The sequence below is a fragment of the Triticum urartu genome, chromosome 2A (assembly GCF_056163025.1).
Source record: "Triticum urartu cultivar PI428250 chromosome 2A, HENAU_Tu73, whole genome shotgun sequence".
Taxonomy (NCBI): Eukaryota; Viridiplantae; Streptophyta; class Magnoliopsida; order Poales; family Poaceae; genus Triticum; species Triticum urartu.
Genome location: NC_141874.1, coordinates 399,901,747 through 399,973,835, shown reverse-complemented (window position 1 = coordinate 399,973,835; position 72,089 = coordinate 399,901,747).

The following is a 72,089-nucleotide window of genomic DNA, read 5'->3' as shown; positions in this document are numbered from 1 at the left end:
TCGTTCTTTTTCTTCTTTGTTGAGTCATAGGAACCACCGTACTGTTAAGTGGGGTCCAAGTGAACCAGTCAGATTGACAGAAGTGATGCTTAACCAAAATCCTATGTCTTCGAGTGAAGACAATGAGAGCAAATCTTATCCAGAGCTGGGTAAGTCAGCTTTGCTTGTAGCTCAAGTAAAGTTGCCGTGTGTGTTTGAAATCTGACCGTTGGAACACGTGTCAGTTCCTTAGTGACCCAGGGTCATTTCAGACAAATAAGGTCGGGTTGCCTAGTGGCTATAAATAGCCCACCCCCTACAACCATAAACGGTTGGCTGCTCAGAGTAAGTGTACGGCTTTTGTCGTTTGAGAGCAACCCACCTCGAAGCCTTTGGGAGAGAGAATTCCTTGCGAGGACAAAGCCCTAAACACCCAGAGCCAAAGAGTGTTAGGCATCACTGAAGTCTTCCTGTCTGTGTGATCTAAAGACTTATTACACTTGAGGACTGTGAATCCTCCAGCCAGTTAGGCGTCGTGTTCTGAGCATCCAAGAGTCATTGTGGATCGCCGGTGAACGAAGTCTATGAAGGTTTGGAAGTCTACCTTGAAGACTTACCAGAGTGATTGGGCGAGGACTGGGTGTCCTTAGCTCAAGGGGAATAAGGTGAAGATGCAGTCTTCTGAGTTAAATCTCAGCCTCCCTAACCAGACATACAGTTGTCACAGAAACTGGAACTGGTCCAACAAATCATTGTCTTCAACAAGTCACTGGTTTCATCCTTCCCATCCCTTTACATACTGTTGGTCCTGGTGAAGTCATTGTATGATTGCATTATCTTTTGTCTTCACTTAGTGACTGACTGTTCTGATTGGCTTCACACTATCTTCCTACCTGATCTATACTGCCTAGTTGATATTAGTCATTGTGCTTTCACTTCATTGAATACTTGACTATGGCTTGCTTAGTGTAGTCTACCTTCCGCTGCATGGTAATAGGTTTATTTCTATCATTTGTCTTCGAAACTTCCATCTTTTGAAGACTTTCATAAAAATCGCCTATTCACCCCCCCTCTAGTTGATCACTAGCACTTTCAATTGTTACAGAGCAAGGTACTCCCTTGTTCTATGTGATTCGGTTTAACCACCTGGAGTTTTAGCTATGTCGACTGCAGGGATAATCAAAGTCTCCGCTGCATGCCCAGTCTTTGATGGAACTGAATATCCCTACTGGAAGAATAAGATGCGCATGCATCTTGAAGCCATTGATGTCGACCTATGGTATGTCATCAAGAATGGCGTTCCAAAGGCTGGTGAAGGTGTCACCACTGCTGATGTCAAGAAGTTCGTTCAACTGGACTCCACTGCCAAGAACATCATCTGTGGTCATCTGACCAAAGGACAGTATGGTCGTGTGAGTGCTTTGGAAACATCTAAGCTAGTCTGGGACTGGCTCTCCAAGGTCAACGAAGGCGTCTCAACCTAGAGAGATCAGAGAATTAGTGTCCTTCACAATCTCTTCAACTGCTTCAAGAGAAATGACAATGAGAATGTCCAGCTCACGTTTGATCGACTCACTAACATCACAAATGAGCTTCAAGCCCTCGGCGCTACTGAGATCACCAAGCATGAAGTCGTCAAGACACTCCTGAGATCACTTGACAGAACGTTTGATACCCTAGCCCTGATGATTCAAGAACGTCCTGACTTCAAGACACTCGATCCGTCCGACATACTTGAGAGGCTCAACACACATGAGTTTCAGCTTTTTGAGAAAATAGACATCTACGGTCCCAACTATGGGCGAACTCGTGCCTTGAAGGCAAAAGCTGTCTCCTCATCTGAAGAAAATCTGACAACAGTTCTGATGATCCTGAAGACATTGGAAAGGAGCTTGCTATACTTGTGAAGAAGTTCCAAAAGTTCACCAAGAATAAAGGCTTCATAAAGTCTTCACGATCAAGCTCAAGGAATGATGAAGCTTCTGCTCATGACTACAAGAAGAGAACATGCCACAAGTGCAAGAAACCTGGCCACTACATCTCTGAGTGTCCGCAGTGGGACAATGAGAACAAGAAGAAAAAGAAGAGCTAGGAGTATGATTCTGACGACAAGAAGAAGAAGAAATACTCAAAGTCTTTTTCCAAGTCTTCCTCAAAGTCTTCATCACACAAGAAGAGCTCATCTGGCAAGGCTCGTGCGTTTGTTGGCAAGGAAATGGATTCAGAGGAGGAGTCCACTTCTGAGGAGGCGGAGGTGGAGTCTGAGGAGGAGTCCGATTCTGGCGTTGCGAGTCTGGCTGCAGCATACGTTGCCAAGTCCATCTTCAACACTGAAGATAATGACTTCATCACCGACACTGATGCAAATGACAAGGACTACTCTGCTCCCACCTACTGCTTCATGGCACGTGGTGCCAAGGTAAACACACGCACTACTCACTATCAAACATCCAGTGAAGATGACTCTGATTGTGGTTCCAAACCCAGCTACAAAACACTTGCTAAAATTGCAACTGAACAACAAAAAGCTATGGAACATATTCAAAAACTATTAGACAAAAGCGATGACCTGTTAGACGCTGAAATGACTCGATCTCAGTCCTTAATTGAAGACATAAAAAATCTTCATGTTAAGTATGAGGAACTTGAAAGTCGTCATGAAACGCTCTCAACAACTCATGAAAAGCTTTCCTATGATTATCTTCAAAGGAAGCAAGATCTTGAGAAATTGAGAGAGGCTCATGAAGATCTTCAAAAGGAAAATGAGTCACTTCGCGCCAAACAGATCAGTCCCGCTCAGGAAGGATTTGAACCACCATGTCTTAAATGCATTGAGCTTGACAATGCTACTTCTGTTCCTGGATGTTATACTGCTGCTACTATTGCAATATCTTCAACTGTTGATGTGGTAACTAACCCCTCTGCTGAGGATACCACTGCAATTGCTGATGAAAATGCTAGGTTGAAGACATTGCTTGAAACAGGGATGTACAAAAGTGACACTATGTGATGTCCTCAAAAGGCAGATCCTGAACCGAAACCCTAGAAAAGAGGGTCTTGGGTTTGAAAGGAAAATGAATGCTGATGGCTCTTACTGGAAACCTGAGCAGTACCCCAAAACCACATGGGTTGCTGCAAAGGAACCCTCAGTGGATCCATCCACCCTGTTAGGCTTCAATTGTGCTACTCCCATTGTTATTGATGAATCCTTTGATGCAAAGTATAAACTGTTTAAGAATCAGAATGGTGAAGTATTTGCCAGGTATATTGGTACTAACTGCAGGAATGGGCCACCTGTGAAGAAAGTCTAGGTGCCGAAAAGGTTGCTGGAGAATCTTCTTGTGAATGTCATCATGACACCACAAGTGAAGAAGACAAACCCCAGACCACATGCTTCATATGGTCCAAAGGCTTAATACAGACAAAGGACTGACCTGAGTCGCACTAATGCAAATGTTTTGCAGGGAAGCCATACTCAGGCCTATGAATATGAGCATGTTTCATCAAACCGCCATGTTCATAAGACCAAGAACTACTCTGCTTATTCTTATGAGTACTATTGTCCACCTGCAAGACTTTTTGCTAGGGCTCCAAAGCCAAAATTCTCAGATGCTGCACTTAGACTCATTGCTTCGAAGCCACCCTTGAAGATGTGGGTGGCTAAGAAAGCTTAACTCTCTTTTGCAGGGAAAGGTCTCCAGCCGACAATCAAATTCGTCTGAAGCTATTGCTGGGGACCTTAAACATCTTGTAGGGCGCAAGATCAAATGCCCAAATGGTCTTATTATGTATTTTGTTCCTGAGTCACTTGCTACTTGCCCTATCAGTCCTAACCTCGATCTAAGCTTTCATAATCCACTTGCTCGTCAAATTTTTATGCTTCACAATTCTCTTCGTGAAGCCTATCCCCCTAACTGCACTATAGGGTACGACACCAGCTGCTTCAGAGTGGATTATTGATAGTGGGTGTACTAATCACATGACTGGCAAGCGAAGTCTTCTCATGGACTCAACCTTACGTCCATCTGACAAAAGTCACATCACATTTGCTGACACTGGTAAAAGCAAGGTATTGGGTCTAGGTAGAGTTGCAATCTCAAGGGATCAACACATGGATAAAGTCATGCTTGTTGAATCCCTTGGTTTCAACTTAATGTCTGTCTCAATGCTTTGCGATTTGAACATGATTGTGATGTTTGGAAAATATCGTTGCCTTGTTCTAATGGAATCTGACAAGTCTCTAGTCTTTGAAGGGTATCAGAAAGATGATTTGTACGTGGTAGATTTCTCAGCAGGACCACAACTTGTCGTATGTCTTCTAGCAAAAGCTTCTAAATGCTGGCTCTGGGATCGGAGGCTAGGGCATGCTGGCATGAGGAACCTGCACACCCTTGCAAAGAAGAAGCATGTCATAGGCATCGAGGGCGTCAAGTTCAAGAAGGATCACTTATGTGGTGCCTGTGAAGCAGGAAAGATGACGAGGGCCAAGCATCCCTCGAAGACAATCATGACAATGACTCAACCCTTCGAACTGCTCCACATGGACCTTTTCGGTCCCACTCATTACTCAACTCTTACTACTACTACTTGTCTCTATGGCTTTGTCATTGTTGATGATTATTCAAGATATACTTGGGTGCATATAATCCTCTACAAGACTGAAGTGCAGGATGTCTTCAGACGCTTCGCCAATCGAGCCATGAACAACTATGGCGTCAAGATCAAGCACATTAGAAGTGACAATGGCACTGAATTCAAGAACACTGGCCTAGACACTTATCTTGATACTTTGGGCATCACACATGAATTCTCAGCTCCGCACACGCTGCAGCAGAATGGCGTCATGGAACGCCAGAACAGAACACTTATTGAGATGGCCCGGACGATGCTTGATGAATACAAGACTCCAAGAAAGTTTTGGCCTGAAGCCATTGATACTGCATGCCATATCATCAACCGTGTTTATCTTCACAAGCTTCTGAACAAGACATCCTATGAGCTCCTTACTGGCAAGAAGCCAAATGTCAGTTACTTCAGAGTATTTGGCGCTAGGTGCTGGATCAAGGATCCACATCACACTTCAAAATTTGCACTGAAAGCACACGAAGGTTTTATGCTTGGATATGGAAAGGATTCGCACTCCTACAGATTCTTCAACCTCTTTCACTATAAAGTGGTTGAAACTGTGGATGTGCGGTTCGATGAGACTAACGTCTCGCAAAGAGAGCACCTGCCAAATGTGCTAGATGAAGTTCCATCCAGTGAATCAATCAAACTTATGAGAACTAGAGAAATCATACCATCTGAAGCTCAGCCTGAAGAGGAACTTATCATCTCTGCACCTGATCAACCTGAAGACAATGCTCAGCCTGAAGACGATCCTTCTAACGATGAAAATGATCAGCAAGAGCAAAATCTCCGTCCTGTCCATCCTCGTGTTGCAAATGAAGTACAGATTGAAAGGATAATTGATAGCATCAATGCACCAGGTCCACTCACTCGTTCAAGGGCAACACAGCTAGCTAACTTCTGTGGGCACTTCACATTCTTCTCAATATCTGAACCCAAGAAAGTTGATGAAGCCTTCATGGAACCTGAATGGATTCAAGCCATGCAAGAAGAGCTCCAGCAGTTTGAGCTGAATAATGTTTGGGAACTGGTTAAGCGTCCTGATCCTCGTAAGCACAATATAATAGGCACTAAATGGATATATCACAACAAGCAAGATGAGCATGGTCAAGTTGTCAGAAACAAAGCTCGTCTCGTTGCTCAAGGATACACTCAGGTTGAAGGGATTGACTTCGATGAAACATTTGCTCCTGTGGCTAGGCTTGAAGCCATACGCATACTGCTGGCCTATGCAAATCATCATAACATTCTTCTGTATCAAATGGATGTGAAGAGCGCTTTTCTCAATGGCAAGATTGAAGAAGAAGTGTACGTTGCACAACCACCTGGCTTTGAAGATCCAAAACATCCTGACATGGTGTACAAGCTCAACAAGGCACTGTATGGCCTTAAACAAGCCCCTCGGGCTTGGTATGACACACTCAAAGACTTCCTGAAGAGCAAAGGCTTCAAACCTGGATCTCTCGATCCCACTCTCTTCACGAAGACATATGATGGTGAACTATTTGTGTGCTAAATATATGTGGATGACATTATCTTCGTCTGCACTAATCAGAAATACGGTGAAGAGTTTGGATATATGATGCAAGAGCAATATCAGATGTCCATGATGGGTGAGCTGAAGTTCTTCCTTGGTCTTCAAATACGTCAGCAATGCAACGGCATCTTTATATCCCAAGAGAAATACCTCAAAGATTGCCCGAACAAGTTTGGAATGCAAGACTGCAAAGGCTACACGACGCCAATGCCATCCAAACACCATCTGGGTCCCGACGACAATGGTAAAGAGTTCGATCAAAAGGTATATCGCTCCATGATTGGTTCCTTGCTTTATGTATGTGCATCTAGGCCAGATATCATGCTTAGTGTTTGCATGTGTGCCCGGTTCAAAGCGGCACCAAAGGAATCACATCACTTAGCTGTGAAGCGAATTCTCAGATATTTGTCTCACACCCCAACACTAGGATTATGGTATCCAAAGGGCTCAGAGTTTGATCTAGTTGGATTCTCGGATGCTGATTATGCTGGTGACAAGGTGGATCGCAAGTCTATATCAGGCACATGTCATTTTCTAGGACAATCACTTGTATGTTGGTCTTCAAAGAAGCAGAACTGTGTATCTCTCTCCACTGCTGAATCTGAATACATTGCTGCTGGATCTTGCCGTGCTCAGCTTCTATGGATGAAGCAAACACTCAAAGACTATGGCATTCATCTGAAGCAAGTGCCACTCTACTGCGACAATGAAAGCGCCATCAAGATTGCCAACAACCCAGTTCAGCACTCGAAGACAAAGCACATTGAAATTCGTCATCACTTTCTCAGAGATCATGTTATGAAGGAAGATATTGATATCATTCACGTCAACATTGAAGAGCAATTAGTAGATATCTTCACCAAGCCCTTGGATGAGAAGAGGTTTTGCAAGTTACGGTGTGAGCTAAATATCTTGGAATCCTCAAATGTCCTGTGATCAGGCACACATCCTAACAATTAAGCACGTTGACGACTTAGATGTGCAACACATGAAGTAAATTATATCTTCAAACAATTAAGACTTACATTCTGAGTGTGAATATATTAATGTGTAATTTGACTTCGGAGCGCCATGATAATTGTGCGTCGTGTTTGGGTCTAATATTTCCTATACGGTGGGTAATGCCACCACCAACATTTTCCCTTTGAAGTGTCTATCTCATGGCGTTACGTTTGCAAAGTCTTCGTATTTTGTTTGTCTTCAATGATTAAGAGTTCTCCTGTTTATCTTCAACTTACTGATTTGGTTTCTGTCCTCTACAGCATTCAGTTATAGCTATGGATTTTCGCTGAATCTTTCGAACTAAGTGAATGTGATCGGACCCTAACCCCTCTATGCTTCTTTCCTAAGTCTATCTATCCAAATCATATGCATTCTATTGACACTGTCAAAATGTCTTCTCTGCATCCTTGTCAGCAGAAGACACAGAGACAAACATTAATCCGTTTTCAATGCTAAATCCTTTCACCTGAAACCCGAAGAAGTGGGAACGACCACCCGACAATCCAGGCGTGTGTGGGAACTTGGAACAACCTCCGATGTGTTGCATGATAGCCACGTGTCCTTAAGATGTGAATCGCCAGGGGCACCTGTGTAATAACACTGTGCCGTTACTATCCCTATATATACACACCTCACCACAGTCATTATCCTTTCTTCCACTCTTGCACAAACCCTAGTGCCACCGCTAGCCCTCGACGACGCCAACGACGAAACGCTTAGCTGCCGCGACCTCACCGACGCCGTCTTCACGTCGACCGCGGACATCATCTTCTCCGCCGTCGCCGTAGGTGTCCTCCATCACCAAGTTAGGGCACAGAAGATTCGAACTGCTCGGCCTCCTCTTCCACTCCGTCTAGCAGTTCTTCGTGTGGTAAATAAAACCTCCTTTTTACGGCCCCTTTGATCCTATAGATTCATCATTTTCTACCACAAGCAGTTTCTATTCACACAAGTTGAATCTATTTCATACTGCATCTCATAATATGCCTAGTATGTTCACTTATGCTTCACAAAGTAGTTAGATTCTTCACTTGTACTTATTCGTGGATTCATACAAATCTGGAACCAACTCTCTATCTATGAGTGAATGTCTTTGCACTATGAGGTCAATGTCTTCTAAACTGACTTATCTTGAAAATCTTCTGAGAATGCATATGACCTCTTCCCCTTCCCTTGCACCTTAATGCTGTCACAGGTACATGTCCGTGGGAGAATCCCTTGGTTCTCATAGTCTGCATTCATTTGCAGAATTCTTACAGCATCATATAAATTCTCCTGAAGCCAGTTCTTGTCTAACCAGTAGACGGAAGACTTTGACAGCTTTGAAGCCTTTCAATTTAAACTTCATGGCACCAGAGAAATCTGCAAGAAAGGGTGGCAGACAGCGTCGTGGCAACACCTCAAGAGATTTTCCTCCTGACCTCTATGATCTATACAAGACAGATCCAGAGGAGGACTACAATCAGCGAAAAACCCAAATCCAATGGATTCGAAGATATTGGGCAAAACAATGGTTCAAGTACAGGTTCATGACCCAGGAGTATGCTGAGAAGAATGCCATCAAACAACCATGGGGAGACATTCTATACAGAAATCTTCAACCCAGGTCCAGAGCTGAAGCCATTGAACAAGGCTTCTATCCTTGCATGGTCCATGGACCACAGCCTGCAGATGCAGACCCATCTTCATTATTGTGGTGCCGCGATGATAATCTGTTCAAGCGCAACTTCCAATTTGCCAAGAATTCGGCCAAAGAAAATATCATTGAGCTCATGGGCCTGCCCACTCCTGGTGAATACTATGAACCAGGTTGTCAACAACACCAAAATGCCTTGGAAAGCATCTTTTAGAAGCCAGAACCCAACATGGGTCAAATGCTGAGCATGATGAAGCCTCTACCTCACGATGCTGAATACCCATCTGAGTTCTTTGTTGAAGACCTAGAGTACCTGCCTCGCTCCATTTACCATATCATCAGGAAGACTATATGGCCTGCCAAAGGACATTCATCTGCAGCGAAGCTTGAAGGAGCAATGAAGACTTTGGTTTTCTATATCTTCAATGGCATCAGCTTCAATGCTCAAGACTTCTTCATCAAGCAGTTGGCTGCATCTGGCTCCGACATCTTTGGGTTGAAATTCTATGCTCCATGGGTCATGCGTCTTATCAAGCGTCACTCCGCCTTCAACTATCAGCCGTCTGCGCGCAATCATCTCATATTCTTGCCAGAGGTTGATCTGTCAGTTGAAGCTATTTACCCAGAGCCGGCTAAGGATCCCCTTTATCTTCACAATGTTGATCACCAAAGCTTCACCCAGCCTATTGAAGGAGTTCCAGCAGTTTCTCGTGTTTATCCTCTTGCTGGTAACACACGTGCCCCTCATGCTCAGACTAATGCCACTGGTAGCACCATTGCGCAAAGGCCTCGAAGACGGTCTCGTGTCCTAAATGACCGAGAGCTTCTCGTCGCGCTGCATCAGAAACAGGACAAACATCACGACTGGCTTAAGCATCAGATGCAAAGCCTCTTGGTGGATGTCGACCGCATTTGTAATCTTGCCACCAAGAATGTCTTTGTCACTCATGAGACCTGTCGGAGGTCGTGGAAGAGTTTGACCCTACTTAGTGCTGAAGCTGATCTGCAAGACGATGGCTTCGCCGAACGGTTCAAGTTTGACTCAACTCCTCCCAGAAATGCTCACTTGTGTCGAACTCCCTCACTTGAAGACTCTGACTACTCGTCCTCAGCTGCGACCGTAAATGCCAGAGTCATCGATGACCAAGATGATGCAACTTCACCTCCTCCAACTTCAGCGCATGTCGAGACTGCACCAAGTTCCTCTGCACTACCGGATCTCAACGACGACCCTGCTTCCTCACCTGCTCCTCATGGGAACGAGTAGGTGCTCTATGTCTTCAAACCTTTTTAGTCCTCACTGACAAAAGGGGGAGAAACATATGAGTTGATAGTCTTCAAGCGGGTCAATACGGGTGGTTGCTTTATTTTTTGCTACTTTTGCCAAGTGTTTACAACTCTCGTTTTCAATACATTTGGTTCTTTGAGTTGTAACACTTAAACTCGATGGTCATCTGCTACTTATTTTCTATTCTGTGATGCGATGATAAATCCTGCATGCGATCATAAATTCCGCAATTAGATCATTTTGTAGGCGTCCATTTTTCATTATGCATGTCATTATCTTCGTTAAAACATATCTTTCATGATGAATTGTCATCATAGGCTGAAGAGGATCTCCATAAGTACAACCTGCCATGTGCATTTGCATTCCAAAAGCAAATTACTAATATGCACATCTTCAGGGGGATCCCTTGCAACTTATGAAGACAATACCCTATCCTTTACAATTTCACATATTTTATACCCCGTTAAAGACTTCAACCAGTTTGTCATCAATCACCAAAAAGGGGGAGATTGTGAGTGGATCTAGTGCCACCCCTAGTTGGTTTTGGAGTATTGACGACAAACCTGGTTGAGGGACTAATGTGTTTGTGAGAATTGCAGGATAACACAGGTAGAAGTCCCTCATTGATTCGGTTTTCCTACCGGAGATGACCCCTAAAAATGTATGAAGACATTGAAATCAAAGGTGGGATGTGAAGACATTCACATTGAAGACTATGACAAGAGAAGACAACGTGTGAAGACTATGGAGCGCGAAGACTTAGTTGTTTCGTCACTCTTTTTCTTCTTTGTTGAGTCATAAGAACCACCGTACTGTTAAGTGGGGTCCAAGTGAACCAGTCAGATTGACAGAAGTGATGCTTAACCAAAATCCTATGTCTTCGAGCAAAGACAATGAGAGCAAATCTTATCCAAAGCTAGTCAAGTCAGCTTTGCTTGTAGCTCAAGTAAATTTGCCGTGTGTGTTTGAAATATGACCGTTGGAACACGTGTCAGTTCCTTAGTGACCCAGGGTCATTTCGGACAAATCAGGTCGGGTTGCCTAGTGGCTATAAATAGCCCACCCCCTACAACCATAAACGGTTGGCTGCTCAGAGTTAGTGTATGACTTTTGTCGTTTGAGAGCAACCCACCTCGAAGCCTTTGAGAGAGAGAATTCCTTGCGAGGACAAAGCCCTAAACACCCATAGCCAAAGAGTGTTAGGCATCACTGAAGTCTTCCTATCTGTGTGATCTGAAGACTTATTACACTTGAGGACTGTGAATCCTCCAGCCGGTTAGGCGTCGCGTTCTGAGCATCCAAGAGTCATTGTGGATCACCGGTGAGCGAAGTCTGTGAAGGTTTGGAAGTCTACCTTGAAGACTTACCAGAGTGATTGGGCGAGGACTAGGTGTCCTTAGCTCAAGGGGAATAAGGTGAAGACGCGGTCTTCTGAGTTAAATCTCAGCCTCCCTAACCAGACGTACAGTTGTCACAGCAACTAGAACTGGTCCAACAAATCATTGTCTTCAACAAGTCACTGCTTTCATCCTTCCCATCCCTTTACGTACTGTTGGTCCTGGTGAAGTCATTGTATGATTGCATTATCTTTTGTCTTCACCGAGTGACTGCTTGTTCTGATTGGCTTCACACTATCTTCCTACCTGATCTATACTGCGTAGTTGCTATTAGTCATTGTGCTTTCACTTCATTGAATACTTGACTATGGCTTGCTTAGTGTAGTCTACCTTCCGCTGCATGGTAATAGGTTTATTTCTATCATTTGTCTTCGAAACTTCCATCTTTTGAAGACTTTCATAAAAATCGCCTATTCACCCCCCCTCTAGTCGATCACTAGCACTTTCAGCTTTATTTTCCACTTTTATATTATTTTTGGGACTAACCTATTAACCAGAGGCCCAGCCCAGAATTGCTGTTTTTTTGCCTATTTCAGTGTTCCAGAGAAACAGAATATCAAATGGAGGCCAAACGGAATAAAAACTTCGGGAACGTGATTTTCTCACCGAACATGATCCAGGAGACTTGGACCCTACTCCAAGGAGTCAAAGAGGAGGTCACGAGGGTGGGGGGCGCCCCCCCTCGGGTACGCCCCCTGCCTCGTGGGCCCCGTGCTCCACCGACATACTCCTTCCTCCTATATATACACACGTACCCCCAAACGATCAGAACAGGAGCCAAAAACCTAATTCCACTGCCGCAACTTTCTGTATCCACGAGATCCCATCTTGGGGCCTGTTCCGGAGCTCCGCCGGAAGAGGGCCATCATCACGGAGGGCTTCTACATCATCCTAGTCCCTCCGATGAAGTGTGAGTAGTTTACCTCAGACCTTCGGGTCCATAGTTAGTAGCTAGATGGCTTCTTCTCTCTCTTTGAATCTCAATACAAAGTTCTCCCCCTCTCTTGTGGAGATCTATTCGATGTAATCTTCTTTTTGCGGTGTGTTTGTTGAGACCGATGAATTGTGGGTTTATGATCAAGTCTATCTATGCATAATATTTGAATCTTCTCTAAATTCTTTTATGTATGATTGGTTATCTTTGCAAGTCTCTTCGAATTATCCGTTTGGTTTGGCCAACTAGATTGGTAGTTCTTGCCATGGGAGAAGTGCTTAGCTTTGGGTTCGATCTTGCGGTGTCCTTTCCCAGTGACAGAAGGGGCAGCAAGGCACGTATTGCATCGTTGCCATCGAGGATAACAAGATAGGGTTTATTTCATATTGCATGAATTTATCTCTCTACATCATGTCATCTTGCTTAAGGTGTTACTCTATTTTTAACTTAATACTCTAGATGCATGCTGGATAGCGGTCAATGAGTGGAGTAATAGTAGTAGATGCAGAATCGTTTCGATCTACTTGTCACGGACGTGATGCCTGTATACATGATCATGCCTAGATATTCTCATAACTATGCTCAATTCTGTCAATTGCTCAATAGTAATTTGTTCACCCACCATAGAATACTTATGCTCTTGAGAGAAGCCACTAGTAAAACCTATGGCCCCCGGGTCTATTCTCATCATATCAATCTCCATCACTTTAATCTTGCTTTGCTTTTTACTTTGCCTTTACTTTCTACTTTGCATCTTTATACCAAAAATATTATATCTATCAGATCTCACTCTCGTAAGTGACCATGAAGGTATTGACAACCCCTAATCGCGTTGGTTGCGAGTAGCTCTCGTTTTGTGCAGGTACGAAGGACTTGAGCGTGGCCTCCTACTGGATTGATACCTTGGTTCTCAAAAACTGAGGGAAACACTTACGCTACTCTGCTGCATCATCCCTTCCTCTTTGGAGAAAACCAACGCAAGCTCAAGATGTAGCAAGAAGGATTTCTGGCGCCGTTGCCGGGGAGTCTACGCAAAAAGTCAACATACCAAGTACCCATCACAATCCCTATCTCTCGCATTTCATTATTTTCCATTTGCCTCTCATTTCCCTCTCCCCCACTTCACCCTTGCCGTTTTATTCGCCCTCTCTCTCTCTATCCTCCCTCTCTATTTGCCTCTTTTGACCGTTTGCTCTTGTTTGCTCGTGTGCTAGTTTGCTTGTTTGTCGCGATGGCTCAAGATACTACCAAATTGTGTGACTTCACCAATACCAATAATAATGATTTCCTTAGCACTCCGATTTCTCCTCTTGCTAATACTGAATCTTGTGAAATCAATGCTACTTTGTTGAATCTTGTTATGAAAGATCAATTCGCCGGCCTTCCTAGTGAAGATGCCGCTACTCATCTAAATAGCTTCGTTGATTTATGTGATATGCAAAAGAAAAAAAGATGTCAATAATGATCTCGTTAAATTGAAGCTATTTCCTTTTTCGCTTAGAGATCGTGCTAAAGCTTGGTTTTCATCTTTGCATAAGAATAGTATTGATTCTTGGAACAAGTGCAAAGATGCTTTTATCTCTAAGTATTTCCCTCCCGCTAAGATCATCTCTCTTAGAAACGATATTATGAATTTTAAGCAACTTGATCATGAACATGTTGCACAAGCTTGGGAGAGAATGAAATTAATGATATGTAATTGCCCTACTCATGGTTTGAGTTTGTGGATGATCATACAAAATTTTTATACCGGATTGAATTTTGCTTCTAGAAATCTTTTAGATTCGGCCGCGGGAGGCACTTTTATGGAAAAAACTTTAGGAGATGCTACTAAACTCCTAGATAATATTATGGTTAATTATTCTCAATGGCATACTCAAAGATCTTCTAATAAAAAAGTGCATGTGATAGAAGAAATCAATGTTTTGAGTGGAAAGATGGATGAACTTATGAAATTATTTTCTACTAAGAGTGTTCCTTCTGATCCTAATGATATGCCTTTGTCTACTTTGATTGAGAATAACAATGAATCTATCGATGTGAATTTTGTTGGTAGGAATAATTTTGGTAACAACACTTATAGAGGGAATTTTAATCCTAGGCCTTATCCTAGTAATCCTTCTAATAATTATGGGAATTCCTACAACAACTCTTATGGAAATTATAATAAGATGCCCTCTGAATTTGAGAATAGTGTTAAAGAGTTTATGAATTCACAAAAGAATTTTAATGCTTTTCTTGAAGAGAAATTGCTTAAAGTTGATGATTTGGCTAGAAACGTTGATAGAATTTCTCTTGAGATTGATTCTTTAAAGATTAGATCTATTCCTCCTAAGCATGATATCAATGAGTCTCTTAAAGCCATGAGAATTTCCATTGATGAGTGCAAGGAAAGAACCGCTAGGATGCGTGCTTCCAAAGATGCCTTTATTAAAGCATGTTCTTCCAATTCCTATGAAAATCAAGATGAAGATCTAAAAGTTATTGATGTGTCCCCTATTAAATCTTTATTTTGCAAGATAAATCTTGATGAAACTGAATATGATCTTCCTTTACCTAGAAGGCGTTCTAAAAATTCGGAGTATTTAGATCTTAATGATGAAATTGATGAAAGTGGGATTGAAAGAAATAAAACTCTAGATGTTGCTGAACCCACTATATTGGATTTCAAGGAATTTAATTATGAAAGTTGCTCTTTAATTGATTGTATTTCCTTGTTGCAATCCGTGCTAAATTCTCCACATGCTTATAGTCAAAATAAAGCCTTCACCAAACATATTGTTGATGCCTTGATGCAATCTTATGAAGAAAAACTTGAGTTGAAAGTTTCTATCCCTAGAAAACTCTATGATGAGTGGGAACCAACTATTAAAATTAAAATTAAAGATCATGAGTTTTATGCTTTGTGTGATTTGGGTGCTAGTGTCTCCCCTATTCCCAAAACTTTGTGTGATTTGCTAGATTTCCTCAATTTTGATGATTGCTCTCTAAACTTGCATCTCGCGGATTCTACTATTAAGAAACCTATGGGAAGGATTAATGATGTTCTTATTGTCGCAAATAGGAATTATGTGCCCATAGATTTCATTGTTTTTGATATAGATTGCAATCCTTCTTGCCCTATTATTCTTGGTAGACCTTTCCTTAGAACAGTTGGTGCGATTATTGATATGAAGGAAGGGAATATTAGATTTCAATTTCCGTTAAAAAAAGGGCATGGAACACTTTCCAAGAATGAAAATAAAATTACCATATGAAACTATCATGAGAGCCACTTATGGATTGCCTACCAAAGATGGCAATACTTAGATCTATCCTCGCTCTTATGCCTAGCTAGGGGCGTTAAACGATAGCGCTTGTTGGGAGGCAACCCATTTTTATTTTTATTCCTTGCTTTTTGCTCCTGATTAGTAATAAATAAATTATTTAGCCTCTGTTTTGGTTGTGTTTTTTGTGTTTAATTAGTGTTTGTGCCAAGTAGAACCGTTGGGAAGACTTGGGGAAAGTCTTGTTGAACTTGCTGTAAAAAACAGAAACTTTAGCGCTCACGAGAACTGCTTTAATTTTTATTTTAAGAGTGATATTTAGTTAATTCTTTTGCAGATGATTAATAGATAAATTAGTCACGTCCAGAAAGTTATTTTAGAATTTTTGGGGTTCCAGATCTTTCGCTAGCTACAAATTACTACAGATTGTTCTGTTTTTGACAGATTCTGTTTTTCGTGTGTTGTTTGCTTATTTTGATGAATCTATGGCTAGTAAAATAGTTTATAATCCATAGAGAAGTTGGAATAAATTAGGTTTAACACCAATATAAATAAAGAATGAGTTCATTACAGTACCTTTAAGTGGTCTTTTGTTTTCTTTTGCTAACGGAGCTCACGAGTTTTCTATTTTGAGTTTTGTGTTGTGAAGTTTTCAAGTTTTGGGTGAATTATTTTGATGGATTATGGAACAAGGAGTGGAAAGAGCCTAAGCTTGGGGATGCCCATGGCACCCCCAAGATAATCCAAGGACACCAAGAAGTCAAAGCTTGGGTATGCCCCGGGAGGCATCCCCTCTTTCGTCCACTTCCATCGGTAATTTACTTGGAGCTATATTTTTATTCACCAACATGATATGTGTTTTGCTTGGAGCGTCTTGTATTATTTGTGTCTTTGTGTCTTAGTATGCCACAATCATCCTTGCTGTACACACATTTTGAGAGAGCCATACATGAATTAAAATTTGATAGAATACTCTATGTGCTTCACTTATATCTTTTGAGCTAAGTAGTTTTGCTCTATGTGCTTCACTTATATCTTTTGAGCGTTATAATTTTGCTCTATGTGCTTCACTTAGATCTTTTAGAGCACGGTGGTGGATTTGTTTTAAAGAAACTATTGATCTCTCATGCTTCACTTAAATTATTTTGAGAGTCTCTTAGTAGCATCGTAATTTGCTTAATAATAATATGCTTGGTGTTCAAGATTTGTGAAACTTTCTTTTGAGTGTGTTGAATACTAAGAAAAGATTGAAGCTTGATAATTGTTTTGAGATATGGAGGTGATAATATTAAAGTCATGCTAGTTGAGTAGTTGTGAATTTAAAGAATACTTGTGTTAAAGTTTGTGATTCCCGTAGCATGCACGTATGGTGAACCGTTATGTGATGAAGCCGGAGCATGATTTATTTATTGATTGTCTTCCTTATGAGTGGCGGTCGGGGACGAGCGATGGTCTTTTCCAACCAATCTATCCCCCTAGGAGCATGCGCATAATACTTTGCTTTGATAACTTCTAGATTTTTGCAATAAGTATATGAGTTCTTTATGACTAATGTTGAGTCCATGGATTATACGCATTCTCACCCTTCCACCTTTGCTAGCCTCTCTAATACCGCGCACCTTTCGCCGGTATCATACACCTACCATATACCTTCCTCAAAACAGCCACCATACCTACCTATCATGGCATTTCCATAGCCATTCCTAGATATATTGCCATGCAACTTTCCACCGTTCCGTTCATGACACATTCCATCATTGTCATATTGCATATCCCGGTACACTGCCGGATGCATTCACATAGAGTCATATTTTGTTCTAAGTATCGAGTTGTAATTGTTGAGTTGTAAGAAAAATAAAAGTGTGATGATCATCATTATTAGAGCATTGTCCCAGTGAGAAAAGGATGATGGAGACTATGATTCCCCCATAAGTTGGGATGAGACTCCGGACGAAAAATAAATAAAAGAGGCCAAATAAGCCCAAATAAAAAGAAAGAAAAGAGGCCATAAAAAATAAAAAAAGAGAAAAGGCCCAAATAAAAAATATATAAAAAATGAGAGAAAAAGAGAGAAGGGACAACGTCATCACGGAGGGCTTCTACATCATCCTAGACCCTCCGATGAAGTGTGAGTAGTTTACCTCAGACCTTCGGGTCCATAGTTAGTAGCTAGATGGCTTCTTCTCTCTCTTTGAATCTCAATACAAAGTTCTCCCCCTCTCTTGTGGAGATCTATTCGATGTAATCTTGTTTTTGCGGTGTGTTTGTTGAGATCGATGAATTGTGGGTTTATGATCAAGTCTATCTATGAATAATATTTGAATCTTCTCTGAATTCTTTTATGTATGATTGGTTATCTTTGCAAGTCTCTTCGAATTATCCGTTTGGTTTGGCCAACTAGATTGGTAGTTCTTGCCATGGGAGAAGTGCTTAGCTTTGGGTTCGATCTTGCGGTGTCCTTTCCCAGTGACAGAAGGGGCAGCAAGGCATGTATTGCATCGTTGCCATCGAGGATAACAAGATGGGGTTTATTTCATATTGCATGAATTTATCTCTACATCATGTCATCTTGCTTAAGGCGTTACTCTGTTTTTAACTTAATACTCTAGATGCATGCTGGATAGCGGTCAATGAGTGGAGTAATAGTAGTAGATGAAGAATCGTTTCGGTCTACTTGTCATGGACGTGATGCCTATATACATGATCATGCCTAGATATTCTCATAACTATGCTCAATTCTGTCAATTGCTCAATAGTAATTTGTTCACCCACCGTAGAATAGTTATGCTCTTGAGAAAAGCCACTAGTGAAACCTATGGCCCCCGGGTCTATTCTCATCATATCAATCTCCATCACTTTAATCTTGCTTTGCATTTTTACTTTGCCTTTACTTTCTACTTTGCATCTTTATAACAAAAATACCAAAAATATTATATCTGTCAGATCCCACTCTCGTAAGTTACCGTGAAGGGATTGACAACCCCTAATCGCGCTAGTGTGAGTAGCTATCGTTTTGTGCAGGTACGAGGGACTTGAGCGTGGCCTCCTACTAGATTGATACCTTGGGTCTCAAAAACTGAGGGAAATACTTACGCTACTCTGCTGCATCATCCCTTCCTCTTCGGGGAAAACCAACGCAAGCTCAAGATGTAGCATACGTCTCCAACGTATCTATAATTTTTGATTGCACCATGCTATATTATCTTATGTTTTGGATGTTTATGAGCTTTATTATACACTTTTATATTATTTTTGGGACTAACCTATTAACCTAGAGCACAGTGCTAGTTTCTGTTTTTTCCTTGTTTTAGAGTATCGCAGAAAAGGAAAATTAAACGGAGTCCAATTGACCTGAAACTTCACGGAACTTATTTTTGGATGGAAAGCAACACGGGAGACTTGGAGTCCACGTAAGAGAAGCAACGGGAAGCCACGAGGCAGGGGGCGCGCCCACCCCCCTGGGCACGCCTTCCACCCTCGTGGGCCCCTCATGGATCCCCTGACGTACTTCTTCCGCCTATATATCTCCATATACCCTAAAACTATCGGGGAGCACAATAGATCAGGAGTTCCATCGCCAGAAGCCTTCGTAGCCACCGAAAACCAATCTAGACCCGTTCGGGAGCCCTGCCGGAGGGGGCAATCCCTCTCCGGTGGCCATCTTCATCATCCCGGTGCTCTCCATGACGAGGAGGGAGTAGTTCTCCCTCGGGGCTGAGGGTATGTACCAGTAGCTATGTGTCTGATCTCTCTCTCTCTTGTGTTCTTGAGGTGGTACGATCTTGATGTATCATGAGCTCTGCTATTATATTTGGATCCTATGATGTTTCTCCCCATCTACTCTCTTGTAATGGATTGAGTTTCCCCTTTGAAGTTATCTTATCGGATTGAGTCTTTAAAGATTTGAGAACACTTGATGTATGTCTTGCCGTGCGTATCTGTGGTGACAATGGGATATCACGTGATTCACTTGATGTATGTTTTGGTGATCAACTTGCGGGTTCCGCCCATGAACCTATGCATAGGGGTTGGCACATGTTTTCGTCGTGATTCTCTGATAGAAACTTTGTGTAACATCCTCGATGCGGCTATATCTCCCACGTGTCGTAGCACGACTTAGAGGCATAACCGCATTGAAAGCAATGTCGCAAGTGAGGTAATCTTCACACAACCCATGTAATACATAAGGGAAAGAGATACATAGATGGCTTACAATCGCCACTTCACACAATACATGAATAAAGCATTACAACATCCAAACACAAGGTCCGACTACGGAACCAAAATAAAAGAAGAACCTCAAATGCGACAAGGTCCCCGATCGACCCCAACTGGGCTCCACTACTGATCAACTAGCACGAAACGACACAAAGGACAAGATCTTCATCGAGCTCCTCCTTGAGCTTGGTTGCGTCATCTGCACGGGCTCATCGGCACCTGCAAGCTGGTTTTGGAAGTATCTGTGAGTCACGGGGACTCAGCAATCTCGCACCCTCGCGATCAAGACTATTTGAGCTTATGGGTAAGGTAAAGGTATGAGGTGGAGCTGCAGCAAGCGACTAGCATATAAGGTGGCTAACATACGCAAATGAGAGCGAGAAGAGAAGGTAAAGCACAATCGAAAAAAGTATGATCAAGAAGTGATCCTAGAACAACCTACGTCAAGCATAACTCCAACACCGTGTTCACTTCCCGGACTCCGCCGGAAAGAGACCATCACGGTTACACACGCGGTTGATGCATTTTAATTAAAGTCAACTTCAGGTTTTCTACAACTGGACGTTAACAAATTCCCATCTGCCCATAACCGCGGGCACGGCTTTCGAAAGTTCAAATCCCTGCAGGGGTGTCCCAACTTAGCCCATCACAAGCTCTCACGGTCAATGAAGGATATTCCTTCTAGCGGGGACCCGGTCAGACTCGGAATCCCGGTTACAAGACATCCTCGACAATGGTAACACAAGTCCAGCAAGACCACCCGCTGTGCCGACAAATCCCGATAGGAGCTGCACATATCTCGTTCTCAGGGCACACCGGAAAAGCTAAGAGTACGGAAGCCAACGTAACCCAAGTTGCCAAGGGACGGCCCCGCATGGTGCTCTGGGTTGGACCAACACTTAGACAAGCATTGGCCCGGGGGTTTAAAATAAAGATGACCCTCGGGATGCGCGACTCCCAAGGGAAAAAGGCTAGGTGGCAAATGGTAAAACCAAGGTTGGGCCTTGCTGGAGGAGTTTTATTCAAGGCGAACTGTCAAGGGGTTCCCATTATAACCCAACCGCGTAAGGAACGCAAAATCCGGGAACATAACACCGATATGACGGAAACTAGGGCGGCAAGAGTGGAACAAAATACCAGGCATAAGGCCGAGCCTTCCACCCTTTACCAAGTATATAGATGCATTAATTTAAATAAGATATATTGTGATATCCCAACAAGTAAAACATGTTCCAACAAGGAACAACATCTCCATGTTCCAACAAGGAACAAACTTCAATCTTCACCTGCAACTAACAACGCTATAAGAGGGGCTGAGCAAAGCGGTAACATAGCCAAACAATGGTTTGCTAGGACAAGGTGGGTTAGAGGCTTGGTTCAACAATATGGGAGGCATGATAAGCAAGTGGTAGGTATCGCAGCATAGGCATAGCAAAAGAGCGAGCAACTAGCAAGCAAAGATAGAAGTGATTTCGAGGGTATGGTCATCTTGCCTGAAATCCCGCAAGGAAGAAGGACGGGTCCATGAAGAAGACAAAAGGACGTAGAAGAACGGGTCCTCACAAACGCGACGTTACCGGAACCAACCCGAAGAAGCAAACACCGGAAAGAAGCACACAACATAGTAAACAAACCACACATGAACATGGTATGATATGCGGGATGCGGTATGCGATGCATATGCATGATTTGCAAAGGAATGATTGAACCTGGCCTCAACTTGGAAATCCAAGAGTGCCACTGGAAAGGTGAGGTGATTTCGGTTGAAATCGATATAAAGATCGCCGGAATCGGATGCACGGTTTGGAAATGGCAAGCAAAACAAATATGGCACCGGTCTGCGATAAACAGCAAGTAGCCATCTAAATGAAACAAGTTTAACATGCTATAGCACTCAAACATGGAAAGAAAATACATGGCAAGGCTCCATTCATGATGCTTGACAAAAGATGAACACTGAGCTACGGCCAGTTCATCCATTAACAGGTTCAAACAATCATGGCAAAAGTGCAATTGATAAACAAGTTTCAGACTTGGTGAAATTAACACAAGCCTGGAAGTTCAGATTAGGTAGCACACTTTGGAGCAAGAAAAATATATGCTACAGGAACTTAACATGGAAAAGCAAGGTATGGCATGGAGCTACTCAAAGAGCTTAACAAAAGTCCCTTAGTGACCTTGAGCCAAAAGGGATCATAAAATACAATTGCAAGCATGTGAACATGGCAAAAACATAATCAAATATCAGACTTAGCGAAAAACTGGAGCATGCAAATCAGATATCAAGTAGGCATGTTTACGAGCTCGATGCACTCACTACAGAGCAAGGCATGACAAATTAAGCATACACCCATCAAGAATACACATTATATAAGCTAGACATAGCAAGAACAACAACATAGCATGCACGGATCAACAACAACATCCTCGGCAAAATCGCTAACAAGTAGACAATCTGCCCAGATTCACGAAATAGCAAAAGTAGAGCTCGATTGACTCAAGCTAGGGTGCTCCATAATTGCAAACAAAGACATGGATGCATAGAGCACTACAAGATTAACAAAACATCCTTACTGATCATCCTCAAAAGAGGCGCGGATCACTAGGAAACAACATGAACATATGGCATATTGATAAAAACAGATCAAGGACTTGGTGGAATTGCTTAGTCCCTGAAATCAGCATTAACGAATGCACTACTTTGCAAGCTTGTGCTATTCACCACACATATCACAAAAATACATGGATAACACCTCTAGAAAGGTGGCATGGCATATAACAAAACACATGTAGAACTTAGGGGCATATCATGCACACATTAATCATGGCAAAAATGACAAATAGCTATTTGGTGCAACAGATCTGACAATTAACTCAAATAGCACTCTTCCAACCGCATTCCGGGCATCAAGATGAGCTCCAATGAAAATGACGCAATGAGATGAAATGATGTACTCTCTGAGACGAACATTTTGATATGCCACACGCCCAAAACGGAAGCATGGATGATGAGTTATGACATGATGAACATGGGCATTTGAAACTGGAAATCTCGGGGACTTAGTAGAAATTATACCCTTGCGCCCGTCTGCCGCCGCAGCTGGCCGCGCGCCTCTCACCGCCGACTCACCTTATTTATTTTATTGTTTTGTATCTAGAAAAATTATAAGGTAAAAACATAAAAGATCCTGGATTCTCCATTTAATTCGAAAAAAAGAGATTCTTGTTCGTAGAACATCGATAGAGAAAAAAAGCCGACTATCGGATTTGAACCGATGACCCTCGCATTACAAATGCGATGCTCTAACCTCTGAGCTAAGTGGGCTTACATAACAGAAATAGTGTAATAAATAGAAATAGGTATAGTATAGGAAATCCGTAAAATCTTAGATATTAGTTATTAATGTTAGCTATTAACTAGTTCTAAATTTGAAGTTATACTTATAAAAATAAAAAATACTAAAACTTCTTAAAGATAAAGTTAGCTTGATATGCTTAACTAGGATATTAAAAAATAAAATTATAGAATTTATTGGTATTTTCATTCGATCATTATAGACTTTATTATTTGTTAAGAATTTGAGGGTTAATATTTCACTAAGGGGAACATAGAGTCAGAGTAAATAAAATTGCTAATTCTGATTAGAAAAAAAGAATAAATATCAAGCGTTATAGTATAATTTTGAATACTATAAAAAAGTAAGATAGGAGGTGGGGGAGATAAAAACTTTTGGATATATTGATTCAGATTGAATTGCAAATACATCAAGGATAGAATCAATTCAATTCTGAATTGCAATAAGCAAGCGAGGTCTCTCAAATAGAGTCGAACTGAACTGCTAGACTACGTTGAGTGATGAACTCAATGATTCAAAAAAATTAAGAGATGGATGAAATTACACAAGGAATCCTGGTCTCAAATAAGAGGGAAATGGGGATATAGCGAAATCGATAGACGCTACGGACTTGATTGTATTGAGCCTTGGTATGGAAACCTGCTAAGTGGTAACTTCCAACTTCAGAGAAACCCTGGAATTAAAAAAGGGCAATCCTGAGCCAAATCCGTGTTTTGAGAAAACAAGGGGTTCTCGAACTAGAATACAAAGGAAAAGGATAGGTGTAGAGACTCAATGGAAGCTGTTCTAACGAATCAAGTTAATTACGTTGTGTTGTTAGTGGAATTCCTTCTAGTTCTAAATTAGAGAAAGAGGGGTTTTATACCTTATACATTTAATAAACACGTATAGATACTGACACAGCAAACGATTAATCACAGAACTCATATTATATTATAATTATAATATAGGTTCTTTATCTTTTTTAAAAATGAAATTAGAAATGATAATGATTATGAAATAAAAAAACTCATATCATATTTTTTTTCATTATTGTGAATCCACTCCAATCGAATATTGAATAATCAAATTCTTCAATTAAAATTCAAGGTTTTCGAGATCTTTAAAAAAGTGGATTAATCGGACGAGGACAAAGAGAGAGTCCCATTCTACATGTCAATACTGACAACAATGAAATTTCTAGTAAAAGGAAAATCCGTCAACTTTATAAGTTGTGAGGGTTCAAGTCCCTCTATCCCCAAATCCTCTTTTATTCCCTAACTATAATATATTATTATTATTATTATTATTATTATTTATCCTCTTTTTTCTTTTTATCAATGCACTTTTTTTCTTTTTATCAATGCAATGGGTTTAAGATTCATTAGCTTTCTCATTCTACTCTTTCGCAAAGGAATGCGAAGAGAACTCAATGGATCTTATCCTATTCATTGAATAGATTTCTTTTTTATTACAGTATCGGCAAGAAATCTTGGTTATTCACTCTATTTTTAAGTTTTATTTAAGTAAACCATGCACAATGCATAGGACTACCCACCCCCCCCCCCCATTTTCAAATTTTAAATTTGAAATACTTTAATTAATTTTTAGTCCTTTTAATTGACATAGATACAAATACTCTACTAGAATGATGCACAAGAAAAGGTCAGGATAGCTCAGTTGGTAGAGCAGAGGACTGAAAATTCTCGTGTCACCAGTTCAAATCTGGTTCCTCGCAGAGAAAAAAAAGATCCACCGAATAGGTATTGATCCAAATACCTCGAGATGGATTGTGATACATATTAATTAATAATATTTATTCATCTAAGTGGATAAATCTATAATATAAATATAGAGGCACTTCTTTTTCTTTTTAAAGAAGTTTTAAAATATATCTTTTCTTTATGATAAAGAAGGGGGTGAGATTCCCCTTTATTTTTTTGCGTTTCTTAATTTTGTATTCCGCTATTCCGACAAATATTTTTTTAGTCTTGCTTATCTTTATCTTATCTTATTTTCCTAGTTGTGCTAAGTAATGTGCGCGGTACAAAGTTCCTGGTAGAGAACTTCTTTGAGTCATCCTATTTTTCTGTTCATATGAAGGAAATTAATATGCGATTTTCAAAATAGGGGAATCCAAATAAAACCCTTCTTTTGCTCAGTCTATCTGGAATGCTTTTGTATAATTAGGAATTAATTATAAATAGGTATTCCGTTTCATCTAGGAAAAGAACCTAAAAATATTCCTTGACTTGAATAAAATTTGGAGTTGTGTTGCATAAGTGAGCATGAATTTCTTATCATTCAATGAGCATCTTGTATTTCATAAAAATTGGGGGTTATATAATCCTTACGTAAGGGCCAGCCTATCCAACTTTCAGGCATTAGGATACGTTTAAGGCGTGGATGATTATCATAAGAGATTCCCACCATATCATAAGATTCGCGTTCTTGAAAATCGGCACTTCTCCAAATCCAGAAGACAGACGGAATTCTAGGATTATCCTTTTGGGCAAAGACTTTTATGCAGACTTCTTCTGGATTATCTATACCATATTGTATTCTCGTAAGATGATACACGCTAGCTAAAGATCCACCGGGTGCTACATCATAAGCACATTGGGACCGTAAATAATCGTAACCATATACATATAAAATGACAGCAATGGAATCCCAATTCCCTGCTTTTATTTGTAAAGTCTCTATTCCTCGGTGATCAAAGCCCAAAGATCTATGAACCACCTCATGTTTGACTAGCCAATTAGATAACCAACCCTGCTACATTGTCTTCATCTCTCCCTCTTTGTATAAATATTTCACATTTCGGATGCAAGTTTGAAAGATTGCCCTGCTTTTTATTTTTCTACACAAAAGAGCCCCTCTCCTAATTCACTAATTTGTAGGAAGGTACTGAACTTTTGGATTTGAAAAAAGTTTCAGAAGATATATCTAATGTAGATGGTGATTGATAGAGAAATTCTTGCTCATAAGTTCCTATATGAGTACTGCGCCTAACATAAAGCTTGTGACTGGTAGTAAAACATCTATTTTTATTTTGAGATAGAGTTCGATCCTCAACTATTTCTCGCGATATCTTCTTACGAAGTTTTGTTAGGGCATCTATAACTGCCTACGGTTTAGGTGGGCAGCCCAGGAAGTAGACATCCACAGGAATTAACTTATCAACTCCCCGAACAGTACTATAGGAATCCGTACTGAACATTCCCCCTGTAATAGTACAGGCGCCCATAGCAATGACGTATTTTGGTTCAGGCATTTGCTCGTATAATCTCACTAAAGAGGGAGCCATTTTCATTGTTACCGTACCGGCTATTAAAATTAGGTCTGCTTGCCTAGGACTTGATCTCACCCAGGCGGCGGTGGCACACCGGGCCGGGGGGCGGATCTGGGCCTCCCGGGCCCGCGCGGGAGAGGCGGCGAGGCAGGCCAGGTGGCGCGCCGTGAGTGGAGGAGGGGGGCTGCGGCGATGAGGTGGCACGCTCCAATTGGACGGAGTGAGGTGGCAGCGGGCGGCGGACATGTCCGGCTCGGCGCAGACGTGTCCGGCGATGCGAGGATGAAGAAGACTAGGGTTCGTCCACGAAATTTCGGGGAGAGCCACATATATATATGTAGAGGGAGCTAGGAGAGTCCAAATGAGGTGCGGTTTTCGGCCACGCGATCGTGATCGGACGACCGAGATGATGGAGGAGGTTTAGGTGGGTTTTGGGCCAAATTGAAGGGATATAGCACAAACTCAATGGACCACCGATAGGATTGGAAAGAACGAATGAATTGATATGACAAAACAAGGAAGAGAAATCTTGAATGAACCACCATAAGAATTGAAAATGAACGAAGAGAAGATAAAGAAACACCGGGAAGAATTATAAAATGAATGAAGATACTTGAGAGGATTTAGATACATGAGAACGAAGAGAAGACGAGCCGATTAGAGATCACTTAAACGAAGCACCGGTAAGATTGGAGAACGATAACTGAAAGTTGGGAATGAATAATTATGAGATGATGGGCTCCGGAGAATCAAACTAAAAATACTCTGAATTGCTCTGGATAGGTGAAAAGAATTCTCACAATCAACACAATTATGAGAGGATGGCAACAGGCTAGAATCACGAATCTTGAAGAGAATGGAGCAAGATTGAGAGAAAAATCTTCTTCGGTCTCCAAATGCAGAGAATGACGATGAGGAACACCAGCATGAATTGTTGAGGCACTCCGGAATGAAAATTATAAAGGTTGAACCAACGATGAAAATAATTTGACTGGTCTTGGAGAAAGGCATTTGACTGATCATAATTCATTCTTACGTCAAACTTTGAAAAGAATTTAGGATAGCTCCGGGAAAATAAGAAGAGTCAGGTAAGATCCTGGGAAAAGACCTGTGGGTTAGGGCCCACTCAAAAGAAACACTGTTGCAATGATTAAAAAAAATAGGTTGCACCGGTTGAATTAAATGACTTGAATGAGATAACATCCTCGAAAGAGATTGAACGAATTCAGAGTGTAAGCATGAATCTTCGGGATATCTTGAGCACTCCGGAACAGTTGAATAGCAAGAAATGGATGAATATGAGGTGCACCGGCAAGAGAAGGTATTAGAAACGAGGAAATGATATGATCAACAAGGCTTGAATTGGTTCCACCGGAGAAGAAAAAGAACGAAAAAGGATAACTTGAAGCTCCGTTAGAATCTTCATGAGAATCACCGGGTAAGAACATGAAGGAAAAGAATGGAGAGACTTCACATGAATCAAAGGATGCTTGATTAAGAAATCTGAGTCCTTGAAGACACAAGGGTGGGAGGGTGGGAAAACAAAGGCAACTTGGAACGGATGAAGCAAACACCGTTGAGAAGAACTGATACTTGATCTTGCGGATTTTGCAATGACCGGATCCACTTGAAGAGAAGTACACCGGTTAAAAGGATTGACATGACAGACTCGATGATTGAGAAGGATTAGTATTCACATAGAAATATGAGAACACCGCTTGGGAAAGGTATGGAATCAACATTTGACTTCAAAGCAACTCGAATACCACAACTCAAAACAAAAACAAAGGATTGGCTTGTAGAATAAGCCAGAACAAACATATGATAGAGATTTCGTCCGAAGTTTTCGTGGTGGGGCCTACATGGGCTCGATCGTACATCACCATCATGTACAAGGCAGTGCACATGACATACGAAGCATCCCCGAGTCGGCATAGCCAAGGACTCTTTAAGACACAACGAGACCACTGTAAAACCAACCGTGGATAGGCGGACCACTAGACGTCGAACCCCAATTTCATATCATATATCTATCGGAAAGATATCCTAAGAGCAACTTGAATTCCCACTTATAAACTCCCGAACCTTTCCGGTTATGCAATTGGGTGTTGGGGATACAGGGGAAGCATAATATCTCACCCAAAACTAGCAAATCCTACATCCAGCTGTATCCATCCTTCAACACATAACCAAGAAACCTTCGGAAATCGTCTACCTCAACATTTGAAAAGCATCCGTTATATGAGTTATGTAAATACTCCCGAACTCCTGCCCCAGTACTAGGTGGCGTCGAGGTTATCTCACCAACAACTGCATAAAAGATATTTTCTATGTCGGCGAACTAAACTCAGGTATTCCAGAACTGCAATGATAAAATTGTGACGACAACACCTCGGAGCTCAACTCCCCGGGACACTGCCACAACCCCTAAATGACAGGAGGCACCAAGAACAATGTTCTCGTCACAAATCGATTGGAACGATTCCAACATACCCGCGTGATCCTAAATTTTTTTTTAGTGAAACTTGAGAAGAGAAGAGTCAAAACTCTATGTCAGGATGCCTCACCAGAGCGACGAAGGGACTCGGGAGTAAAAAGAATTCCTAAACTCTCCGATATATAATTCCTAATGACTCAAAACATTTTTCTAGACTCAACTCGTCAGCTAATTCGATCAAGCAGTGGGGTTTCCTAAGGTCGGGGAAGGCTCTGATTACCAACTTGTAACGCCCTCGATGCGGCTATATCTGCCACGTGTCGTAGCACGACTTAGAGGCATAACCGCATTGAAAGCAATGTCGCAAGTGAGGTAATCTTCACACAACCCATGTAATACATAAGGGAAAGAGATACATAGATGGCTTACAATCGCCACTTCACACAATACATGAATAAAGCATTACAACATCCAAATACAATTAAGGTCCGACTATGGAACCAAAATAAAAGAAGAACCCCAAATGCGACAAGGTCCCCGATCGACCCCAACTGGGCTCCACTACGGATCAACTAGCATGAAACGACACAAAGGACAAGATCTTCATCGAGCTCCTCCTTGAGCTTGGTTGCGTCATCTGCACGGGCTCATCGGCACCTGCAAGCTGGTTTTGGAAGTATCTGTGAGTCACGGGGACTCAGCAATCTCGCACCCTCGCGATCAAGACTATTTAAGCTTATGGGTAAGGTAAAGGTATGAGGTGGAGCTGCAGCAAGCGACTAACATATAAGGTTTTCTACAACCGGACATTAACAAATTCCCATCTGCCCATAACCGCGGGCACGGCTTTCGAAAGTTCAAATCCCTGCAGGGGTGTCCCAACTTAGCCCAGCACAAGCTCTCACGGTCAACGAAGGATATTCCTTGTAGCGGGAAGACCCGATCAGACTCGGAATCCCGGTTACAAGACATCCTCGACAATGGTAAAACAAGTCCAGCAAGACCACCCGCTGTGCCGACAAATCCCGATAGGAGCTGCACATATCTCGTTCTCAGGGCACACTGGGTAAGCTAAGCGTATGGGAGCCAACGTAACCCAAGTTGCCAAGGGACGGCCCCGCATGGTGCTCTGCGTTGGACCAACACTTAGACAAGCACTGGCCCGGGGGTTTAAAATAAAGATGACCCTCGGGATGCGCGACTCCCAAGGGAAAAAGGCTAGGTGGCAAATGGTAAAACCAAGGTTGGGCCTTGCTAGAGGAGTTTTATTCAAGGCAAACTGTCAAGGGGTTCCCATTATAACCCAACCACGTAAGGAACGCAAAATCCGGGAATATAACACCGATATGAAGGAAACTAGGGCGGCAAGAGTGGAACAAAACACCAGGCATAAGGCCGAGCCTTCCACCCTTTACCAATTATATAGAAGCATTAATTTAAATAAGATATATTGTGATATCCCAACAAGTAAAACATGTTCCAACAAGGAACAACATCTCCATGTTCCAACAAGGAACAAACTTCAATCTTCACCTGCAACTAACAACGCTATAAGAGGGGCTGAGCAAAGCGGTAACATAGCCAAACGACGGTTTGCTAGGACAAGGTGGGTTAGAGGCTTGGTTCAACAATATGGGAGGCATGATAAGCAAGTGGTAGGTATCGCAGCATAGGCAGAGCAAAAGAGTGAGCAACTAGCAAGCAAAGATAGAAGTGATTTCGAGGGTATGGTCATCTTGCCTGAAATCCCGCAAGGAAGAAGGACGGGTCCATGAAGAAGACAAACGGACGTAGACGAACGGGTCCTCACAAATGCGACGTTACCAGAACCAACCCGAAGAAGCAAACACCGGAAAGAAGCACACAACATATTAAACAAACCACACATGAACATGGTATGATATGCGGGATGCGGTATGCGATGCATATGCATGATTTGCAAAGGAATGATTGAACCTGGCCTCAACTTGGAAATCCAAGAGTGCCACTGGAAAGGTGAGGTGATTTCGGTTGAAATCGATATAAAGATCGCCGGAATCGGATGCACGGTTTGGAAATGGCAAGCAAAACAAATATGGCACCGGTCTGCGATAAATAGCAAGTAGCCATCTAAATGACACAAGTTAAACATTCTACAGCACTCAAACATGGCAACAAAATACATGGTAGGGCTCCATTCATGATGCTTGACAAAAGTTGAACACTTAGCTACCGCCAGTTCATCCATTAACAAGTTCAAACAATCATGGCAAAAGTGCAATTGATAAACAGGTTTCAGACTTAGTGAAATTAACACAAGCCTGGAATTTCAGATCAGGTAGCACACTTTGGAGCAAGAAAAATATATGCTTCAGGAACTTAACATGGAAAAGAAAGGTATGGCATGGAGCTACGCAAAGAGCTTAACAAAAGTCCCTTAGTGACCTTGAGCCAAAAGGGATCAGAAAATACAATTGCAAGCATGTGAACATGGCAAAAACATAATCAGCTCTCAGACTTGGCGAAAAACTGGAGCATGCAAATCAGATATCAAGTAGGCATGTTTACGAGCTCGATGCACTCACTACAGAGCAAGGCATGACAAACTAAGCATACACCCATCAAGAATACACATTATATAAGCTAGACATAGCAAGAACAACAACATAGCATGCACGGATCAACAACAACATCCTCGGCAAAATCGCTAACAAGTAGACAATCTGCCCAGATTCATGAAATAGCAAAAGTATAGCTCGATTGACTCAAGCTAGGGTGCTCCATAATTGCAAACAAAGACATGGATGGATAGAGCACTATAAGATTAACAAAACATCCTTACTTATCATCCTCAAAAGAGGCACGGATCACTAGGAAACAACATGAACATATGGCATATTGATAAAAACAGATCAAGGACTTAGTGGAATTGCTAAGTCCCTGAAATCAGCATTAACGAATGCACTACTTTGCAAGGTTGTGCTAGTCACCACACATATCACAAAAATACATGGATAGCACCTCTAGATAGGTGGCATGGCATATAACAAAACACATGTAGAGCTCAGGGGCATATCATGCACACATTAATCATGGCAAAAATGACAAATAGCTATTTGGTGCAACAGATCTGACAATTAACTCAAATAGCACTCTTCCAACCGCATTTCGGGCATCAAGATGAGCTCAAATGAAAATGATGCAATGAGATGAAATGATGTACTCTCTAAGACGAACATTTTGATATGCTACACGCCCAAAACGGAGCCATGGATAATGAGTTATGACATGATGAACATGGGCATTTGAAACTGGAAATCTCGGGGACTTAGTAGAAATTATACCCTCCGCGAAAAGTCAATGGAACGAGGATATCCGGGAAGAGGAGATCCGGATCGAGGGGCCGCGTTTGGATGAGATCCCGATGGATCTCATCCCGATCCATCGGATCTCGCCGGAGGCGATGACCGGAGACGACGTGGCGGCGGAGGCGGCGCAGCCGGCGCGGGGGCAGCGCGGCGGGGCGGTGGAAGGCGGCGCGGTGCGGCGGCCGGGAGCGAGCGGGGCGGCGCAGTGGAGTCCTGGCGAGGCGTCGGTCGTCGGCGGGTGGCACGGGGCCGGCGAGTCGGCGGCGAGAGGCGCGACGGGGCCGGTGAGTCGGCGGCGAGAGGCGCGACGGGGCCGGCGAGTCGGCGGCGAGAGGCGCGCGGCCAGCTGCGGTGACGGACGGGCGCAAGGCGCCTCGGGCGGCGGCGGCGCACCGGGCCGGGGGGCCGGATCTGGGCCTCCCAGGCTCGCGCGGGAGAGGCGGCGAGGCAGGTCAGGTGGCGCGCCACGAGTGGAGGAGGGGGGGCGGCGGTGATGAGGTGGCACGCTCCGATTGGATTGAGTGAGGTGGCAGCGGCCGGCGGACATGTCCGGCTCGGCGCGGACGTGTCCGGCGACGCGAGGATGAAGAAGACTAGGGTTCGTCCGCGAAACTTCGGGGAGAGCCACATATATATAGGTAGAGGGAGCTAGGAGAATCCAAATGAGGTGTGGTTTTTGGCCACGCGATCATGATCGAATGACCGAGATGATGGAGGAGGTTTAGGTGGGTTTTGGGCCAAATTGAAGGGGTGTTGGGCTGCAACACACACGAGGCCTTCTCGGTCCCTCGGTTAACCATTGGAGTATCAAACAAAGTCCAAATGGTACGAAACTTGACAGGCGGTCTACCGGTAGTAAACCAAGGCCGCTTGGCAAGTCTCGGTCCAATCTGGAAATGTTTAACCCCCCACACATGAAAGGAAGGTAGAAGGGACCACTGGAGGAGATAGGAGCGCCGGAATGCAAAACGGACAACAGGGAAAATGCTCGGATGCATGAGACGAACACGTATGCAAATGCAATGCACATGATGACATGATATGAGATGCATGAAACCCAAGCAATGACAAGGCAACAACAGCGAATAACTGGAGGACACCTGGCACATCGGTCTCGGGGCGTTACACTTTGGGACACTCTTTGAGGTTCTATGTGTTGGTTGAATAGATGAATCTGAGATTGTGTGATGCATATCGTATAATCATACCCACGGATACTTGAGGTGACATTGGAGTATCTAGGTGACATTAGGGTTTCGGTTGATTTGTGTCTTAAGGTGTTATTCTAGTACGAACTCTAGGGCTGTTTGTGACACTTATAGGAATAGCCCAACGGATTGATTGGAAAGAATAACTTTGAGGTGGTTCCGTACCCTACCACAATCTCTTCGTTTGTTCTCCGCTATTAGTGACTTTGGAATGACTCTTTGTTGCATGTTGAGGGATAGTTATATGATCCAATTATGTTATTATTGTTGAGAGGACTTGCACTAGTGAAAGTATGAACCCTAGGCCTTGTTTCAACGCATTGCAATACCGTTTACACTCACTTTTACCATTAGTTGCCTTGCTGTTTTTATATTTTCAGACTACAAAAACTATTATCTACTATCCATATACCACTTGTATCACCATCTCTTCGCTGAACTAGTGCACCTATACAATTTACCATTGTATTGTGTGTGTGTTAGGGACACAAGAGACTCTTTGTTATTTGGTTGCAGGGTTGCTTGAGAGAGACCATCTTCACCCTATGCCTCCTACGGATTGATAAAACTTAGGTCATCCACTTGAGGGAAATTTTCTACTGTCCTACAAACCTCTGCACTTGGAGGCCCAACAACGTCTACAAGAAGAAGTTTGTGTAGTAGACATCAAGCTCTTTTCTGGCACTGTTGCCGGGGAGGTGAGTTCTTGAAGGTATATCTTTAGATCTTGCAATCGAGTCTTTTAGTTCCTTGTTTTATCACTAGTTTAGTCTATAAAAGAAAACTACAAAAAAATGGAATTGAGTTTGTCTCATACGCTTCATCTTTTTAATATCTTTCGTGAGTATGATGGAAAGGAAAATTGTGCCCATGTGTTAGAAGAAGAATGCATTAGAATGTTTGGCACTAAATATTTGAATGATGAGCATGATTGCAATGTTGTTAGTATGAATTCCTTGAATATCTATGATGCTAATGATATGCAAAGCCACAAGCTTGGGGAATCTATGTTTGATGAAGATGATATTTTTTGTCCCCCAAGTTTTGATGAGCAAATTTATTATGATGAAAGCATGCCTCCTATCTATGATGATTATTGTGATGACACGTATGCTTTAAAGAACAATGATAACCATGAAACTTGTCATCTTGATCTTAATTTTCAATCACATGATAGTTATTTTGTTGAGGTTGCTCCCACTATTATTCATGAGAAGAAATTTGCTTTTGTGGAGAGTAGTAAATTTTCTATTCTTGTAGATCATGAAAAGAATGCTTTAGGTGCTGGTTATATTGTTGAATTCATTCATGATGCTACTGAAAATTATTATGAGGGAGGAACATATGCTTGTAGGAATTGCAATAATATCAAGTTTCCTCTCTATGTGCTTAAAATTTTGAAGTTATGCTTGTTTTACCTTCCTATGCAAGTTGATTCTTGTTCACACAAGTTGTTTGCTCACAAAATCCCTATGCATAGGAAGTGGGTTAGACTTAAATGTGCTAGTCATATTCTTCTTGATGCTCTCTTTATGTTTCAATTTTTATCCTTTATGTGAGCATCATTGAAATCATCATGCCTAGCTAGGGGCGTTAAACGATAGTGCTTGTTGGGAGGCAACCCAACTTTATTTTTGTTCCTTGCTTTTTGCTCCTGTTTAGTAATAAATAATTTATCTAGCCTATTTTATGATTGATTTTTTATGTTCTAATTAGTGTTTGTGCCAAGTAGAACCTTTGGGAAGACTTGGGGAAAGTCTTGTTGACCTTGCTGTAAAAAACAGAAACTTTAGCGCTCACGAGAATTGCTGCCATTTTTATTTGGAAAGTGATATTTAGTTAATTATTTTTGAAGATGATTAATAGATAAATTCCTCGGGTCCAGAAATTTATTTTAGAATTTTTGGGTTTCCAGAAGTTTGCGTTAGTTACAGATTACTACAGACTGTTCTGTTTTCGACAGATTCTGTTTTTCGTGTGTTGTTTGCTTATTTTGATGAATCTATGGCTAGTAAAATAGTTTATAAACCATAGAGAAGTTGGAATACAGTAGGTTTAACACCAATATAAATAAAGAATGAGTTCATTACAGTACCTTGAAGTGGTATTTTGTTTTCTTTCGCTAACGGAGCTCACGAGTTTTCTGTTAAGTTTTGTGTTGTGAAGTTTTCAAGTTTTGGGTGAAGATTCGATGGACTATGGAATAAGGAGTGGCAGGAGCCTAATCTTGGGGATGACTAAGGCAACCCAAGGTAATATTCAAAGGACAACCAAAAGCCTAAGCTTGGGGATGCCCCGGAAGGCATCCCCTGTTTTGTCTTCGTTCATCAGTGAGTTTACTTGGAGCTATATTTTTATTCGCCACATGATATGTGTTTTGCTTGGAGCGTCATTTTATTTTATTTAGTTCTGCTTGATGTTTGAATAAAATACCAAGATATGAAATTGTTTAATGTTAGAGAGTCTTCACGTAGTTGCATAATTATTCAACTACTCATTGATCTTTACTTATATCTTTCGGAGTAGTTTGTCATTTGCTCTAGTGCTTCACTTATAGCTTTTTAGAGCACGGTGGTGGTTTTATTTTATAGAAATAGATGAACTCTCATGCTTCACTTATATTATTTTGAGAGTCTTAAATAGCATGGTAATTTTCTTAAATAATCCTAATATGCTAGGTATTCAAGATTAGTAAAAAAATTCTTATGAGTGTTCTGAATACTAAGAGAAGTTTGATGCTTGATGATTGTTTTGAGATATGGAGGTAATAATATCAAAGTTGTGCTAGTTGAGTAGTTGTGAATTTGAGGAATACTTGTGTTGAAGTTTGCAAGTCCCATAGCATGCACGTATGGTAAACTTTGTGTAAGAAATTTGAAACATGAGGTGTTCTTTGATTGTCTTCCTTATGAGTGGCGGTCGGGGACGAGCGATGGTCTTTTCCTACCAATATATCCCCCTAGGAGCATGCGCGTAGTGCTTGGTTTTTGATTACTTGTAGATTTTTTGCAATAAGTATGTGAGTTCTTTTTGACTAATGTTGAGTCCATGGATTATACGCACTCTCACCCTTCCATCATTGCTAGCCTCTTCGGTACCGTGCATTGCCCTTTCTCACATTGAGAGTTCGTGCAAACTTCGCCAGTGCATCCAAACCCTGTGATATGATACACTCTTTCACACATAAACCTCCTTATATCTTCCTCAAAACAGCCACCATACCTACCTATTATGGCATTTCCATAGCCATTCTGAGATATATTGCCATGCAACTTTCTACCATTCCGTTTATTATGACACGCATCATCATTGTCATATTTCTTTGCATGATCATGTAGTTGACATCGTATTTGTGGCAAAGCCACCGTTCATAATTTTTCATACATGTCACTCTTGATTCATCGCAATCCCAGTACACCGCCGGAGGCATTCATATAGAGTCATATCTTTTTCTAGTATCGAGTTGTAATCTTTGAGTTGTAAATAAATAGAAGTGTGATGATCATCATCATATTCTATTCCACCCATAGTGCTATATCCATGGCCCGCGCTCATGTATTGTGTGAAGGTTTATAAAGTTTGAGATTACTAAAGTATGAAACAATTGCTTGGCTTGTCATCGGGGCTGTGCATGATGACAGCATTCCTGTGTGACGAAAATGGAGATTGACTAAACTATATAATTTTGTAGGGATGAACTTTCTTTGGCAATGTTACTTTGAGAGGACATAATTTCTTAGTTAGTATGCTTGAAGTATTATTATTTTTATGTCAATATGAACTTTTATCTTGAATCTTTCGGATCTGAATATTCATACCACAATTAAGAAGAATTACATTGAAATTATGCCAAGTAGCATTCCACATCAAAAATTCTGTTTTTATCATTTACCTACTCGAGGACGAGCAGGAATTAAGGTTGGGGATGCTGATACGTCTCCAACGTATCTATAGTTTTTGATTGCTCCATGCTATATTATCTTCTGTTTTGGATGTTTATGGGTTTTATTATACACTTTTATATTATTTTTGGGACTAACCTATTAACCCAGAGCCCCGTGCCAGTTTCTATTTTTTCGTTGTTTTAGAGTATCGCAGAAAAGGAAAATCAAATGGAGTCCAATTGACCTGAAACTTCACGGAACTTATTTTTGGAACGAAAGCAACACGGGAGACATGGAGTCCATGTAAGGGAAGCAACGAGGAAGCCACGAGGCAGGGGGGCGTGCACACCCCCCTGGGCGTGCCCTCCACCCTCGTGGGCCCCTCGTGGCTCCCCTGACATACTTCTTCCTCCTATATATCTCCATATACCCTAAAACTATCGGGGAGCATAATAGATCGGGAGTTCCACCGCCAGAAGCCTTCATAGCCACCGAAAACCAATCTAGACCCATTCCGGCACCCTGCCAAAGGGGGCAATCCCTCTTCGGTGGCCATCTTCATCATCCCGGTGCTCTCCATGACGAGGAGGGAGTAGTTCTCCCTCGGGGCTGAGGGTATGTACCAGTAGCTATGTGTTTGATCTCTCTCTCTCTCGTGTTCTTGAGGTGGTATGATCTTGATGTATCGCGAGCTTTGCTATTATATTTGGATCCTATGATGTTTCCCCCCTCTACTCTCTTGTAATGGATTGAGTTTCCCCTTTGAAGTTATCTTATCGGATTGAGTCTTTAAAGATTTGACAACACTTGATGTATGTCTTGTCGTGTGTATCTGTGGTGACAATGGGATATCACGTGATTCACATGATGTATGTTTTGGTGATCAACTTGCGGGTTCTGCCCATGAACCTATGCATAGGGGTTGGCACACGTTTTCATCGTGATTCTCCGGTAGAAACTTTGAGGCACTCTTTGAGGTTCTATGTGTTGGTTGAATAGATGAATCTGAGATTGTGTGATGCGTATCGTATAATCATACCCATGGATACTTGAGGTGACATTGGAGTATCTAGGTCACATTAGGGTTTTGGTTGATTTGTGTCTTAAGGTGTTATTCTAGTATGAACTCTAGGGTTGTTTGTGACACTTATAGGAATAGCCCAACGGATTGATTGGAAAGAATAACTTTGAGGTGGTTTCGTACCCTACCATATTCTCTTCGTTTGTTCTCCGCTATTAGTGACTTTGGAGTGACTCTTTGTTGCATGTTGAGGGATAGTTATATGATCCAATTATGTTATTATTGTTGAGAGGACTTGCACTAGTGAAAGTATTGTTTCAACGCATTGCAATACCGTTTACGCTCACTTTTACCATTAGTTACCTTGCTGTTTTTATATTTTCAGATTACAAAAACCATTATCTACTATCCATATACCACTTGTATCACCATCTCTTCGCCGAACTAGTGCACCTATACAATTTACCATTGTATTGGGTGTGTTGGGGACACAAGAGACTCTTTGTTATTTGGTTGCAGGGTTGTTTGAGAGAGACCATCTTCATCCTACGCCTCCTACGGATTGATAAATCTTAGGTCATCCACTTGAGGGAAATTTGCTACTGTCCTACAAACCTCTGCACTTGGAGGCCCAACAACGTCTACAAGAAGAAGGTTGTGTAGTCGACATCAAACCGCAACTCAAATTCTCAAAGCTCAAAGTGCCAACATGTGTCAGAGTGTGAAACGGGTAGGCAATGGTGGTGGTATGCGAAAGTGGGGATGGTATATGGGTGGTAGGAGTGCGTATGCGGAAATGTGGGCGGCGGTGGTGACTAAAACTGAAAAAATTCGGTTTCGTCAGTGTAGGTCGGACGTCCGAGCTGGGCCGGTCGTCCGGTCGTCGGACATCCGGAAGGGGTCGGACATCCGGTGCCTGGGCGAACTTTGGGCACGGGAGGAACAACTAGTGTTCGTGGTGGAGATGTGGAAATTCATCGAATCCGGAGGATTTTTTGGATGGAAAGGGTGGAGACAAGGGGGAAAAGCTAGATCCACTCAAAACAAAGAAAATCCAGGGATCAAATCCAACAAAATTTCAACACACCAACAAATCACAAAAAAACATTCGGGGCTATTTTTGTGGGGAATTTTTGAATTTGGGACAAAAACAACAAAAATCAAGCTAGAAGACAAATAGGGGAGGCTCCGAAATCGTGATCAACGTGGCTCTAGATACCAAGATGATGTAGGGTAGAACCCTAATCGCCCTATCTTTCACGAAAGGAGCGGATCCCGCGATGAACACGAAGAACACAAGGGGGAAACGAGGGGAAACACAAGGGAAAACACGGGAGAAACACTAAACCAACACAAGATAGTCACACATGTGCTAGATCCTCAGATAAATAAGAGTTTACACGGTAAACGATCAACTAGGTATGATACAAGGGTAGCCGGTCTTCTCCGTGAGGAGGTCTTGAGTTCTTCCCTAAAAGGGGTCTTGAATCCGCTTGGGGGATCTTCTCTAGTGGAGGCTCAAATCTCCGAGCAAAAGGTAACCAAGTGGATGAGCGAAGTTCTCACACAAAATATGAGCTAATCCTTTGCTAACCCTAGAAAGGAGGAGGGAGAGGTCTATATATAGTATTAGTGTAAAAAGGGGCGGAAAAGGGGGTACATGGGTTGCGGCCCAACACATGGCAGCGCACAGGCGTCGGACGTCCGGGAGTCACCGGTCGTCTAGAGGCTTGCGAGGGTCCGGATATCCGGTGCCTGTCGGAAGTCTATAGATTCAGCTCGGGTGGTCTTCGGTCGAACGTCCGGGCGTCGGTCATCCGTGGGGTGTCGGAAGACCGTAGTTTTGGCTCGGGTGTGGAAGCGTCGGATGTCTGGTCTGGGTCGGACGTCTGGAGCCTGGAGACTTTCGGACGTCCGGTCCTGGCCGGTCGTCCGGAGCCTGTAGCTTCTTCTGCATCATCTCTTCTTCTTCTTCTCCATCTTCATGTCCATCTTCCTCTTCTTATTCTCCTTGCTCCTTAGCTTCTCCATGATACCTGAGTATGCACAATGTGTCCATATCAGGTAGTATCCATGTCTCATGTGCATCAAAGTGGAAATGTGAGAGGAGAGATGTCACCTCGGTTTCAAGAGCTCTTGCATGTTCTCGTGTCATGGGTCAGCTAGGCACTTGGTGAGACGGTGGTAGGTCCATGGGGATGAACTTGGGATGCTCTGCATCATATGTGTTATGATCCAGCAAACCCGGAGTGACAGAAGTCAGGGCACTTCCCGGTGATGACCATAGTTTGAGGAGTTCATGTATTCACTATGTGTTAATGCTTTGTTCCGGTTCTCTATTAAGAGGAGGCCTTAATATCCCTTAGTTTCCAATAGGACCCCGCTGCCACGGGAGGGTAGGACAAAATATGTCATGCAAGTTCTTTCCATAAGCACATATGACTATTTACGGAATACATGCCTACATTATATTTATGAACTGGAGATAGTGTTGTATCGCCCTAGGTTATGACTATTATATGATGAATATCAGCCAACAAGTTCACCGATCCAATGCCTATGCATTTCTCTCATATAGTTCTTGCTAAGTTACTATTATTGTTGCTACTTTCGCACTTGCTACAAAATTATTGCTACCACTGTTACTGTTACTACTGTTGTTGCTACTACTATCAAAACTATCATATTGCTTTGCTACTGATCACTTTGCCGCAGATAATTAATATCCAGGTGTTGTTGAATTGACAACTCAGCTGCTAATACTTGCAAATATTCTTTGGCTCCCCTTGTGTCGAATCAATAAATTTGGGTTGAATACTCTACCCTCGAAAACTATTGCGATCCCCTATACTTGTGGGTTATCAAGACCTTTTTCTGGCGTCGTTGCCAGGGAGCATAGCTATATTTGTTGAGTCAATTGGGATTTTTATCAAATTATCACTATGAAGAATATGAAGGTGTCGGTGTACTAAAGTTTGGGACCTTTAGCACCCCATACTTGTGCACCGGCAGTTGTAGCCCCACATGCGGCGAGGCATAAAGAACGCGATCGAGGATAAAAACGAGATACAAGGCAAAGGGAAGTGGCCAATCCAGAGAACAGAGGACGAGCTGGACCCCCGGCAAGATCCTTGTCGGGATAGCTTGCGCCACCCCCAGCAAGATCTTTGCCGGGACAGCTTGCGGATCTTGCCGGGACAGCTTGTGCCACCCCCGACAAGATCCTTGCCGGGATAGCTTGCGCCGGATAGCTTGCGCCACCCCGGCAAGATCCTTACCGGGATGGCTTGCACGACTGTCGGTGTCAAAACCGGCGGATTGAAAGTGCGTTATATCGACTAGAGGGGGGTGAATAGGCGATTTTTATGAGTATTCAAAACGTGGAAGTTTCGAAGACAAACAATAGAAATAAACCTATTACTATGCAGCGGAAGGTAGACTACACTAGGCAAACCATAGTCAAGTATTCAATGAAGTGAAAGCACAATGACTAATAGCAGCTAGGTAGTAAGGATCAGGTAGGAATATATTATGAAGCCAATCAGAACAAACAGTCACTCAGTGAAGACAAGAGATAGTGCACTCATACAATGACTTCACAAGGACCAATAGTAAGTAAAGGGAAGGGAAGGATGAAACCAGTGACTTGTTGAAGATAATGATTTGTTGGACCAGTTCCAGTTGCTATGACAACTGTACGTCTGGTTAGGGCGGCAAGGTATTTAAACCTGAGGACACACAATCCCGGACACCCAGTCCAGAACACGCAGCTTAGGACACCCAGTCCTCACCGTGTTCCCCTTGAGCTAAGGTCACACAGACCTCGCCCAATCACTCTGGTAAGTCTTCAAGGTAGACTCCCAAACCTTCACAGACTTCATTCACCAGCGATCCACAATGGCTCTTGGATGCTCAGAACGCGACGCCTAACCGGCTGGAGGATTCACAGTCCTCAAGTGTAATAAGTCTTCAGATCACACAGACAGGAAGACTTAAGTGATGCCAAACACTCTTTGGCTCTAGGTGGTTAGGGCTTTATCCTCGCAAGGAATTCTCTCTCAAAGGATTCGAGGTGGGTTGCTCTCAAACGACAAAAGCCGTACTCTAACTCTGAGCAGCCAACCGTTTATGGTTGTAGGAGGTGGGCTATTTATAGCCACTAGGCAACCCGACCTGATTTGTCGGAAATGACCCTAGGTCACTCAGGAACTGACATGTGTTCCAACGGTCAGATTTCAAACTCACACAGCAACTTTACTTGGGCTACAAGCAAAGCTGACTTGTCCGACTCTGGACAAGATTTGCTCTCATAGTCTTCACTCGAAGACATAGGTTTTGGTTAAGCATCACTTCAGTCATTCTGACTGGTTCTCTTGGACCCCACTTAACAGTATGGTGGTTCCTATGACACAACAAAGAAGAAAAAGAACTACGAAAGATCTAAGTCTTCGAGCTCCATATGCTTCATGCGACGTCTTCTCGTGTCATAGTCTTCAATGTGAATATCTTCACATACCACCTTTGACATCAATGTCTTCATACATTTTTAGGGGTCATCTCTGGTAGGAAAACCGAATCAATGAGGGACTTCTACCTGTTTTATCCTACAATTCTCACAAACACATTAGTCCCTCAACTAGGTTTGTCATTAATACTCCAAAACCAACTAGGGGTGGCACTAGATGCACTTACAATCTCCCCCTTTTTGGTGATTGATGACAAACTAGTTGAAGTTTTCAACGGGGAATATAATATGTGAAATTGTAAAAGGATAAGGAATTGTCTTCATAAGCTGCAAGGGCTCCCCCTGAAGATGTGCATATAAGTAATTTGCTTTTGGAATGCAAATGCACATGGCAGGTTGTACTTGTGGAGATCCTCTTCAACTTATGATGACAATTCATTATGCATGTGATGGTATGTGAATATAATGACATGCATAATGGAAAATGGACGTCTGCAAAATGATCTAAGTGCGGAATTTATCGTCGCACATGCGGAATTTATCATCGCATCACAAAGTAGCAAATAAGTAGCAGACGACCATCGAGTTTAAGTGTTACGACTCAAAAGAACCAAATGTATCAAAACGAGAGTTGTAAACACTAGGCAAAATATAAAGCAACCGCCCATAGGGACCCGCTTGAAGACTATCAAACTCATATGCTTCTCCCCCTTTTGTCAGTAAGGACCAAAAAGGTTTGAAGACATAGAGCATCTACTCGTTCCCAAGATGAGTAGGTGAAGCAGCAGGGTCGTCGGTGGTGTTCGGCGGTGCAGAAGAACTTGGAGCAGTGTTGAAGCGTGCTGAAGGAGGGGGCGGTGAAGTAGCATCGTCTTCGTCCTCGATCACTCTGACATTCACAGTTGCCGCAGAGGAAGAGAACTCAGAGTCTTCAAGAGATGGAGTTCGTCGCAGCACTGCCCTTCGAGGAGGTGTGGAGTCAAACTTGAAGCGTTCAGAGAAGCCATCCTCTTGAAGATCATCTTCAGAGCACATAAGCGTCAGCCCTTTCCATGTGCGTCGAGAGGTTTCATGGGCAACAAAGACATTCTTGGTGGCAAGATTGAGAATGCGGTTGACATCCACCAAGAGGCTTTGCATCTGGCGCTTCAGCCGGTCATGATGCCTATCCTGTTTCTGATGAAGAGCCACCATAAGCTCTTGGTCATTGAGAACACGAGTGCGCTTCTTGGGTCATTGGGCAATTGTGCTTTCGGTGGCTTTAGTCAGGGCAGGATGTGGTGCACGTGTAGTTCCAGCCAAAGGATAAACACGAGTGACTGCTTCAACTCCTTCAATGTTCTGAGAGAAACTTTGATGCTCCGCATTCTGAAGACTAAGTGGTTCCTTGGCAGGCTCAGGATAAATGGCTTCAACGGACATATCCACATCAGGCAGAAAGATCCGATGATTGCGAGCAGATGGCTGATATGTGATAGCGGAGTGGAGTGTAATCAGCCGCATTATCCATGGAGCGTAGAACTTCAAGCCAAAAAGATCGGAGCCTGATGCAGCAAGTTGGCGAATGAAGAAGTCCTGTGCATTGAAGCATTTGCCATGAAGAATAGAGAAGACCAAAGTCTTCATTGCACCTTCGAGCTTGGCATGTGGGGAATGTCCTTTGATGGGCCAGAGAGTTCGCCTTATGATGTGATAGATGCTCCTTGGCAGATACTCAAGGTCTTCAACAAAGAACTTAGGATATGCAGCATCTTGTGGCAAGGGCTTCATCATACTGAGCATCTGACTCATGTTTGGTTCAGGCTTCTGAAAGATGCTCTCCATAGCTTCACTGTGAAGCTAACAGCCAGGTTCGTAGAGATCGCCAGGAGTGGGCAGACCAGTGAGCTCAATGATATCAAAGGATTTGGCTTCGTGATGAACATTTCCTGTCATCCACTCCAGGACCCAAGTCTTCGGATCTCTGTTGTACCCACGGATGTGAAGTGTGGCATAGAATTGGAGCAGCAGCTCTTCATTCCAGTGCTCTTGGTCGGTGACAAACGACAACAAGCCAACCTCTTTGAAGCAATCTAGAGCTTCGTCCAGACAGGGCAGACCCGCTATTGCTTCGGTGTCAAGGCGCTTATGTGGGAAGATGCGACCTTGGTTGTATAGAATGCAGGAGTAATAGCTTCACTGCGGATAGCTCCAGAACCGATCGGAAGATATTCTTTCCCTTGAGTAGGGGTTCTTGGAGCTATTGAAGAAAGTATTGTCTGCTTTGAAGCTGTTGATATTGAAGGATCCAGGTGCTGATGCAGGACCTGGAAACCTGGGCAACCTTGGAATTGGCTTCTGTACCTGAGGCCTATGCTCAACATGATAGTCAAACTGAGGACCAGCAGCAGGCGCAGGAACAGGAGCAGTAGCATTTGCTTCACTGACTTCTGGTGCTTGGGTTGGTGGAGGCTCCACATTTGCTTCAGCCATGACAGCGTCAGTTGCTTCATTGGTGTTGGTGGTGGCAGCCTCAAGATTTTCAACCTCCACTTGATGAGCTGGAGGGTCGGTCACAGTCACGTTCTCCTCGAGAACATCTTCTTGGTGAGACGGGGGTGTAGCAACTATTGGGGTTTCTTCTTCATCGGCTGATGCAGCCGGAATGTCTTTAGCAGCTTTAGCTTCAGACTCGGATACTAGAGGCCTTGGTCCTTTGCGAAGCCTGCGTAACGCTGGCGACACCTGTGGAGTTGGAGTTGGCTGGGCCTCAAAGTCATCTTCCTCTTGCGATTGTGGGTGATCAGCCCATGATGCATCCTGAGCAATTGGCTTCAGAGGACGACCAATGCTGATGAGTTCGCTGTGCGTAAGCACAGGTGATGATACCTGTTGATGCTCGATCTAAGGAAGAACTGCATCATCTTCAACATGGTCATGGTGACCAATGTCTTCAGCAGCGGTGGGATCAGCTGCTGGAAAGTCTTCAGCGTCATGAGCCCCTATGGAAGCAGGCTCATGGACAGTCAGCTTGCGCTCTTGGTGTTCAGCGTCAGGGCGAACCATGGAGATGGGTTCAACAATTAAGGGCTCTGTGAGAGCAGCCCGTTCCTTCTTGGTCTTCCTCTTCTTCTTGGAGGGAGCAGCATCAGAGGCTTCAGAATGTTTCCTCCTTCTGGCTTCAGCCTCAGCAGTCCTCGTCTTCTTCAGTTCTGAAGCGGTTGACCTGGCCTTTGGCTTCGAGCCAGTCATGCTAGTTGGGAAGACAATGGGATCTGCTTCCTGCCTTGGTGTGGGTTCGGCCATAGCGGGCTTCTTCTTCTTCTTCTTCTTCTTCTTCTTCTTCTGCTTTGCAGCCATCCTGGGGTCGATGCCTGGACGCCCAAGGGCCTTGCGCTTCTCAGCCTCGTTGTAGCCTTGCACACACTTGTCAGCCAGGCTCTTCATGCACTCACGAGAACCCTGAGCTTCTGCACATTTCTTGAGAAAGGCTTCTTTGAGCTCGTGCAGCATAATCTTGAAGTTCTTCACCTCTTGCACGCTGAGCTTGGCCATATGCTTCTTGAACTGAGCTTTCTCAAAGTCAATCTTCTGCTTCAGTTCAACAATGTGCTGGGCGATAGCTAACTCTGAAGCAATGGCGCCATGGAAGGCGACACTATGGCCAATGGGAAGTTGCAGATCTTCGAAGCTGAGGTTGGGCGAGTCAAACCACTCATCAATGAAGTTGTGTATGATTGCCACGTCAAAGAGAGGCAGATCATTGAATATTTCTGCTTCGTCCTTGCTCTTGATGAGTTGCTCAAGAGCGTCATCTGCAAGATCTTCATCACTGGACAGATCGGTGGCATCGTTGCGCAGAATAGCAGCAGCTGTCAGTTCTTGTCCGGTGTGTGGCAGAGGCATCTTGACTTTCTGGGGCTTGGAGATGCGTGGCAAATCTTCAAACTACACACTGTCTTCAGGAGGTGCAGTAGCCAGTGGCTTCGCCCGTGAGATTTTTGGTGCAGAGGCAGGCTTTGAAGCTTTAGGCTGCTTCTTTGGCTCCGGCGCTGCAGGCACTTCATCTGATTCAGCGTCATCTGCAGGCTCATGCACAGCTGTCCCTTGAACCACGATATGAGTGATGAGACCCTCTAAGTTGTAGAAGGGCCCAACAAGATTGGGTTCAGCTTCGCGGGTCCCATCGGCACGGGGAAACAGAGGGACCAGGGTTGAAGTCTAATCCCAAAGACTTCTTGTTCTGCTTCGCTGAGTTCTGGGAAAACTGGAAGTTGCTCTTGAACAGATTGTCGTCACGACACCAGAGCAGTGACGATGGGTCAGCATCCACAGGCTGTGGTCCACGAACCATGCAGGGATAGAAGCCTTGTGCAATGGCTTCATCTCTGGACCTGGGTTGAAGATTTTTGTAGAGAATGTCTCCCCATGGTCGCTTGATGGCATTCTTCTCAGCATATTCCTTTGTCACAAACCTGTACTTGAACCACTGTTTTGCCCAATATCGTCGAATCCATTGGATTCGTGTCTTGCGCTGATTGTAATCCTCTTCAGGATCTGTCTTGTACAGCTCTGAGAGATCATCGGGCAGATCTCTTGATGTTTCTCCTTGACGCTTTCTGCCACCCTTCCTTGCTGATTTCTCTGAAGCCATGAACTTTAAACTGAATGGCTTCAATACGTTCAAAGGCTTGAAAGGCTTTCGCTTGCTGGACAAATAGGAAATGGCTTCGGGAGAATTTATGTGATACTGTAAGAATTCTGCAAATGAATGCAGACTATGAGAACTAAGGGATTCTTCGACGGACATGTACCTGTGACAGCATTAAGGTGCGAGGGAAGGGGAAGAGGTCATATGCATTCTCAGAAGATTTTGAAGATAAATCAGTTTAGAAGACATTGACCTCATCGTGCGAAAGACATTCACTCATAGATAAGGAGTTGGTTCCAGATTTGTACGAATCCACGGATCAGTACAAGTGAGGAATCTAACTACTGTGTGAAGCATAAGTGAATATACTAGGCATATTATGAGATGCAGTAAGAAGTGGATCCAACATGTGTGAACAAAAACCACTTGTGGTAGAAAGTGACGAATCTATAGGATCAAAGGGGCCGTAAAAAGGAAGTTTTATTTACCACACGTAGAACTGCTAGATGGAGTGGAAGAGGAGGCCGAGCAGTCCGATCGTCCGTGCCCTAACTTGGCGACGGAGGACACCTACGGCGACAGCGGAGAAGACGATGTCCGCGGTCGGCGTGAAGACGGCGTCAGAGAGGTTGCGACAGCTAAGCGCTTCGTCGCCGGCGTCGTCGAGGGCTAGCGGTGGCACTAGGGTTCGTGCGAGAGTGGAAGAAGAGATAATGACTATGGTGTGGCGTGTATTTATAGGGACAGGGGAGGCTGAGTGTTATTACACAGGTGCCCCTGGCGATTCACATCTGTGGAACACGTGGCCATCATGCAGCATGTCGGAGGTTGTTCCACGTCCCACGCACGCCTGGATTGTCGGGGGGTCGTTCCCACTTCTTCGGGTTTCAGGTGAAGGAATTAGCATTGAAAGCGGACTTAATGTTTGTCTCTGTATCTTCTGCTGACAAGGACGCAGAGAAGACATTTGACAGTTTCAAAAGAATGCATATGACTTGGAGAGATAGAGTTTGACATAGAAAGCATAGAGAGGTTAGGGTCTGATCACATTCACTTAGTTCAAAAGATTCAACAAGAAGACATAGCTATAAGTGAATGATGTAGAGGACAGAACACTAGTATGCATTTATAATCATCGCAGTGAAGATAATCATGAAGACATGTTAAGATTGAAGCCAAACCAAATGTGAAGACATAGCAAATGTAACGCCATGAGTGAAACACTTCAAACAGAACATTTGGTGGTGGCGTGACCCACCGTATAGGAAGTATTAGACCCAGACACGGCACACAATTATTGTGGCGCTCTGAAGTCAAATTCCTCATTAATGTATTCACACTTAGAATGCATGTCTTCATTGATTGAATATATACTTTACTTCGTGTGTTGCACATCTAAGTCATCATTATGCATAAGTGTTAGGATGTGTGCCTGATCACAGGACATTTGAGGATTCCAAGATATTTAGCTCACACCGTAACTTGCAAAATCTCTTCTCATCCAAGGGCTTGGTGAAGATATCTGCCAATTGCTCTTCAGTGCTGACGTGTATGATATCAATATCTTCCTTCACAACATGATCTCTGAGAAAGTGATGACGAATCTCAATGTGCTTTGTCTTCGAGTGCTGAACTGGGTTGTTGGCAATCTTGATGGCGCTTTCATTGTCGTAGTAGAGTGGCACTTGCTTCAGATGAATGCCATAGTCTTTGAGTGTTTGCTTCATCCACAGAAGCTGAGCGCAGCAAGATCCAGCAGCAATGTATTCAGATTCAGCAGTGGAGAGAGATACACAGTTCTGCTTCTTTGAAGACCAACATACAAGTGATCATCCCAGAAAATGACATGTGCCTGATGTAGACTTGCGATCCACCTTGTCACCATCATAATCAGCATCCGAGAATCCAATCAGATCAAACTCTGAGCCCTTTGGATACCATAATCCTAGAGTTGGATTGTAAGCCAAATATCAAAGAATTCGCTTCACAGCTAAGTGATGCGATTCCTTTGGTGCCTCTTGGAACCGAGCACACGTGCAAACACTAAGCATAATATCTAGCCTAGATGCACATAAATAAAGTAAAGAACCAATCATGGAGCGGTATACCTTTTGATCAAACTCTTTACCATTGTCGTCGGGACCCAGATGATGTTTGGCTGGCATTGGCGTCGTGAAGCCTTTGCAGTCTTGCATACCGAACTTCTTCAGGCAATCTTTGAGATACTTCTCTTGAGATATAAAGATGCCGTTGCGTTGCTGTCGTATTTGAAGACCAAAGAAGAACTTCAGCTCTCCCATCATGGACATCTGGTATTGCTCTTGCATCATATATCCAAATTCTTCACTGTATTTCTGATTGGTGCAGCCGAAGATAATGTCATCCACATATATTTGGCACACAAACAGTTCACCATCATATGTCTTCGTGAAGAGCGTGGGGTCGAGGGAACCAAGTGTGAAGCCTTTGCTCTTCAGGAAGTATTTGAGCGTGTCATACCAAGCCCGAGGTGCTTGTTTCAGGCCATACAGTGCCTTGTTGAGCTTGTATACCATGTCAGGATGTTTTGGATCTTCAAAGCCAGGCGGTTGTGCAACATACACTTCTTCTTCAATCTTGCCATTGAGAAAAGCGCTCTTCACATCCATTTGATATAGAAGTATGTTATGATGATTTGCATAGGCCAGCAGTATGCGTATGGCTTCAAGTCGAGCCACAGGAGCAAATGTTTCATCGAAGTCAATCCTTTCAACTTGAGTATATCCTTGAGCAACGAGGCGAGCTTTGTTTCTGACAACTTGACCATGCTCATCTTGCTTGTTGCGATATATCCATTTGGTGCCTATTATATTGTGCTTCCGAGGATCAGGACGCTTAACCAGTTCCCATACATTATTCAGCTCAAACTGTTGAAGCTCTTCTTGCATAGCTTGAATCCATTCAGGTTCCATGAAGGCTTCTTCAACTTTCTTGGGTTCTGTTATTGAGACGAATGCGAAGTGCCCACAGAAATTTGCTAGCTGTGTTGCCCTTGAACGAGTGAGCGGACCGGGTGCATTTATGCTATCAATTATTCTCTCAATCTGCACTTCATTGGCAACACGAGGATGTACAGGGCGAAGATTTTTCTCTTGCTGATCATTGTCATTGTTCGAGGGATTGTCTTCAGGCTGAGCATTGTCTTCAGGTTGATCAGGTGTGGAGATGATAAGTTCCTCTTCAGGTTGAGCTTCAGAGGGTATGATTTCTCCAGTTCCCATAAGTTTGATTGATTCACTGGATGGAACTTCATCTAGCACATTTGGCATGTGCTCTCTTTGTGAACCGTTAGTCTCATCGAACCGCACATCCACTGTTTCAACCACTTTATAATGAAAGAGATTGAAGACTCTGTAGGAGTGCGAATCCTTTCCATATCCAAGCATAAAACCCTCATGTGCTTTTGGTGCAAATTTTGAAGTGTGATGTGGATCCTTGATCCAGCACCTGGCGCCAAATACTCTGAAGTAACTGACGTTTGGCTTCTTGCCAGTGAGAAGCTCATAAGATGTCTTGTTCAGAAGCTTGTGAAGATAAACACGGTTGATTGTATGGCATGAAGTATCAATGGCTTCAGGCCAGAATTTTCTTGGATTCTTGTATTCATCAAGCATCGTTCGGGCCATCTCAATCAGTGTTTTGTTCTTGCGTTCGACGACGCCATTCTGCTGTGGCGTGTACGGAGCTGAGAATTCATGTGTGATGCCCAAAGTGTCAAGATATGTATCAAAGCCAGTGTTCTTGAATTCAGTGCCATTGTCACTTCTGATGTGCTTTATCTTGGCGCCATAGTTGTTCATTGCTCGATTGGTGAAGCGTCTGAAGACATCCTGCACTTCAGTCTTGTAGAGATTATATGCACCCAAGTATATCTAGAATAATCATCAACAATGACAAAGCCATAGAGACAAGCAGTAGTAGTAAGAGTTGAGTAATGAGTGGGACCGAAAATATCCATGTGGAGCAGTTCTAAGGGTCGAGTTGTTGTCATGATTGTCTTCGAGGGATGTTTGGCCCTCGTCATCTTTCCTGCTTCACAGGCACCGCATAAATGATCTTTCTTGAACTTGCCGCCCTCGATGCCTATGACATTCTTCTTCTTTGCAAGGGTGTGGAGGTTCCTCATGCCAGCATGCCCTAGCCTCCGATGCCAGAGCCAGCATTCTGAAGCTTTTGCCAAAAGACATACGGCAAGCTATGGTCCTGCTGAGAAATCTACCAGGTACAAATCATCCTTCCTATACCCTTCAAACACTAGAGACTTGTCAGATTCCATTAGAACAAGACAACGATATTTTCCAAAGATCACAATCATGTTTAAATCGCAAAGCATTGAGACAGACATTAAGTTGAAGCCAAGGGATTCAACAAGCATGACTTTATCCATGTGTTGATCGTTTGAGATTGCAACTCGACCTAGACCCAATACCTTACTTTTACCAGTGTCAGCAAATGTGATGTGACTCTTGTCGGATGGACGTAAGGTTGAGTCCATAAGAAGGTCTCTCTTGCCAGTCATGTGATTGGTACACCCACTATCAATAATCCATTCTGAAGCTGCTGGTGTCGTACCCTACAGTGCAGTTAGGGGGATAGGCTTCACGAAGAGAATTGTGAAGAAAAAACATTTGACGAACCAGTGGGTTATGAAAGCTTAGATCGAGATTTGGACTGATAGGGAGAGTAGCAAGCGATTCAGGAACGAAGTACATAATAAGACCATTCGGGCATTTGATCTTGCGCCCTACAAGATGTTTAAGGTCCCCAGCAATAGCGTCAGACGATTTTGTTTTTCTGCTGGAGACCCTTCCCTGCAAAAGAGAGTTAAGCTTTCTTAACCACCCACATCTTCAAGGGTGGCTTAGAAGCAATAAGTCTAAGTGCAGCATCTGAGAACTTTGGCTTTGGAGCCCTAGCAAAAAGTCTTGCAGGAGGACAATAGTACTCATAAGAATAAGCAGAATAGTTCTTGGTCTTATGAACATGGCGGTTTGATGAACCGCGCTCATATTCATAGGCCTGAGTATGGCTTCCCTGCAAAACATTTGCGTTAGTGCGACTCAGGTGAGTCCTCTATCTGCATGATGCCTTTGGACCATATGAATCCTGTGATCTGGAGTTTGTCTTCTTCACCTGTGATGTCATCATGACATTCACAGGAAGATTCTCCAAACACTTTTTCGGCACCCAGATCTTCTTCATAAGCGGTCTATTCCTGCAGTTAGTACCAATATACCTGGAAAACACTTCACCATTTTGATTCTTAAACAGTTTATAGTTTGCATCAAAGGATTCATCAATGACAATGGGGTTAGCACAAGTGAAGCCAGATAGAGTGGATGGATCTGCTAAAGGTTCCTTTGCAGCAACCCATGTGGTTTTGGGGTACTGCTCAGGTTTCCAGTAAGAGCCATCAGCATTCATTTTCCTTTTGAACCCAACACCCTCTTTCCTAGGGTTTCGGTTCAGGATCTGCTTTTTGAGGACATCACATAGTGTCTGATGCCCTTTGAGACTTTTGTACATCCCTGTTTCAAGCAGTGTCTTCAACCTAGCATTCTCATCAGCAATAACTGACGTGGTATCCTCAGCAGAGGGGTTAGTTCCCACATCAACAGTTGAAGATATTGCAACAGTAGCAACAGTAGAACATTCAGCAACAGAAGTAGCATTATCACGCTCAATGCATTTAAGACATGGTGGTTCAAATCCTTCCTGAGCGGAACTGATCTGTTTGGCGCGAAGTGACTCGTTTTCCTTTTGAAGATCCTCATGAGCCGCTCTCAATTTCTCAAGATCTTGCTTCCTTTGAAGATAATCATAGGAAAGCCTTTCATGAGTTGTTGAGAGCGTTTCATGACGACTTTCAAGTTCCTCATACTTAACATGAAGATTTTTTATGTCTTCAATTAAGGACTGAGATCGAGTCATTTCAGCGTCTAGCAGATCATCGCTTTTGTCTAACAGTTTTTGAATATGTTCCATAGCTTTCTGTTGTTCAGTTGCAATTTTAGCAAGTGTTTTGTAGCTGGGTTTGGAATCACAATCAGAGTCATCTTCACTAGATGTTTGATAGTGAGTAGTGCGTGCGTTTACCTTGGCACCACGTGCCATGAAGCAGTAGGTAGGAGCAGACTAGTCCTTGTCATTTGCATCGGTGTCGGTGATGAAGTCGTTGTCTTCAGTGTTGAAGATGGACTTGTCAACGTATGCTGTAGCCAGATTCGCAACGCCAGAATCGGACTCCTCCTCAGACTCCACCTCCGCCCCCTCAGAAGCAGACTCCTCCTCTGAATCCATTTCCTTGCCAACAAACGCACGGGCCTTGCCAGATGAGCTTTTCTTGTGTGATGAAGACTTGGAGGAAGACTTGGAAGAAGACTTTGAGTATTTCTTCTTCTTCTTGTCGTCAGAGTCATACTCCTTGCTCTTCTTCTTCTTCTTGTTCTCATTGTCCCACTGCGGACACTCAGAGATGTAGTGGCCAGGTTTCTTGCACGTGTGGCATGATCTTTTCTTGTAGTCATAAGCAGAAGCTTCATCATTACTTGAGCTTGATCATGAAGACTTTCTGAAGCCTTTCTTCTTGGTGAATTTTTGGAAATTCTTCACAAGCATAGCAAGCTCCTTTCCAATGTCTTCAAGATCATCAGTACTGCTGTCGGATTCTTCTTCAGATGTGGAGACAGCTTTTGCCTTCAAGGCACGAGTTCGCCCATAGTTGGGACCATAGATATCTCTTTTCTTAGAAAGCTGAAACTCATGTGTGTCGAGCCTCTCAAGTATGTCAGACGGATCGAGTGTCTTGAAATCAGGACATTCTTGAATCATCAGGGCTAGGGTGTCAAACGAACTGTCAAGTGATCTCAGGAGTGTCTTGACGACTTCATGCTTGGTGATCTCAGTAGCGCCGAGGGCTTGAAGCTCATTTGTGATGTCAGTGAATCGATCAAATGTGAGCTGGACATTCTCATTGTCATTTCTCTTGAAGCGGTTGAAGAGGTTGCGAAGGACACTGATTCTCTGATCTCTCTGGGTTAAGACGCCTTCGTTGACCTTGGAGAGCCAGTCCCAGACTAGCTTAGATGTTTCCAAAGCACTCACGCGGCCATACTATCCTTTGGTCAGATGACCACAGATGATATTCTTGGCAGTAGAGTCCAGTTGAACGAACTTCTTGACGTCAGCAGCAGTGACACCTTCTCCAGCCTTGGGAACGCCGTTCTTGACGACATACCATAGGTCGACATCAATGGCTTCAAGATGCATGCACATCTTATTCTTCCAGTAGAGATATTCAGTTCCATCGAAGACGGGGCACGCAGCGGAGACTTTGATTATCCCTGCAGTCGACATAGCTAAAAATCCAGGTGGTTAAACCGAATCACACAGAACAAGGGAGTACCTTGCTCTGATACCAATTGAAAGTGCGTTATATCGACTAGAGGGGGGTAAATAGGCGATTTTTATGAGTCTTCAAAACGTGGAAGTTTCGAAGACAAACAATAGAAATAAACCTATTACTATGCAGCGGAAGGTAGACTACACTAGGCAAACCATAGTCAAGTATTCAATGAAGTGAAAGCACAATGACTAATAGCAGCTAGGTAGTAAGGATCAGGTAGGAAGATATTATGAAGCCAATCAGAACAAACAGTCACTCAGTGAAGACAAGAGATAGTGCACTCATACAATGACTTCACAAGGACCAATAGTAAGTAAAGGGAAGGGAAGGATGAAACCAGTGACTTGTTGAAGACAATGATTTGTTGGACCAGTTCCAGTTGCTATGACAACTGTACGTCTGGTTAGGGCGGCAAGGTATTTAAACCTGAGGACACACAATCCCGGACACCCAGTCCAGAACACGCAGCTTAGGACACCCAGTCCTCACCGTATTCCCCTTGAGCTAAGGTCACACAGACCTCGCCCAATCACTCTGGTAAGTCTTCAAGGTAGACTCCCAAACCTTCACAGACTTCATTCACCGGCGATCCACAATGGCTCTTGGATGCTCAGAACGCGACGCCTAACCGGCTGGAGGATTCACAGTCCTCAAGTGTAATAAGTCTTCAGATCACACAGACAGGAAGACTTAAGTGATGCCTAACACTCTTTGGCTCTAGGTGGTTAGGGCTTTATCCTCGCAAGGAATTCTCTCTCAAAGGATTCGAGGTGGGTTGCTCTCAAACGACAAAAGCCGTACTCTAACTCTGAGCAGCCAACCGTTTATGGTTGTAGGGGGTGGGCTATTTATAGCCACTAGGCAACCCGACCTGATTTGTCTGAAATGACCCTAGGTCACTCAAGAACTGACACGTGTTCCAACGGTCAGATTTCAAACTCACACGGCAACTTTACTTGGGCTACAAGCAAAGCTGACTTGTCCGACTCTGGACAAGATTTGCTCTCATAGTCTTCACTTGAAGACATAGGTTTTGGTTAAGCATCACTTCAGTCATTCTGACTGGTTCTCTTGGACCCCACTTAACAGTATAGTGGTTCCTATGACACAACAAAGAAGAAAAAGAACTACGAAAGATCTAAGTCTTCGAGCTCCATATGCTTCATGCGACGTCTTCTCGTGTCATCGTCTTCAATGTGAATATCTTCACATACCACCTTTGACATCAATCTCTTCATCCATTTTTAGGGGTCATCTCTGGTACAAAAACCGAATCAATGAGGGACTTCTACCTGTGTTATCCTACAATTCTCACAAACACATTAGTCCCTCAACTAGGTTTGTCGTCAATACTCCAAAACCAACTAGGGGTGGCACTAGATGCACTTACACGGATCTCGGGTAGGGGGTCCCGAACTGTGCGTCTAAGGCGGATGGTAACAGGAGGTAGGGGACACGATGTTTTACCCAAGTTCGGGCCCTCTTGATGGAGGTAAAACCCTACGTCCTGCTTGATTATTCTTGATAATATGAGTAGTACAAGAGTTGATCTACCACGAGACCGGAGAGGCTAAACCCTAGAAGCTAGCCTATGGTATGATTGTCTGTTGTCCTACGGACTAAAACCCTCCGGTTTATATAGACACCGGAGGGGGCTAGGGTTACACAAGGTCGGTTACAAAGGAAGAGATATACATATCCGTATTGCCTAGCTTGCCTTCCACGCCAAGTAGAGTCCCATCCAGACACGGGACGAAGTCTTCAATCTCGTATCTTCATAGTGCAACAGTCCGGCCAAAGGATATAGTCCGGCTGTCCGGGGACCCCCTAATCCAGGACTCCCTCAGTATCCCCTGAACCAGGCTTCAATGACGATGAGTCCGACACGAAGTGTTGTCTTCGGCATTGCAAGGCGGGTACCTCCTCCGAATACACCACGGAAGAGTTTGAATACAAGGATAGTGTACGACCCTGCAAAATAAGTTCCACATACCACCATAGAGAGAATAATATATCCACAAATCTAATCTGCTGACATGTTTTGGTAGCATGACATCACGCCATGGCCCGGTAATTATTTGAACCGTTTTTCTTTAACCAGCCCCGCACATAATGCGAGGTGGTTTCTTAACACGTCTTGTCAAAGCAGAGATCGTGTTCCCCTTATTACGGGACTCTCATCAATACGGACATGGGTAACCCAACCGTGCCTAGGACTCCTAGATTTTAGGGAAGTCCCAAACGGCCACGAGGAGGATGCCTGATATTCACCCTCTTTATGAAGGGACAAGGCTTTTACTTTTTCCCTCCCGTGCTCAATTGTATCCTTCCACCGCCTCGAGTTCTAACACCCAAAGCCCAGGTCAGGTGCTTCGGACCTTCGATCATGTCCGGATCCAGCCTTCAAGGCTGGTGGATGCCTTCCTCCGTCACAGAGGAGGACATCAAGAAGTAGAGGCAGGCCAGATATCTAACCACCGAAATTTCGCATAGGCTGCCCACCCGAGGGCAGGTCGTCCCTACTCCCGAACCCAACGAGAGCATTGTGTTCGTCTCCCACTTCCTCCGAGGACTAAGCCTCACTCTGGATCCCTTTGTTAGGGGTCTCATGTTCTATTACGGGCTGGATTTTCACGACCTGGCCCCGGATTCCCTTCTTCACATCTCGTCATTCATTGTCGTGTGTGAGGCCTTCCTCCGCATTACCCCTCACTTTGGCCTGTGGCTCAAGACCTTTGATGTGAAGCCGAAGATGGTCGAGGGGCAGTACACAGCGTGCGGAGGTGCTCGAATAAGCAAAATTGCTGACGCTCCATGGCCAGAGGGTTTCTTTCTAGAGGTGTCTGGATTGTGGCAACGGGAGTGGTTCTACGTCACAGCTCCCAGAAGTGCCAAGTGGGTAGCTACCCCCGCCTTTCACTCGGGCCCTCCACCACAACTGATGTCATGGATCAGCAGGGGGATAAGCTGGGGTCCAGCCAAGGACGCGCCCATACTGCAGAGCCGTATCCAAGATCTCTTCGAGGGAGATTTCAGTCTGGTTATGGTAATGCAAGTCATGCTGGTTCGTCGAGTCCAGCCTTGCAAACGTCGGCCCCTCTGCATGTGGGAATTCAACCCAGAAGGACTGTGCACTATTCAGAATTTCCTCGGCATGACGCACGAGGAGATGTACAAATCGTTCTTCAGACCCCAAATAGAGTGTCCGGATACTACCGAGGACGTGGGCTTGAGCAGCAACCGCACCGCTGCCCAAGTAAGTAATCCCGTGGCCGAACACACCGTCCTTTTATTTATCATGACATCATTCTGAAGAATCGCTCTTTGAGCAGGACTGGATAACAAAGGCGAAGATGATCCGGTGTTCGGCCCCCCTTCCTGAAGGCTTGGACAATCCGGTGCTGGAAAAGATGCTCGAGCCAGCACCTTGTCTGGTGCCCTCAAAGGAAGACGAAGGGGGGAATAAAGAGGGCGAAAGCGGGCCTCCATCGCTACCTATTCTAACTGAGGGAATGAGCGCCTCCATGAGGGAGGATAACCGAGGGGAAGAATCTGACATTGTTTCTCCCCAGGGAAGGAAGAGAACTACCTCCGACGATCCGGAAATCAAGGTTTCCAAACGGGAGAAGAAATCTCCACAAGAGGGTCCTGCCTCGGAGGGTGTTCTTGCCGCACAATGTCCACGCGTGGATCAGCCCTCTAACGAGCTGTAAGTAATCAAAATGTATTTAATAGTGAAGATATCCTACCTTACTTCTGAGGAAAATAACCGAAGTATTTATCTTGCAGTTCGGATCTTAGACCTTCTCAGCTGAGCTCGTCTTCGGGGGATCTTCTTTCGGAGATGATGGAGAGCGAAACGCCTCCCCCTGCCACACCACCTTATGAAGCAGGCGACCTTGAGGTGTCATCGCGGAGGGCTTCTCCTGATCCGGCAAGGCCAGAAGGTAATCCTATGGCCACCCGAAGTCCTCAGTATCCGGCTCTCAAAGAGAGCAATCAAAAGAGTCTGACATCGTCTGGTGCACGGTCGGATGTACGGAGGGATCTGCTGGAGAAGGCGGCTAAATCAGAAGAGCACCACACATTGATGGGTACGGTGATTGAAAGGATTTCGTCCGCCGAAAGCGGGCTGCATGAAGCCTTTATGAGTCTACTGACGGGTTTTGAGGTACGTGAAATGATGTATATTTTTGAAAGTACCGCACATTTTTAGATGTGCCCTGTGTAGATAGTAGCCCCTGAGACTCTGGTTGTCGTCGAAAACGGTGGCAAACAGAGGATCATAGTCCCAGGTAATAATAGACTGCCTTTATGTGCAGGTGGTGGAGGCTCCGGTGGCTAGCCGGACGGATGGGTATGCCGAACTAAAGCGGCAGCTGGATGCGGCAGATGCCGACATCGTGCTTGTCAACGAGCGGCTTGACGAGGCACAGGTGAGTGGCCTTTCTGGTAATCGTCACATAATAAGAGCATCATGATGCCAGTATCTTTAATATGTTGTGACTGCAGGTGGAGCGGCCACCATGGAGACCCTTCGGGCGGAGCTTTCCCGAGCCAAGGAGCAAGAAAGGAGTAGCAATGCGACAGCTTTGCAAGCGGCCGAAGAGTTAAGGGCCGAACAGGCCGCACATTACAAGAGCAAAGAGAAAATGTCCAAGATGGCTGTAAAGTTAAAAGATACTGCCGACCGTTGCCAGCTTCTTGAAGAAGAAAATCAGGCAAAGGCGATGGACCTGGAAAAGGCCACGATGGAGACCAAAGACACCCGCTCTGCGATGCGAGCGAAAAAGGAGGAGCTGCGTTAAGCCGGGGATATCACGGCTGGGAAACCCTTTATGCTTCGGAGGAAGTTTGGAGATCCTCGGTATGCTCCTCTGGACCGGCTGTGGAGTTCGGCGGACGCATATCTGGACTTGGCGGCGAGTGCTGTCGATGCAGCCGAATACTTCCGAGATCAAACAGATCGTGAAGTGGACAAGCTATTCTGGTCACAATTTAACGTTCCAGAGCATCCGCTTCCATTGACTGATCGACTTGCTGAAAGGGCCGAGCTGAATAGATTGTCCAGACTCGCCATGAGGTCTGTTGTGGATCATCTGTGGCCGGAAAGGCCAAAGCCGAACAACTATTTTAGTTTGGTGCAGTAGTTCCTTGGTGCGGTGCCACACATTAATGCGATGAAGAGGTCGGCGTGCATAGAAGGCTCGCTGATGGCCCTTGCCCGTGTCAAGACATACTGGGCGGAGATGGATGCCACCACCGTTGTGGCGCAGGGTTCGGCCATAGACCGAGTGGCTGCCGATCACTATTTTGAAGAAGTTCTTGAAGGCGCTCGTTCGATAGAGGCCCAATGCTCGAAGAATATTATGTTTGCGTGACATGTATTCCCATTGTAAAAAGAATGTTTTATTAAGTTTATCAAGGTTGTATTTATACTTTTGCCCGAAAGTATTATGATGCCTCCTGTGCGGCCGTTTATGTATATATGTATATAACCTGAAAGATTGCAGTCGTCGGCTTCAGCCCGCACGCATATAATGCGGGGGTGTTCGCAGAAGACGCATGTTCACACTTGACCCAACGTCTTGGTCCATTAAGGAGGTGATAGCGCAGCGAACTAGGCAACCGGACTATAACGCTTTAACACTTTCACTTAGCCAGAGGAGTTTGACAGTGGGGCTACTATATAGCCCCTGGTGGCTCTGCACTCATTCGAATTCGGGGTGCGTACATGCCTTGCCGGGAAATGGCCCTTCGTTAAGGCGGAGGAATCCCGAAGATTCCGATAGGTCATCGAGTGGTTGACCAGTCTCACGCTATATCATGACAGTCAGTTTTCGGCTTTCTCTACTGAGGTGCTCGTCCGGATGAACCAGGGCACAATCGCAGTAGTTCTCCTGGTGCCGCCTTAGCCGTTAGAGCGGAACGTAAGGCAGCAAAACACAGGAGCCGGGCAAACCCAACATTTGACCAAAGACATGATTCGGAGCTGATGCATATAAGGCCAAACTCGCGACGCCGAACACTCCCTAAGGTATTTGGTCTTTATGGTATAAACCGGGCCTAAACAGTGCCCTTTGTAATAAGCCCCTGGTGTCCAGGTACGTGCAATATTCTAATATGGCCACATGCCAGTACGTCAGCATCCTTCTTAATTGTACTGAGAATCCGAGGGATGTGTATCAACAAGAGACAGTAAAAAAAGGTTTACGCAGGGTCTTAATCTAAAAAGAATCGTTGGAACGGGTCCCTACTGCACGTCTGCGCCTGTGTCTCCGTTGTGCCGTATTCTGGATGGGTGTAGCACGATGGTCATCTAAAAAAGAGAGGAACTTAATTGAAAAGTTGCCGTGCAAAAGGTAAGTTATACTAAATAAACAATATGAGTAAAGTTGAGCCTGATTGTCACTTGTGCCTGCGCGTTGAGCCCCTTGTACTGTAATAGGGGTATAGTCATCAAACCTGTATCAATTACATATAGCAGTACAAGACTCGTCCAATCGCGCCGTGGTCTTAATGACCTGTCAGATGCTTTAGTTGGTGAGGCCGTTTAGTGTGCGGCTGCCAAGGCAGCCGCACAGTCTTCCGTGCGCAAGGAGCGCTCAATATTTCCATTTACTGTAATGATGCCACATGGACCGGGCATCTTAAGCATGAGGGAAGCGTAATGTGGTATTGCGTTAAAGCGAGCGAAAGCTTCGCGTCTGAGTAGTGCTTGTTAGCCACTTTGGAACGGAGCGATGTGGAACGTTAAATTTTCGCTACGGAAGTTATCGGGAAAGCCGAATACAACCTCTAGTAGCAGGGAACCCGTGCAATGGGCCTCTCGGCCTGGCGTTACTCCTTTAAAGGTAGTATTGCTGCGGCTAATTTTTGTTGGGTCTATCCCCATTTTGTGGACTGTGTCCTGATATATTAGGTTTAGACTGCTGCCACCGTCCATCAAGACTCGTGTGAAGTGGTATCCGTCAATTATTGGGTCTAATACCAAGGCATCCCATCCTGCACTTCGGATACTTGCCAAGTAATCTCGATGGTCGAAGGTGACCGGTTGGAACGACCAGTGGCAGGACTCCGCGGTGATAGGCCCTGGGGCATGTGTCTCTAGGAGTGCCGCTTTGTTTCTCCCCTTCGTCACATGTAATACGTTTACTGGTTTGACTTCTGGTGGGAACTTCTTCTGTTCCCCAGTGCTTTGCTTGCGAGGCTCGTCCTCGTCTTCGCTTGGTGTATCCTGCCCCTTGTGTTCGGCGTTGAGCTTGCCGGACTGCTTGAAGACCCAACATTCTCTATGGGTATGATTTGCAGGTTTATCGGGGGTGCTATGGATCTGACATATTTGGTCCAGAATCTTGTTTAGGCTGGACAGTTCGTCTCTGTTGCCTTTGGGGGGCAGCTTTTGCTGACCTGGCCGAGAGCTTTTGAATCCGGCGTTTACCGCTGTGCTCTTTGGGCTGTCTTCTTTATCCCGGCGCTTGTTTTTGCTGCATCGTGATTTCCCGTTTCCGTCCCTGGCTTCGGATGTACTTGGGTCGCTGGTACTGCATCGGGCTAACCAGCTGTCCTCGCCCCCGCAAAAGAGGGTCATGAGGCTTCTTAATGCTGCCATTGTTCTCGACTTTTCTTGGCCGAGGTGTCTGGCAAGCCATTCGTCTCAAACGCTGTGCTTGAAAGCTGCTAAGGCTTCGGCGTCCGGACAGTCGACTATTTGGTTCTTTTTAGTGAGGAACCTGTTCCAACACTTTCGGGGTGACTCTCCGGGTTGTTGAGTTATATGACTTAAATCGTCCGCATCCGGTGGTCGGACATAGGTCCCTTGAAAATTTTCCCGAAAGGCATCTTCGAGCTCTTCCCAGCTTCCAATGGAGTTTTCGGGGAGGCTTTTAAACCAGTGCCGAGCTGGCCCTTTGAGCTTGAGGGGTAAGTACTTGATGGCGTGGAGATCTTCTCCTCGAGCCATATGGATATGGAGGATGTAGTCCTCAATCCAGACCCCAGGGTCTGTGGTTCCGTCGTACGCCTCTATGTTTACGGGTTTGAATCCCTCTGTAAATTCATGGTCCAGCACCTCATCGGTAAAACATAGGGGTGTGTGGCACCCCTGTATTTGGGTGTACCGTGGTGTTGGGATGTTTGTTGTCTTGCATTGCATGCTGGAGCGCGCTTGCGTGGTCCGTAGATGGATCTGGTTGCGTCGTAGTTTGGATGCGAGTCCTCTCGTGGATCGCGTACCGGCTTGTGTGCGGCATCGTTTGCCGTTCTATGTTGGCCACGAGGTCGTGTATCCGACCGGATGGCCATTTTGTTTTTTGATTGCGGGGGATCTAAGGCCTCCTCATCAAATTCAGGTAGCAACTTTCGCTTCGGGTAGCTCTTGGTGTGGCGATTACCGCCGTACTTCGCTTCAGTGTTTAGTACTTCACTCCATCTGATTCTGAGTGTGTCTTGTGCAGCCATGAACCTTTGCTTCTGCTTTTTCAGACTCCTCGCGGTGGCAACAAGCCTTTTATGGGCATTCTGTTGCTCTGGGTGCCTGTCTGGTGTGATGTTATCCGGACTGTTATCCTCGACAGAGTCGGGTTGTTCAGTTTGATTCTCCGTGTTGCCGTGGTTGGACGATGGTTCAATGCCGTGTTTGCCGTCCATTGGCTCACCTTGCTCTATCGCTGGGTTTATATGATCGTTATTTCTGCCGAGGCGGGATTTGGAGCGGCGCTTACGCCGCCACTTTGACCGCTTCTCGAGGGAACAACCCTTCGCTGCGTCCTTCCGCTCTTCGTCGTTGTTTTCTTTGGGTGCGTCCACCATGTATACGTCATATGATGAAGCGGGCGCCCTGTGCCCTGTGGGCAGTGGTTCCTGTTCGTCTTCTGCATCGTCTTCCATACCATCGATGTCTTCTGAGTCAAAGTCGAGCATGTCGTTCAAATCAGTGACAGTGGCTATTAAGTGGGTCGTGGGTGGGCGGCGAATTTCCTCATCGTCCGCATCCCAATCCTGCCGAACATAGTTCGGCCAGGACTTTCCTGAGAGGGAGAGAGACCTTAGTGAGTTCAGTATGTCGCCAAAGGGCGAGTGCTGAAAGATATCCGCGGAGGTGAACTCCATGATCGGCGCCCAGTCAGATTCGAAAGGCAAGGGCGCAGGCGGTTCGGGGTCCGTGGCCGGGGAAGAATCTGGTAGTTCGGCATCATGGCTCCCGTGAAGGGTAAGGTCGATATTTGGCTTGATCGCCGCTGTGAATATGGCCTCCGTGGCGGGGTCTATCCACCCGTCCATGGATGGCGCTATTGGCTCCGAATTGAGGGTCGGAGCGGTTACCAGCGCGGTCTCCTGAACACTGTCTGATGGCAGAGCTAAATCATGCTCATCATGACCGTGTGGCGCACTCGGCAGGGGCTCGAATCCATCGAAGATCAAGTCTCCATGGACATCGGCCGTGTAGTTTAAGCTTCCAAACCTGACCTGGTGGCCAGGGGCGTAATTCTCGATCTGCTCCAGATGGCCATGCGAGTTGGCCCGCAGTGCGAAGCCGCCGAATACAAGGATCTGTCTGGGGAGAAAAGTCTCACCCTGGACTGCATCGCTATCGATGATCGAAGGAGCCATCAAGCCTAACGACGACGACACAGAGGAACTCTCAATGAAAGCACCAATGTCGGTGTCAAAATCGGCAGATCTCGGGTAGGGGGTCCCGAACTGTGCGTCTAAGGCGGATGGTAACAGGTGGCAGGGGACACAATGTTTTACCCAGGTTCGGGCCCTCTTGATGGAGGTAAAACCCTACGTCCTGCTTGATTATTCTTGATAATATGAGTAGTACAAGAGTTGATCTACCACGAGATCGGAGAGGCTAAACCCTAGAAGCTAGCCTATGGTATGATTGTCTGTTGTCCTACGGACTAAAACCCTCCGGTTTATATAGACACCGGAGGGGGCTAGGGTTACACAAGGTCGGTTACAAAGGAGGAGATATACATATCCGTATTGCCTAGCTTGCCTTCCACGCCAAGTAGAGTCCCATCCGGACACGGGACGAAGTCTTCAATCTCGTATCTGCATAGTCCAATAGTCCGGCCAAAGGATATAGTCCGGCTGTCCAGAGACCCCCTAATCCAGGACTCCCTCAACGACACTAACAAGAGCATCACCCTTGTGATTGAGAGCTCTGACACCATCGACAACGTTAATGCCAAGATCCAGGGGCGCGCGTGTAGAGGCCTGCAGATCTTTGTGGAGGCCAGAAGACGAGGTACCTAGCAAGATCCTTGCTGGGGACGTCGATAGGATAGTGGCAAGACTTCACCACCCCGTCACCAATCCAACGCAGTAGCCGGCCTGCCAGCCTAGCAAGCGCCTGCGTGGTGGCATGCAGATCTTCATGAAGATCCTGCCACCACTCCAGTGCGGTAGCTGGCTAACCAACTTGGCACTGCATGCCTCACCAGCATGGAGGTGTGTCAAGACGGAGCAGAGCAGCAACGGACAGGATGTGTTCTGCTCCCGTCCCCGATAAAGCTAAGGGGCACGTAAGCAGCGCATTTAATGCATTTTGTCCTAAGACGCTAGTGATAAACATAGGCACAACTACTTTACAACTCTTGTGTGCCATTGTGGCAACCCCTTGGACATATAAAAGGAGGCCCACGGCGTACTGAAGGAGGATTCGTACTTTTGAACCTCTCGGCCCAGCTTGCATGCATAGCGGCAAGCCGAAGCTCAAGAACGCAAGATATACACTCAAGCAGGACTAGGGTTTTACGCTTCTCAGTGGCCCGAACCTTGGTAAAAATCCGTCGTGTTGACCGTTAGATCCGCTTTTTGCACCACGCCTCTTCCCTGCCAAACCGTAGAAGGGATCCACGTGGTCCCGTAGGTGTCGTGCTCACCGACATCTTTGGCACGCCAGGTAGGGGGAGAAGAGTTCTACAAACCCTATCTAGTGGTTAGCACGTTGTTTCCTCGATCACCATGGCTCCCAAGAAGAGGGGGATCATGACGGTCGGTCCGTCTGGAGCCGTGCTGCCTATGGGTGGCGCAGCGACTTCTAAGGCACCCTCACCGGTGTCCGCGCTGTGGTCCTCCTAGGTCGTGTGCGACAAGCAGCGCCGCGATGTTGGTGCCCCCGGACGCCACCGCGGGAAGAGCCACAACATCATTCTCGAGATGCACATGGCCAACAAGCAGTAATGAACCGCAAAATGTTCCATATTCCTATTTTATCTTCTTTCTTTTTCTCAAAGGACAGAGGGTTCCCTAGCATACAAATTTGCCAGGGGGATAGAAAGTGGGGACGCCAACAGGTGACGCTCGAGGTGGCGTCTTGCAAAAAAGAATATTGCAGCAAAGAAAGCGAAGTCATGAGACTTTGAGCAAATTTCTTTTAATATTAGGTTATTTTCCTCGAATGGTCTCGGTTCTTGTATAGGAAAACCTGCATGCGAAGGAACCTTGTTGGGATTGGTTGCACCCTTGTTCCGTTTCGAGGACGCTCAAGTGGTTGCGCTAAGAACGACAAGGTGCCTTGCCGGCAGTGGCACCACTAGCAGGCTTCTAAGGATCCGTCCTCGAAATGCTCGTGGCTAGGGTGCACGTGCTGGCAAGCCTTTCCCAGTAACGCGTAGGGTGCGTACCATACAAAGAGGAATCATAGAAGGAAGATAGCATGCATTCGATTCGAAAGCAAGTTATATTACATTAATATTTGCTGCCGTTCTAACTTAACTGGGATTGTTTTGGGTACGGATCCATGGCGGCGAGAGGGAGCAGAGCGCCTAGTCTCGGTGCTGGCCTTCCACCCTCTTGACGTCGTCAACCAGGCTGACGACGGGTGCGACAAGCTCTTCAAGCGTCCTGTGGTCTGCATCTACCGGCAAGCTATCTTGGCTGAGGTCGATGTCGGGGTTCCTGTACGCCACCTTGGTGAGCACCTTGAGGAGGGCGCCCCAGCAAAGCTTCCGGGACTCGTTGGCTAGGTGGGTCGCTCGGCCGTCGTGGAGTATCTTCAAGGCGTCAAGGACGGCCTCGAAGAACATGGTCACCTTGGCACTCTCAGTTATCGTATCATCGTGAGAGAACCTGATGCTCGGCAGGCCCATGGTGGATAGCTGCGTGGTGAGCCTTTCCGAGACATCGACAAGGCGCTCGGTCCAGATTCCCATGCCACCCACGAAGTCATTGTGCTCAGCGGCAGCACTTTCGAGCAGTAGCTTCTCATCTTGGAGGTTCTTGGACAGGGCCTTTTCACGAGCCCTGCTTCCCACAAGGGTCTCCTCCAGGGTGGTTAGCTTCAGCTTCAGATCGGCAATGGAGTCGTTGGCTTTGGAGTGCAGCTTGTTCTTATCAGAAATAGTAACCTGCAAGCTCGCCAAGGTGTGGACAGTCTTGTCCCTATCACTCTTAAGCATCGCAACCTCCTCCCTGTGCTTCTCCAGCTTCTCCACCTTGCCGGCCAGCTTGTTCTTGGCGGCCTCTGTGGCTTTGGCAGCATCGACGGCCTCCTTCAGCTTGCCGGCATGATCCAGGACCAGAGCGTCGGGTGCATCATTGTGCTTCTGCTCCAGTTCCTGGGGCCGCCGCGTGATGAGCTTCTCAATTTCTTCATCCTTGCCGTAGAGCGTGGCGGCAAGTGACTTCTCGCGAGCGGCAAGGTCCTCTTCCTGGGCATCGAGCAGGACACTTCACTCTCTTAGCTCACCGTCCTTGTAGGATCGAAAGTATGTCTAGAGGGGGGGGGGTGATTAGACTACTTGACCAAATAAAAACTAACCTTTTCCCAATTTTAGTTCTTGGCAGATTTTAGCTAATTTAGGACAAGTCAAGCAATCATCACATAATTCAAGCAAGCATGCAAAGAGTATATAGGCAGCGGAAAGTAAAGCATGCAACTTGCAAGAATATAAAGGGAAGGGTTTGGAGAATTCAAACGCAATTGGAGACACGGATGTTTTTCCCGTGGTTCGGATAGGTGGTGCTATCCTACATCCACGTTGATGGAGACTTTAACCCATGAAGGGTAACGGTTGCGCGAGTCCACACAGGGCTCCACCCAAGGGTAGCGGTTGCGCGATTCCACACAGGGCTCCACCCACGAAGGGTCCACGAAGAAGCAACCACCCACAAAGGGTCCACGAAGAAGCAACCTTGTCTATCCCACCATGGCCATCGCCCACATAGGACTTGCCTCACTAGCGGTAGATCTTCATGAAGTAGGCGATCTCCTTGCCCTTACAAACTCCTTGGTTCAACTCCACAATCTTGTCGGAGGCTCCCAAGTGACACCTAGCCAATCTAGGAGACACCACTCTCCAAGAAGTAACAAATGGTGTGTAGGTAATGAACTCCTTGCTCTTGTGCTTCAAATGATAGTCTCCCCAACACTCAACTCTCTCTCATAGGATTTGGATTTGGTGGAAAGAAGATTTCAGTGGAAAGCAACTTGGGAAGGCTAGAGATCAAGATTCATATGGTAGGAATGGAATATCTTGGTCTCAACACATGAGTAGGTGGTTCTCTCTCAGAACATATGAGTTGGAATGGTGTGTGTGTTCTGATGGCTCTCTCCTCGAATGAAGAGGAGGTGGAGGGGTATATATAGCCTCCACACAAAATCCAACCGTTACACAGTTTTCCAATCTTGGTGGGACCGAATCAACAAACTCGGTCGGACCGAAAATGTAAACCTAGTGACCGTTAGAGATTTTCGGTGGGACTGACTTGCAACTCGGTAGGACAAATATGGTTAGGGTTTGGGCATAACGTAATCTCGGTGAGACCGATTACACAAACTCGGTGAGATCGAATTTGGTAATTAGCTAACCAGAGAGTTGGTCAGGCAAACTCGGTGGGACCGATTTGCTCTTTCGGTGAGACCGAGTGGAACTCGGTGAGACCGAAAAGTTACAAAGGGGAAACACTGAGTTTACATTGCAATCTCGGTGGGACCGATTCGCTCTTTAGGTGAGACCGAAAAGTTACGAAAGGGAAACAGAGAGTTTGCAATCCCATCTCGGTGAGACCGAGATCCCTATCGGTAGGACCGAATTGCTAGGGTTTGGCAGTGGCTAATGACAAGTGAAACTCGGTGGCGCCGGATAGGAAGAATCGGTAGGACCGAGTTTGGCTTAGGGTTTAGGTCATATGTGGATATGGGAAAGTAGTTGAGGGCTTTGGAGCATATCACTAAGCACATGAAGCAAGAGGCTCATTAAGCAACACCTCATCCCTCCTTGATAGTATTCGCTTTTCCTAAAGACTCAATGTGATCTTGGATCACTAAAATATAAAATGAAGAGTCTTGAGCTGTTGAGCTTGAGCCAATCCTTTGTCCTTAGCATTTTGAGGGTTCCACTTTCACATCCATGCCATGCCAATCATTGAGCTTTCCTGAAATAATCATCTTGGAATAGCATTAGCTCAATGAGCTATATGTTGTTATGAATTACCAAAACCACCTAGGGATAGTTGCACTTTCAATCTCCCCCTTTTTGGTAATTGATGACAACATATAGATCAAAGCTTCAACAAATGATAATTAGCATGAAATATATCGTCCTTTGAGAAGTATGTGATAAGTAAGAGCTCCCCCTAAATTTGTGCATATTTAAAACTTGCTTTGGACTGCAAATGCACAAGGAGTTAGAGTCATGGGTTACTCTTCCATGTCACATACGTCTTGGTGGAGCGCTTAAAATGATAAGAATGAAATACATGCACTCATCACCAAGAATAGTGAATGATCACATAAGATAGATAAGATAATAGCATTAAGCAAACATTAAGTGTAGCTTATGATCAAACACATGATCATCAATGTCTCACAAATAATGACATAGTATCTCAAGCACTCAAAAGCAAACTGAAAAACCACCAAATAAAGCAAGAGAGAAAAGCAACACTCCCTCTCTCGAAGCCTATGATCTATACATCTTCTCCCCCTTTGGCAACAAGTTACCAAAAAGTTCCTAGAAAATGCATAGCACTAGATCGACGCTCAGGCTTGATCTTCTAGTGGTGGTGGAGTCCGGATCACTCCAAGGACGAAGGCTTCGGTAGATGCTGAAGTAGACGCTGGAGTTGGAGCTGAAGTAGATGCTGGAGCTGGTGGAACTGAGGCTGTGGCTGGTGCTGAGGTGGTGGCTCTTGTGTCAGCAACTGGCACGGCAGATGACCTCGGGACTCGTGGCACTCTGGCAAAGGCATGAGTGGTAGTCCTGCCTCTCCTCTCCTGCATGTCCTCCTGGAGCTGCTCCACTGCAGACTGAACTTCCGTTACTTTGACATCCAAGTCATAGAACTTCTGTTCCATGATTCTCTCTAGGCTCTGCTGATTCTGAGTGAGGGTGGCCAGACTTTGCTCAATCCTCAGCGTGGATGCAATCAAGTAACCAAGCTGCTCTTGTTTAGTCTTCAAGAAATACTCAGATGCCTCCTCTTGAGTTGGCATCTTGGCAGCTTTCTCCTTCCTTGCCTTCTCCTTCTTTGCGAATGCTTGGGCAGATGACGGTTCATTCTCAGTCATGACAACTTCATTGTCCTCAAAATCTGGACGGATGGGCAAATGTTCCTTGTCCAATAAGTATATGCCCGTGCCCATCTTGGAGTTAATGAGCTCCTGGATCTGAGGGGCATATCCACAACTCCTTTTCTGATCTGCTGCAGTCCTTTTGATGGTTTCCACTATGAGGCTCATCACTTTGAACTTCTGAGGCACATCAAACACATGTAGAAAGTTGATAGCATGGCCCCTGATCATCTTGTGATCTCCAGATTTGGGCAAAAGGTGTGCCTCAAGATCCAATTGATAGTCGGGAGCCCTGACAGAAGGTAATGTACTGAGCCAAACTTGAAAGTATCAAGTGCTTCATTTGGGATCTCCTTGTACATATTGGACATTGAGTTGTGGTCCATCTTCTTCTTGGCATAGATATCCAAGTCATCATCTTGCTCCTCTGGGGCATTAATCAACTTTGCCCATTCCTCAACAGTGGATTGGTACCTCGTACCCTCAGACATCCATGTGATCCTCCCATCTGGATAAAAGTGAGCTGTGGAGTAGAACTGCATGATGAGTTCCTCGTTCCACTTTGTGAGCTTCTGCCCAACAAAGTCCTCTACTCCACACGCCTTGAAGCTGTCTTGAACTCCTGGGTAGTGCTCCTCATTGTCCTTGATGTATGTCCAATCAACCCATCGCATATCACAAACTATTGGCTTCTTATCAAGCAAAACAGTCTCATAGAAGTCCTGCTGCTCCTTGGTGTGAAATCTGTAGTCCACAGCAGTCATTCTCCTTGAAGCATATGGATCTGCTTCTCTCCACTTCCTTAGCCCTGAATCTCTCCTGAGCTTCATGTCCTCAGCCACAGGATGAGCATCGTTGTGGTCTGGAATCTTGGCTTTTAGCTTTCTTAGGACATTCTCTTCCTCTTCTTCTGCAGCTTCAGGCACTGGGGCCTTGTTCTTTTCAGCAGCTGGGATGCTTCTTGTGTTCCTCTTTGGCTTTGGCTTTGGAGCTGGCTTGGCCTTGGAAATAGCTCCCCCTGATTTTATGGCATCTCCCATTAGCTTGGGTGCCTTGGGTGGTGGTGCAGCTACTTCTTCTTCTTCCTCCTCTTCCATGATGGAAGCTTTGCCGAGCACTCTAGCCACAGTCTTCTTCACTCTTTCCTTTCTTTTCTTGCCCTCAGCTGCAACTGGCTCTATGGGCTTCTCAGTTGACATTCTGGCCTTTGACATTGGCTGCCTGCCTGCTGGCCTTTTGATTTTCAGGCCTGGCTTAGTGCCTTGAGCTGGCTCAACTCTCTTGGAAGTGGCCTCTTCCTCTGCCACATAGTCTTCATCTTCGGAATCTGAAGTCCTCTTCTTTCTCTGTCTCGTGGCAGCTTTTGGCAAGTTGCTAGGAGTGCTCCTGCTGCCTTCATCAGAAGAACTGGAGGGACTAGTGCCCTCACTCATGTGCACCTGCTGCTCTGACATGTTTTGGCTATCACTTTGATCAGACATGCTGCAAACTGACTGCTAACCCTGTGAACATATTATAGATGAGGTAGAAAAGGATGAGCATCACAAAATGCAGAGATTTTTGCAAAAGAATGATCCAAAAACTTAGTTTTAGTTTCCCACTGAAATCATC